The following is a 62,153-nucleotide window of genomic DNA, read 5'->3' as shown; positions in this document are numbered from 1 at the left end:
GCAATGAGGATCAATGTTTCAAACTGAAGGATGGTTCCTAAAACCAACTAATGCAGATAATCTGTCAAATAATGGAGCGTTTACATACAGCCACATCTGTGTTCTAGCTGAAGTACATTGATGAACCAATATTAATATCATGTAACAGTGTTTGCTTTTGTTAAGATTCTAAGAAATTAGATATTGATAAGAAGTGGACCAATGAACTAGAAGCGAGTTTATGCATTTTTCTTTGACAACTACAATACTCCTTTAAAGTATAAATAATCAGTAACTTTTTTTTTTTGCCACAGACACATCCATCTCTCCATACATGGTGAAAATACATCTACACCCATGCACCATTCAACAAAGACCACAAAGTACATTTCAATAAATATTTACAGGCTCATTTAAAGCCAAAGTCATGATAGCCATAAAAAACAATAATGGTATGCCTTTGGGTGAATCTCACAAAAATGCACGTTGGTCACATTTTACCCCCAAAATCATTTCAATTCTGCATTGCCGAGAAAAAAAAACTATACTACTTATTTTTCTAACGTTCCAAATTTTTAGCATCGACATTATTTTATTATACTCCATAAAAATGTGCTGAAACTCTCATTGCCAATTATGATTTTCATTACTGTACTATGATTTATTTTAATAACAATCCATAAAGGCAATACTACCATGTGTAGCATTTCACATTAATGAGAATTAGATTTTTTTTTTTTACATTGCAGTTATGAGATTATGAGGGTAAAATGTGCTCGATTGTAATGAACAATTTTACAACAAAAAAAACTCTCAATGCTCCTAAAACAGGTGTTACTTTCTTAATGCTAAATAGAATTCTTTTTTCTTTGATAGTAAAAGAAAGCATGACCTATTCATGTTATTTAAATGTTTTGTGAAATTCACCCCATTGCTTGTATGTAACTTTTGAACAATGGCAATGTTTTTGTTCACATTTCCACTATTTTAGTAGCTGATCTGACACATTAACAGGCACTTCTCATTGCAGAAACCATGAATCTGGTGATTAATGCCTAGTTTTGTCCAGACCTAAGGGGCTTTGCCTACGATTAAAACATTTAATAGAGCTATTTAAACCTTGTGCTGTTTGCACACAACACTATAGGGATTTCATGAGGGTGTCTGTACAGAAACGACCAGTATATTTTGCACATCTACTATATATATGTGCTAAATATCTCCAGGCATTAGTTAATATTACACATATGACCAAAATGAGTGAACTGACCATGAAAAGAAGAGTATCATAAACTAGATGTTAAAGGAATAGTTCAGCCTAAAGTGAAGAAACTGCTGAAAATTTGTCATCCGATATGAAGATGAGTTTGTTTGTGTCTTCATCAGATTTGGAGAAATTTAGCATTGCATCACTTGCTCACCAGTGGATCCTCTGGAGTGAATGGGTGCCGTCAGAATGAGAGTCCAAGCAGCTGATAAAAACATCACAATAATCCTCAAGTAATCCACACCACTCCAGTCCATCAGTTAACATCTTGTGAAGTGGTGTGTTTGTAAGATATGAGTTCAAGAAGACATTTTTAGCTTTAAACCGTTGATTCCGGTTAAAATATGAATCCATAATATTGCTTTTTATAGTAAAAAAAATAAGTCTTGTCTGAATCTGCAGAGAATTACCCCAGATCAAGACCTTTTACAAGCAAAAACAGTCCGACACAGTTCTAAACAAATACGTGGGTGGACTTCAATAAGAGAGGACGACACAGGAAGAGGAAGCATTTTTTTTTTCTGGATTATGGACGTATTTTGGCTAGAAGCAATGGTTAAAAATGTCTTAATGTTGTTAGAAACACAAAGCTTTTTGTTTCACCAGTCATTAACTGATGGACTGGAGTGGTGTGGGTTACTTGTCATATTTTTATCAACTGTTTGGACTCTCGTTCTGACGGCATCCATTCACTGCAGAGGATCCATTGGTGAGAAAGTGTGTAATGATACATTTCTCTAAATCTGTTTCCATGAAAAAACAAACTCATCTACATCTTGCATGGCCTGAGGGTGAGTAAATTTTCAGCAAATTTAACTTCTTTTGTCAGAAGGGACAGTAAGTTTAGTTAGTAATGTTCGTCAACTTGTTTTTAAAGCAATAGTCCAGGTTAAATATACATTTATGAACTTCATCTGTGAATGTTTTGATTACCACTCTCTGTGACAGGGACCCAAGCAGGGACTTTGTAAAAAACAACCAAAATCTTTTTTACAGTAAAGCATGTACAGTGGAGGTCTATGGGGCAACCAAAGCAACAACATCTGCCACTGCATGTTGCCTTGTATTTAACCTGGAGTCCTCACTTAAATCACTCCTATATAAGCTCCACTTATGCACACCATTGAACCACGAACACACACAGCAGCGAGTCTACTAATGAATGACGGTATGACGTGGTAGGTTGGGTAATCATGAGCAGGGTGACTGTGCAAATGGCATGGACCAGCTTGAGTTTAAGTCTATTTAAGTGTGGTTAAGCATCCCTCAGGCCACATCCAGAACTCCTGCAGCCACCAGCTGGCGTGAGAGCCAGTCTAACCCCTCGTGTAGACCCATGCCGCTGCGGGCGTCACAGCCCTGGATGTGCCAGCTGCGGCCGCAGCACAGTTTGTGTAAGCTCAGGAGCTCCGTCATCTCCTCCACAGACACCGCACCGGGAACATCCTGCAGAGAGAGAACTCTTGTTTATGAGTTCAAGTTCAAGGATTTGATTCACAAAGAACACACACATGCAATGCAATAATCTGCCAAATACATGTAACATAAAACAAATACATAATACATATAACATGTGAATATAATGATTCCACATATTCTTTGAAAATCCAGTTGAAAAAAAGTTTTTAATGCCATATCAGCAAATGCAATATTCACAACCAAAAAAAAAAAAATAATAATAAAAAAAAAACATTCTTTCAGGTATATAATGGGATCTTCCCCTACTGACAAATATAAACATAAGCTAAAGTGTTAGAAAAGATACTTTACACTGACATATTCAGTTCTTGTAAGCATAATGGCATTTGACATTATTTATGTATTTATTTATAGCATAACTTATGTTTATAACAGGGCTGATGCTTTGAGAAAGGACAGTAGTTTTAATATGTAGTTAGGTAAAATCTAACTTTACTAGCTCTTTTCAACTACAGCAAAGAGAAAGTACAAACGGGACAGACATATTCATAAAAAAAATCATCTACATCTAAAAAGTTTGTGGAACACTTTAAAAAAAATACCTTTATTAAATACAGTAAAAATGTCATCAACAATTGATTATTAAAATATTTTTCTATACACATGTATATAAGGCACATGCATTTTGTATGAATATCCCTCCACTCAGAATTTCTGATTAAAATAAACATTCATCAAATCTCTCACCTGTTTGTTGGCGAAGATGAGCAGCAGAGCATCTCTGAGCTCTTTCTCTGTCAGCAGTTTGGCCAGTTCACTGTGAGACTCCATCAGCCGGTCCCTGTGACAGCTGTCAATCACAAACACCACCGCTGGGAGACGACAGATGGCCAGTTTCAGTCATGCACACTTATTATGCAAGTAATGTGACAGTGTGAATTTCATCATGAACGAAGCCACTGTGAATTACGATCTCCACAAGCAATAACTTTGCAAGAACGTGATTGGCATGTTACAGTACCTTGTGTGTTCAGATAGTAGTGTTTCCACAGAGGACGGAGTTTATGCTTGCCACCCACATCCCAAATGGTGAATTTCAGGTTTTTGTATTCAACGGTTTCTACATTAAAACCTAAAACAGAAAGAAAACCTCTGATTATCTAAACAACGAGGCATGTTTGGATTTGTGTACATGTACTGCAGTTTCATCAGATACCTATAGTCGGTATGGGCTGCATGAACTCATCTTGCTTCAGTTTGAAGAGAATGGTAGTTTTGCCAGCTCCATCTAAGCCCAAAGTCACAACTCGGATCTCCATTTTTGGACCAATGTGCACACGGTTGTCCTTTGGGAAAAGATGGACTCATAAGTTTTATTAGGATGATGATGATGATAGGTTCTCTTTTCCCAGTGCCTAACATTTCTGGGTTTTGGCTTTGCTTTTCTACTGATGTGCTCTACAGTCCTTAAACATTATATGCATGCATATTTGCATTGCTTTGATGTTCTGGAGAGCCTACCTTCTCCCACACCATGATTGGTCGATTATGTACAATGCCTGCACATTATTGGTCAAACTACTTATCAGTCATTACCTTCAAGCATGAAAACAATTGAAAAACAAAACCCAGATATTTTAGGCAATTTAGAAATCCCGGCCAAAACATGTCCAGGATAAAGAGGACGTATGACCACCCTAGTTTAATATATATACACATCTCAAAAAAAAACATTTGCAATGCATGAAAAATATTTGTTTTAAATATCTGAACTAAGCTTGCCATGTCATAAAAAGATAAAATTACCTTAGTGAAAGTAACAGGGATGCCTGCATCCAGCTGAATGTGGTCGGCTAGCTCTGTAAACTGCTGCTGCTGTTTCTGTAGTGTCTCTAGTAGTCGGTTGATCTCCTGTTTTGCCAAAATAACCCTGCAATCATCCTAGTGGAAAACACAAATAAAGCAACTCAAATGACTGAAGTGCTTATGATCCCTCTGAATGTGTCAGGTGTTTGAGTCTGTACCTGCTGCAGTGTTTTCTCGCAGTGCAGACAGGCAGTGGACACCTGGGACAGCAGTATGGTCATGTCCTCCTGCTGCTGTCGAAGCCAGATCAGCCTCTCTCGGACGTGTGCGTCCACCACGCTCAGAGCCATCTCCTCCTGACGACACAGCGTCTCGTGTAGATCTGCAAAATAGGCACGTACGCACGACCGGGCGCTTTCTGCTGTTCCTGGAACCTGAGAGGAAACCATAAAGGAGTTCATTGGAAAAGTATTCAAAGGCAAATGCATTAGGCCATTATGAACAACCAAAAACAGACTCATACATGTTCAGTGTGAGCCATGCCCATGCTGTCCTCCACAATCTGCTCTCCTCCTTCAATCTGCTGCACGATGCCCACTAGTTTCCTGGAGTACTCGGACACTTCCTCTGTGAATGAACGGATGCAGTGTGCCATGTCCAGGATGGATGCTCGGATCTGGTTGGCTTCAGCCTCCAGTACAGCATGCTGGCAAAATGTTTTCATGAAAAAAAAAAGATTCAAAATGTAAATCAGTCTAGGTACAAAATATCCCATTTGCAATAAATCAGAAATATCTGAATGATCCAATAACTATTCTTAAATACTAGATCACTGTTTTAAGTTATTTTTCAATGGATGCAGTAAGAGTTTTGCTCTACATTATTTTAGTGGTCCTCCCATTCTGTGTTTTCTGTTGAAGGTCCTCACCAAACAAACTCAGGAGGAGTAAGAATTGTTTGATTGACAGTGAACTCATTTGATTCTAGATTCACTGGCATTGTATTTGATTCGACCCAATAAACTGAGAAAAACTGAAATTAATTCAATACAATGACCAGCAAATCAATTTAGTAAAATAAACAGCTAAATAAATACCTACTTTTTTTAGTACAATTGATACACAATTATATGTTTTTTTAATACATTGAATTAGTGTTATTATAGTTACAAAAACACAACACCATAAAAGTTAAATTAAAATTAAAATAAAAACAGAAAATATAAAAAAGCTGATATATGAAATATTAAAAACTACAATAGTATTTAATTTTTACTAAAATAACACTGCTTTGAATTCATTTTTATATCTTTTTTGTGCATTTAAATTTTGGTTTAAGTTCAGTCATTTTGTTGTGTGTGATTTTTCTTTTTTTATACAGCTTATCAATATTTATTTCAGTTTTGCCCATTTCAGTATTTCAGGTTAAACTAAATGAAAATAAGAAACATTGCCTTGGCAAGTAGCTAATATATATATATATATATATATATATATTCAAGTAAAAAAAATATATTTTATTGTAAGGTTTAAGTAAAATGTTTTTATACATTTAGTTTATTTAATAATAATTCAACTTCAATGTTATTGCACCAGAAACAATACCAATGCAAATGATTATTTAAGCCATATTTCAAGATATTTCTTAAATACCTCAATGCCGTTGCATCAGCAACTTAAAGCAACGATGCATCTAAAAAACAACTGCTTTGTAACATTCCTAAAATTTTTATGAAATCAGAAAATTTACTTCCAGAATCAATACAGGATTGAAACTGAATCAAAATTTTGTGAATGAGAAGCAAACTGAATCAAGAAATCCAAGCTAATATTCAAAGCCTAGTGTTCTAAGTGTTTTTGAATTGTTGCATTGAAGTTCTGAACCTTATGCCCTTGGTGCTTCCCGTACTCCTTGCACACACAGCACATGAGCGGCCCCGGCTGGCAGCCGTCTTCCAGGCAGACAAACTCAATGGCATGCACCTGGTGCTGTGGACAGAGCATCTTCTCATGGGGCTTGTCTGCCAGTGGCACACGCCGGTGTTTGGCCAGCGTTCGGGTGGAGTGGGTGAGCTGGGAGCACTCGGCACACAGGTGTGTGGCACAAACCGTGCAGTACATAGAAGCAGTATGAGTCTCATCCTCATCACAGCGGATAATGCACTAATGAAGACATGGCAAAAAAGAAAGTCCTTAACCATGTTGCAATACGATACAACTATGATACACAACCCAATTTACTGCTTTTATAAAAGAAGCCATAAAAGGGTGTGCTCTATATATATATACATACATACACACACACATTTATAAATACCCCTATTATAATAGAAATGCACATCTCTAACCTCTCCCATCTCACGAAGCACATCCTCAGACATGCCTGACTGATTGCTGGCCCCATTCTGCAGCCGTTCAAGCAATTCTAGCAAAGCAAAGTTCTTCTTCAAGCCCCACACACCCGAGTCTCCTGAAGAGTAAAATGAGACAGAGTGAGACGTTTCTTTCCACTACAGAAAACCTAGAGTTAGGATTATATTGTTACAATGAAGAATAGAAAGTCAAAGTTAAACTCACCCAGCTCCGTGGCCTGTCTGTCAAAGGGGCAGCGAACTGCCCTGCCGTGAAGAGGCAGACGGGTCAAGCAGTCGTGACACACCGTGTGTCCACACAGCAGCAGCCGCGGCACCTTGTCGCCTTGCAGTGAAAACACATCCTCGCAAACACCGCACTCCAACACCGAGAAAATAAAATATATATTTTTAATACAATGTTTTGCTTGAAAAGTGTGTCTTTCTTTCAAATTACTCACATGGTTTGATATTTGTTGTCTAATGGAATAATATATTTACATGTGCCTTGAGTGTCAGTGTTTTTAGGAATTAAACAAAATATGAATATCTTAATAAATATTGAATAGATATTTTAAATAACCAAGATTAAAATTTATATGCACAATTTAGCACTAATTAAACACCCCACTGTCATTTGGCATGAAAAAATGCATATATACTTAAGTTAATTATAATCATGTCCAGTCCAACGTTACTATGCAGCAACATACTCGTCGGTTATACATGAATACACCTTGAGCACAACTCATTCAACCATCATTTCATTACAACAGCTTTTCAGTTTCTCAAATAAGTATATAATCTGAGCCTAAACAGACACCTTAGGTTCTGAGACACAGCCTCTCTTCTAGTACTCCAGTTGATCATTTAGCTAACCAGCTAACTCACTCGGTGCCACTGCTGTCAAAGCTGTGCATTCATCAATACAACACGATATTGCATAACACTTGATGTTTAATGAATGTCATAGGTTTATAAATGAGTGTGTAACAGTGTTTAATATAAAGAACGCAGTGACAGTGTTGAACGTTGCTATCATTAGCGTGCTAACACTAATGTGCAGCAGCTCATTGAACTCCAGCAGGACAAAAATACTACCCACCACATGATTTTTGTGAGCTTAACCCCTAGTGTAATGGTTATTTATGTAACATGAGTCATACCTTCACCGCAGTAGTAGTTGTGCCGCGGCCGTGTCTCACACACGCATCCATCGCCGCTGCGCTCGTCTGTTTATTTACCCCGACAGCAGCGGCCATCCTCGGACTCATACTGAACCATCTGATGACACGTCGATGTGAACTTGACACGCTTCTGTTAGACACGCCCAAGCTCTCATATAGTAAAAGAAAGATAACAGAAGGACAAGTTCCTTTGTTAAAATGTTCCTATTATAAAGTGGAATCACGGATATTTATTGTATGTCTGAATGAAGTTATTCCAATCGCTCACATCCTCACCCCTATGTGACAGTGGATCAGTCCGTCAGCTGTTTCCGGTGTCTGTTGACGCTGTGCAGATGCGCAGCAGGCAAAGTGAGAAGCTTTGCATATGTGAAACGTGACATGCGCGCTTAACACTGCCGGGTGCTGCGGCGTCACATACATTATTTCGGCTCATATTTTTGGCCGAAAACTGAAAAATTTCGATGCATCCCTAATCTATACTCTTTACTCCACTACATTTGTAATGGGTGTTGCAATTACACATTCAGGTGCTGACTGGCCATCAGAGAGGGAGCCTATAGACCTTTTATTTATTCATTTATAAACAGAATGACAGTATATCATATGCCAGGGAGCACCACAGTAATGTATTGTAAGTGTGAGGAGGGTGTAGAGATTAAATGCTGTAATTGTCCTGTACAACAAGAAGCTTGTGAAGTACAAAAAATAAAAACAGTGCAAAATTTAACATATGCAGAAGCTACTCGTAAGGTAAAAGCCAAAAGTATAGTTGAAACAAAGATAACAAATGTGCAAGGAATCAGGGTGGAATCCTATACCCAGAAAGGAGTAAACCCTGAGAGGAATGAATCTGATATACATATTATATATATGGGTGTGCAGTGTATGGTGCTGCAGCAAAATCAGAATTGAAGAAACTGGACAACATGCAGTCTAGAGCACTTAGAATCTGCTGTGGAGCAAAAAGGTCAACTCCTCTAGATGCCATCAGGGTCGAAATGTGGTAGATGCCATTAGGTTTAAGAAAAGAAAAGCTTGCAATGATGTATTGGGTTAATTTATAGGGTAGTAATAAGAATCATCATACACGCACAATTTTAAATGATTGTTGGGAATATAAAAAGAATGGAGGGAATAGTTTTGGATGGAAGCATGAACAGTAGGTCAAGGATTGTGGTCTGGAGAATGAAGTAATCTGTCCCAACATGCCATTAATGGGGTATTGGTTTGGAATATTCCTGAATATTGTTGAAATGAGATTGTTGGAGGCCCGGGAAAAAGCAGAAGAAAGATATATTAATAGTTATGAAATCAATGTTTTTATGAGAGAATTTTTTTATTCTTTTATACAGATCTATACAGATGGATCTAAAGACCCAATGAAGCAAAAAGTGGGCATAGGAGTGTACATTCCAAGATTTAATATGAAAATAAGTTTAAGGTTAAGTGACAAATTGTCTGTATATTGTACAGAATGAACTGCTATAATAGTAGGACTGCAGTGGATAGAACAGATTAAGCCAAATATGACTCCGACTATAATTTGCTCAGATTCTTCATCAGCTCTTAAATGTATGTTGTCGACAAAAACTAACAGAGAAGACCTGCTAGTAGAAATGTAAACACTATAGTATAGACTGGAAATAGAGGGTATAATTGTATACTTTTGTTGGGTATCTGCACATATTGGGATAGCAGGAAATGAAACAGTGGATAAGTTAGTATAATTTTGTTTGGTGAAGGAATTTGTGGGTGTTGAGGTGACTCTGGGAAGAAATTAGATAAAATCAATAATTAATAGGGAAGTAATAATAATATGGCAACGAAGATGGGAAAATAGCAGCACAGGTAGGTGGTATTATAACATTGTAAAATCAGTAGGGAAAAAATAGCAGTTTTATGGAAGGTCCGTGTAGCCTACGTTTTGATAGTTTGTTTTTCCATTTGAAATGAAATAAGCAAATACGAGAAAACAGTCGGTTTCTCGTTTTATCGTGTGTAAAAAAAAAAAAAAAAAAAAAAAAAAAAACGAAAAAATGAGATTTTGGCTCGTTTTTTTGATTCACAGGTAGAACACAGATAAACCACTCGAAATTTGTTTCCCCCTTGCGGGCGTCATGACACGCCCCTTTCCGCCGATTGGTCATCCTCAGTTCGTTCACCAAAACAACAGCCTTCTGCTGCTATATCAGTATATCGTCTTTCTTCTGTGCAACCTAATGCGTTTCACAGAAATATTTATTTCAGAAATATTAATCAGAACCCATACTGTTTTAATTAGCTGCGTGTTGTTAATGGTGAAACATCTCGGTTACGTATGTAACCACGGTTCCCTGAATAGGGAACGAGATGCTGCGGTGCCGTCACCATATGGGAACACCTTTCGGTGTGATGAATGTCTGAAGCCCTATACGATCCCGCCAATCCTATTGGCCAAATAGCGCTTGGCACTGCCTTACGCATGTGTATGCAGAGTATACCTGAGTGCCGCGTGCTATTTCGCTCAGATTTCATTAACTGAAGAACAACGCTATCAAGGTATGGAACGGCCGGGACCGCAGCATCTTGTTCCCTATTCAGGGAACCGTCTTTGCATACGTAACCGAGATGTTCCCTTCCATAGGTCACTTCGATGCTGCGGTGACGTCACCATATGGGAACCCTATACCATAACGCCTGACGTACCTGATAGCTGGGATCCAAGGAAGCATCTGCTCAAGCAGAAAGAACCCGGGAGCCAGGAGCCGTCCTCACATCCAGACTGTAAAACTTGATAAAAGTGCTCGGTGAGGACCATCCTGCCGCAGCACAGATATCATCCATAGAAGATCCACTGAGAAAAGCTTGTGAAGAAGCCACTGCTCTCGTGGAATGAGCTCTAACTCCTAAGGGCGAAGCAAGTCCGCGCCTCATAGGCTAAAGATATTGCCTCCACCAACCAATGGGACATGCATTGCTTTGTGACAGCATGGCCTCTATTCTTGTGTCCAAAACAGACAAACAGCTGGTCGGACTCACGCCATGGGGCTGTTCGATCAACATAAGTCTTCAGCGCTCTGACAGGGCATAGATTAATATACCCGCCTCTGCAGAGGGTAAAGCCTCCAAGACCACTTGTTGAAAGTGAAAGGGGTTCGAGGCGACCTTAGGGACATAATTAGGCCTCGGTCGCAGCAATACTTTCACAGACCCTGGTGCAAAGTCCATGCACGAGGGCGAAAAACAGAAAGAGCCTGTAAATCCCCAAGTCTCTTGAGGGAGGATAAAGCCACAAGAAGAACTGTCTTTAAAGTCAGGATTTTATCCGGTACAGTTTATCATAAACTAATCATTTATGAAACATGACTATGTGTTCATAAATGATTAATAAGTGATATGTAAATTATTTATTAATGTTTTGTAGATTCAGTTATAAGTAATTTACGAGTAATAAGATAATGATTAACTAATCGTTTACAAAAAATGACTATACGTATCAAATGTTCAATAAATTGTTACTTTTTTGAATGTATTGTAGATTCAGTTATAAATTATTTACAAGTGATTAGATAATGATAAACTAATAATTTACAAAACATGACTATATGTTTATAAATGATTATTAAGTTATAAGCCCACAACAATTTACAAATCTGTCTTAAGTTATCTTTAAAAAAAATAGTGTATTATAAAAGGATCAAACAGATCCTTAGTAAATGGTTATGAAGTTACTAGTTAATATATTATTAATCACTGAAATGTCAATGTACCATTATCTCAATAAACAATTGTTAATCATGAACAAATGATGATCAAAACATTAGTAAACGATAAGTATATCATATTTTGATGCATCGTTAAGGTTGTAAGTTGGTTTGTTAAAACCCACGAAAATGCAATTATGCTAAAGCAATTTTTTTTTAAGAATAAAAAATTAATAGTTGTCAAATGAATAAACATTTTAAAATGACTTAAAGTCAGGGGATTGCAATGCGTTAAGTCCTTTCACTCATCAGTGCAGACTTGTGTTCTGTGTGGGATCTAGTGATGTGAACTGGTTTTACCTTCCACTGAAGCTCACATCAGGTGCACAGTGGTTAGACTCCATGTGTTTCAGAGAAGACAGCGGTCTATACCCTCACCAGTCAGTACTTAGTACTCACTACAATATGTTCAACACCTGTTATAGATGATGTGTAAACGCATGAATAAATCATTTACAACCCTTTCTGCATCCCCTAATTTATTGTGTAAACTATTCATCACTTGTAAATGTGTTACATGTCATTTGTAGACCTTTCTTACCTGTTACAAATTATTTGTATATGTATACAAGTCATTTATAACACTTTCTGCATCCCCTAATCTAAAGTGTAAACTGTCCATCACTTGTAAATGTGTTACATATCATTTGCAGATCTTTATAAATTATGTACAAACTGCAGTAAATTTACCATGTATTTGCCATATGCAAAGGTTGTGGTATGTCTTTTAGTTACAGGATATACAAATCCCTTATATGATATTTAAATTATAAATATTTTTTATGCAAATATATTTTACTATTATATAGATATATTTGAGCCCCTAACACATCCCTTATACACGACGTTTTAGCCACTTCACAAAAATAAAAAAGCAATATAGATATATTGACAGTGACTATTATCTTAGTTAATATACTATTGTATAAAAAAGATAATTTTAAGCTCCCTACTCCACCCTATAATCTTAAACATAACCATTTTGACAATATACAAAGTGTAACAGGCAGATAAATGTACGTTAGTCACAATAATTTATTTAAAAACATTACAAAAAGCAGTATAAAGAACAGATAAAACGACGCGTGTGCTACATTACCAGTGATCTGACAGCAAAACAATTTTGTGTGAGTTACAGAATGAAATTAAAGTGTTTAATCGCTGCAAACATTCTCCTGATCTGCATTTCCATCCTTCAAAGCGTCGCGCCGCATCTCACTCAACACAATTTGGCATGTCGCAAACAATCTATGGTGGTCGCAAATCACAAGTGAAAGCCAATAAGGAGCGAGGTTTGACGTCAATGCCGCAAACCAGTGTCGTTGTGTAGAAGCGCCAATTTTGAAAGTTTTAACGGATGAGACGGCAGCTATATACTGTTATTAATGTATAATGATTATATTTCGAAAAACAAATCTTTTTTCTCACACGGTGGTATCGTACGACTTCTGAAGACTTGGAATAAAATGCACAAAATAATGGACTACGTTTATGGTGCGTTTTCATGTTATGGTGAGCAGCTGTCCCAAGGGAAACAAAATAAAAAAAAAAATAAACAATTAAGTGCTGATTAAATGGTGACAGAGTGTTCATTTATTTCTTTTAAAAAAATTAAGTTCAAGCTTGGGTAAAGTGATGGAATGAGATGGATCATGTAACAGGAAGATCTGCAAGCGATATGTAACACATTTACAAGTGATGAATAGTTTACACTTTAGATTAGGGGATGCAAAAAGTGTTATAAATGACTTGTGTACATATACAAATAATGTGTAACAGGTAAGAAAGGTCTACAAATGATATGTAACACATTTACAAGTGATGAATAGTTTTCACTTTAGATTAGGGGATTCAGAAAGCTTTGTAAATGATTTATTCATGTGTTTACACATCATCTATAACAGGTGTTGAACACTTTGTAGTGTGTACTAAGTACTGACAGGTGAGGGTATAGACAACTGTCTTCTCTGACACACATGGAGTCTTTAACTCTGTGCACCTGATGTGAGCTTCAGTGGAAGGTAAAAGCGGTTGAGAGGGTCACTTCATCACTAGGTCCACACAGAACACAAGTCTGTGCCGATGAGTGAAGGGATTTAACACAAGCCACTGTTCATGATTAACAATTGTTTATTGAGATAATTATACAAAACAATTTTGACATAAATACTTCAATGATTTATAAGTGATAAATAATTTATCAACTAATAACTTATAAACCATCTACTAATGATCCGTTTGATTTATTTCATGATTTGAACTTTTTTTTAAGGTAACTTACAACACATTTGTAAATTGTTAGCATACCACTCATTTATCATTTATGAACATATAGTCATGTTTTGTAAAATGATTTGTTCATCATTAATCAATAACTTATAAGTGACTTATAACTGAATTAATAAAACATTACTAAAATGTTAACTTATTACTTATTAATCATTTATGAATGTATAGTCATGTTTTGTAAATGATTAGCTCATCATTAACTAATAATTTATAAATGACTTATAACGGAACATTATTATAAAGTGTTACCCCACTGTCTTATTGACATAACACACCTCCGTGTCACCGAAATCGTCCGATGCAGAAAACAACGGGGTGAAATGTTTCGGCTTTTCGTCCACCACTGAAATGGGCGCATATGAAGTAAGCCCAGACGGATTACAGGGGATGCCACTGCCATTAGACCCAAAAGTCTGAGGCACAAACTCACCGTCACTGTGCGACCTACTTTGAAATGGCGCACGCATGACTTAAAAGACTGAACGCGCGGGAGATGTAGTCTTGCTGTCATAGCGCGAGAGTCCAAGTCTATTCCCAGAAAGGTTATCTGTTGAGAGGGAATTAAAACACTCTTCTGGAAATTTGTGTGTAAGCCCAGGCTGTTTAGATGATTCAGCACAAGATTCCGATGAGAGTATGCTTGAGTCTGCAATTGTGCTAACACCAGCCAATCGTCTAAGTAATTCAACACGCTAATGCCCTGGTGCCGCAACGGGGCCAGTGCTGCGTCCATGCATTTCGAAAAAGTTCGGGGAGCAAGGGCTAAGCCGAAGGGAAAAACACGGTATTGATACGCTTTGCCCTCTAAAGCGAATCTAAGGAACTTCCTGTGTCTCTTGATGATCTGAATATGAAAATATGCATCCTTCAGATCGATCATGACAAACCAGTTGTTTGGTTGAATCTGAGACAAAATAGACTTTACCCATTAACATCTTGAGTTTGCTCGTCCTGAGTGCAAGATTCAAACGACGTAGATCCAATATGGGTCGCAAACCGCCCCCTTTTTTTGGTACAACAAAATAGCGGCTGTAAAAACCTGACTCCATCTGAGAGGGGTGTACTTTTTCTATAGCCCCTTTGCTCAGCAGAGCTGACATCTCTTGCCGCAGCACCACGATTTCCTTTGGCTTCACAACCGTGGGAAGAATTCCGCGGAAAGGAGGCGGACACCCATTGTGAAATGCCGGGCAAGCGTTCCAACGCGGCCCGAAATAGCGTCAGTGGTTTCAAGATTTCCGCCTTCTGCAACGTTTTCATACGCGTTAAAATGTCCGGGCACGAAAGGCTCGCGGTGTCCGTAAGCAGGGGAAGTGCATGCGTCAAAGTCATTGCGTTTCGATGTGTATAATCCTGAAGCGTGTCCACTACAGGAATTAATCCAACAAGATGAACTTTGGGCTCTGCCGCTAGCGAAAAGGCGGCGGCTGTGTGAGCCGTCATAAACGGGCCGTCTTTGCCAGACCCTTGAACCGTCGCTAGAATTTTGAAGGCTGAATTGCGCAGAGTGTCTGAGGGAACGCTTGACATGGTAGCTCGATCCAATGCTCCTCGAAGCACCCTTTGCGGCGAGACAGTCAATGTTCAAGCGTGGGGACTGCAGAGAGAGGGTTGGATGCGCAAAAACGGTCCAACAGTGCTCTCTTGTGGAGGGCACAGTCCCTGGCAAGCAGCGAGAGTATCAGGAGCTGCTGTTAGGGGCCCGAGAACGAGAGGCATTAGCCGTCGAGCTCAGGTCTAACCTTTTCCGCTGTCGCTGGCGAGCCAGTGGAAAAACCTTAGGACCCCAATCTTTATGAGGGGGCGCCATAGGTGAAGGCTCTTCTCGTGAGGCAACCCATTGGCGGTGAGAGGAGGGTGAGCCTGACGTCGTTCAGTCTCCCTGGGCCTGCGAGGAGTCAGCTGGCAGAAGGCGGCTGATTGCTGTTTCGCTGCCCTAAATTTATCCACTACCGAAGTGACTGCCTCTCCAAACAAACCGTCCTTAGAAAAAGGGGCATCCATAAGAAAAGATTTGTCCTTTTCTTTAATGTCGGTGAGATTAAGCCAGAGATGGCGCTCAACCCTTATCCGTTGCTCGCCGCAGCTCTTTCACAGCCTCGGGTGTGAAACCCTCTCCCTCGTCGAGTTCCCATAAGAGCTCCGCTTGGTAGGCCTGGAGGACCACCATAGAGTGGAGCGATGCGGCCGCCTGGCCTGCAGCCATGTAGGATTTCCCGATGAGGCTGGACGTGACTCGACACGCCTTTGAAGGAAGAAGGGGATGAGACTTCCATGCTGTGGCCGAATTAGGCGCAAGATGTTCGGCAAGAGTCTCTTCCACCGGAGGCATCACTGCATAGCCACGGTTCGCCATTTCAGAAATGGTGGCGAAAACTGCAGCCGCAGTGTTAGTAATGCACGCCGAGTAAGGCTGTTTCCGGGACCTTGAAACCTCCTGGTGGAGGTCCGGGGAAAACGGCAAGGGCCTACGGGGCTGTGCAGGTGTACGATTAGTTAGGAAACGGTTGTCCAGATTCGATGAAGGTTGGGCCTCGGCCTTCTCAACCTCCCAATCCAGTCCCAGTTTTCCCACCGCGCGAGAAACCACGTCCAACAGCTCGCTGTAGGAGGGGGAAACACGCATCTCCTGTCCACTAGGAGGGAGAGGGCTGCAAGCGTCAGCCATGAAGTCCTCAGACTCCGAGGCCGCGGTGGATAAGACGTCATCGTCATACTGTCCACAACCAAAGGAGATAGCATCGTATGCCTCCGAGGTGGGCTGTAAACCCTCATTTGAAAAAACGACGAGTTCCACAAAGTTCATTTCCTGCACTCGGGTCAGGGAGAACGAGCGAGGTGGAGAAAACTCCAGCACAGTGCTGTCCTCGTAGTCTATGTCACAGATGTCTCCCCAAGCCATCGCCTCGTGCGGTGCCTCGGCAGCTGCAAAAGTGACACGGCGGGGGTTGGACGCGCGGGCGACCTTAGAAAATACTTCTTCCCTCGAGCGCAGTACTTTAAGCCACAAGCTAACACAATGGGGGCAAGAAGAAAGGCCACTAAGCGCTGCCTGTGCGTGATGTAAGCCCAAGCACACTACGCACCTTTCATGAGTGTCTCCCTTCGTGATGAACCTGGTACACGGTTCCTTACACTTCCGAAAACTTATCGCGTCCGCGAAGAGGAGTTAACACTGCTGAGAACGTGAGATGATTCCTTAGGGCACAGATGATTCACTTTCCTGAAGGAAATGAAATCTGAGCGAAATAGTGCGCGGCACTCAGGTATACTGAGCGCAGTTTTCAGCTCTGGACACGAACAGTGCTACGGACACTTTTTGCTCCACTCTAACCTCTTGCTTGGACAACTTTTGCCCACTGTCCTCTAGACCAGCACGCACCACCCCATCTGCACCCTGGCTGTACGATGTACTCCGTGAACATCGCTGTAAACTCAGGGCTGCAGAGAGGACATGGCATAAATCAAGAAACTCTACCGACCTCAGTGTGTATCAGTCTCTCCTCTCTTCCTTCTCTCTCTTCCAAACGTCTTCACTGCTAAAACATCATATTACCACGACAAAATTAACAACTGTTGTGACGCTCGGACACTCTTCAAAACCTTCTCTTCTCAATCCGCCTCCACCTCCTCCTCCATCGACTCTTACAGCTGACGACTTTGCAGTTTTCTTCACAAATAAGACAAGAACCATCAGTGACCAATTCTCCACACCGCAGACTGAGGATAACTTCACAATGACTAATGCTCACTCGTTCTCCTCCTTCTCTCCACTCTCAGAGACGGACGTTTCCAAACTTATCCTGTCCAGTCATCCTACTACTTGCCCACTTGATCCGATCCCCACTCACCTCCTTCAAGCGATTTCTTCTTCAGTCATAACTTCACTTACTCACATTATCAACTCCTCTCTTCACTCTGGAACATTTCCCTCATCATTTATTAATCCGCGTGTAAGTCCTCTTCTGTAGAATCTTTCTCTAAATCCAGCACTTCTAGAAAACTACAGACCGGTATCCCTTCTTCCATTCATTGCAAAGACACTTGAAAGAGCTGTGTTCAACCAGCTCTCTATGTTTCTTGTACAGAACAACCTTCTGGACCGCAACCAATCTGGCTTCAAAAGTGGCCACTCAACTGAGACTGCCCTGCTCTCGGTTACTGAAGCCCTGCGACTAGCAAGAGCAGCTTCAAAATCCGCAGTACTCATTTTGCTGGACCTGTCTGCTGCTTTTGACATTGTTAATAATCAGATTCTCCTGTCCACCCTCAGAAAGATGGGCATCTCTGGAACCGCACTCCAGTGGCTTAACTCCTACCTTTCTGATAGATCCTTCATGGTGTCTTGGAGGGGTGAAGTCTCTAAGTCACAACAACTTGCTACTGGGGTTCCTCAAGGCTCAGTACTTGGACCGCTTCTCTTCTCCATCTACATGACGTCATTAGGATCTGTCAATCAGAAGCATGGCTTTTCCTATCACTGCTACGCTGATGACACTCAACTCTACTTCTCATTCCAACCAGATGACCTGACGGTAGTTGCTCGCATTTCAGGAGGAGCAGATGAGAAGCACAGATAAAAAAAATAAAAATGTCTGAGTGACATTTCTAGCTGGATGAATGACCATCACCTTCAGCTCAACCTTACTAAGACTGAACTGCTGATGGTTCCAGCTAACCCATCGTTTCATCACAACTTCTCTATACAGCTGGGTTCATCAACCATAACTCCTTCCAGGACAGCCAGAAACCTAGGAGTTGTGATAGATGATCAGCTAAGCTTCACCGACCATATTGCTACAACGACCCGGTCCTGCAGATTTGCCTTATACAACATTAGGAAGATTAGACCCTTCCTGTCAGAGCAAGCCACCCAACTTCTTGTCCAAGCTCTTGTTCTCTCCAGACTGGACTATTGCAATGCTCTCCTGGTGGGCCTTCCTGCATGTACTATCAAGCCTCTATAACTGATCCAGAATGCAGCAGCGAGGGTTGTCTTCAATGAGCCAAAAACAGCTCATGTTACTCCTCTCCTCATCAAGTTACACTGGCTACCAGTAGCCACTCGCATCAAATTCAAGGTACTGATGCTTGCCTACAAAACGACCACTGGCACGGCGCCAACATACCTAAACTCACTAGTTCAATCTTATGCACCCTCCAAAAGTTTGCGCTCTGCAAGTGAACGACGCCTAGTGGTGCCATCCCAAAGAGGTTCAAAATCACTCTCACGGACTCTTTCCTGGACTGCTCCCAGCTGGTGGAATGACCTCCCGATCTCAATTCGAACAGCTGAGTCTTTACTCATTTTCAAAAAACATCTAAAGACTCATCTTTTTCGCCTGCACTTAACCAACTAATACTAGTACTTACCTTTTCTTTGTCTTGTCTATCATATTCAAAAAAAAGAAAAAAAAAAACCCTGGCTACGTGTTCTGTACTAGACTAACTGAGACTTGTCATAGCACTTGTATACCGTTGTTGTTCTCTCGTTGATCTGATCGTTTCTACTGTTCTCATTTGTAAGTCGCTTTGGATAAAAGTGTCTGCTAAATGATTAAATGTAAATGTAAATGTAAATGTATACTATGCATACGAATGCGTAAGGGCGGTGCCAAGCGCTATTTGGCCAATAGGATTGGCAGGATGGTATAGGGCTTCAGACATTCGTCACACCGAAAGGTGTTCCCATACGGTGACGTCACTGCAGCATCAAAGTGACCTATGAAAGGGAACTGCGCTACCCATAGAGGAGCAGATGAGAAGCACAGATAAAAAAAATAAAAATGTAAAAAACACAATTAGGCTACAAACATTTTTTATTTTATTTTTTTGCAGGCCCTGACAATTATACAAACCAGCATTGCTACTGAAACAATTTTTATTTATATATTTTTATTTTTTTACAGGAGTTTCTTTCTTGTCTTCGTCCTCTTGAAGTCATGCACGCACCACTTCAAACTGAGCTCTTTTAAGAGTTCGGACTCCATGGCCATGAGTGATGGAAAGCTGAGACGTTCTTGGCACATTCCCGTTCTCAGTTTTTAATTCGAGACATTTTAAAAAATGAGCACTCTCCCTCGCAGTTCGTAACTGGCAGTACACGTTTGGAAAGGTTGATTGTTAATTCAGATTAATCATTGGTGTTGTTTACAGTCGATCTAAAGAGTCTAGTCTTAGAATTTTAAAAACCAGCTGTAGCCAGTCGTTCTCACAAAGGATTTATTAAACGTTTAATATTTGCGGTTGGCGGCACAGGCGACTGTCGATATTTTCTGAAGATGCATTCCCTAGGCTGTCAAACATCCTTCATCCTTATTTTTCTGATTTTGTCAAACACATGTTTTTTAGTGTTTCTTTTGTATTAGGCTATGCATTAACATTGCAAGTTAATTGTTTTAGTATGGCGGCATTTCACTGCGATTAATAACCGAGCAAACAATTGATGCTTGCGCGCGCGGTAAATCACTTCCGCGAGAGGAAAACTAAATCGGACGCGAGGAAATGGGAGCCCACTATGGCAGGTACAGATTGAATGATAACATACACTTATAACATTTAAAACGTGAATGAATTCCGTCATTTTTTAAAAAAAAAAAAAAAAAAAAAAAAACATGGATCCAACTTTATTTAGAATAATGTTAACTGTAGCCTAAGTAGAAAGAAGAAAGTTGTACAAAACATAATCCGAATTATGCATTAATTTAGCAGCATTCCACATAAAAATACATAAATAAATAAAAACACATAATTATAGTAAAATAAATGGTGAAAACTTAAATAGAAGGCCGTGAATATGAATATGAATACGAATATGAATAAATATGACAACCGAAGGAGGATTTACTAAAGAAGAAGATGGTAGCGCCTAACACGCTCGCACCTTAATCTGCCACACACTGCCGAGTAGATGCGCAGAGAACTTGAAGCGCAGATGCCGTGACTGCAGTGTATTACACACGTATTTATACCGATTTCATCAGGCTCCGAAAATTCTTCAAAAAGAACACAAACAATGGCCTTCTCAGCTGCCATAGTTGCAACTCTTGCGTCATCAGAACTGGGTGTTCAACGTTTAAAAATATTTTTGCTCCAACGCAGCCCTGATTCCTGCAAACCACATGACTGACAGAAAAACTGAAACTGAAAAGTCTAATATGTAATTCTGCAGAGAAATATATATTACTCTTAATCATACACTTATCCAGTAATCATTCACTTCAATAAGGGGATTTTAGGTGTTGATCTAATATAACCTCGCTTTTGTAACTGAGATCACATCATCTCCCCCTCTGTTGTTTGGTACAGTCCTGTGAGATAAAAGAGTGGCGGGGCCAGTGGTGGTCCGTATTTCCTTTCTGACAGCATTAGAGAAGCTTTCCAGGTCCAGGGTAACATTGTTAAATATCTTAGATACCTCCCATGATTATCAGGGTCCATGTGAAATCAAATTTGTTTAAAAGAGGTGTTTAGAAATAAATAATAAATATACTTTATATATTGTGGTTAATGTACTATCCAGGCCATTTTCAGTGATTTTAATTCATATAATTTTTTGATAAATTCAGCTAATTTGAGTAAATTAATTTCATTCAAATGTTCTAGACAACAGGAACATGCTTTGTAAAATATCTCAGTCTATTGATTGTCCTTGAATTATTATTTTTTTGTCAATTACTTGATATACTGTGTATTCAAACCAGATTTTTTTTTTATTTGGCTGACAAGTACAGCTATCCTTTTAAAGGGCTTTTATACATGTGTTACTTTATAAACAGTCTCTTAGACCTAAATCATACATTTATTTTTATACACATAAGTATGTGAACACAAATAGTACACAAGCTTAAATTAACATGTTGTAAAATGTGTCTGAATTCACATTGTTTCCGAGAGGTATAGCTGTTTCCATAATAGTCTTCTTCTATGTCAGTTTTCTCTTACCGATTTCGAAATTTGCATACTGTGAAAGTACTACACTTGAAGAAGAACTTAAAAAAAAGTGTATGTTTTGTAACTTATTTCAGGGATGGGCAACTCCAGTCCTGGAGGGCCACTGTCCTGCAGAGTTTAGCTATCGCAAATGAAACACACCTGCTTGTAATTTTCAAACAATCCTTTAGACTTTTGTTAGGTTTTTCAGGTATGTTTGATTGGGGATGGAGATAAACTCTGCAGAACAGTGGCCTCCCAGGACTGGAGTTGCCCATCTACATCCTCCATGTTAGTATTTTCATGTGACATACATTGTAACTTATGTTGCTTCCACATCATTATTAATCCTCTCCCATGGCCTCATAGGACAGTAAATTATCCTTTGCATGCATACTTCAAAATACTGGAGATAGTATGTCATCCAGGTACCTTTCGACTATTGCAGAATACTGCAAATACTCTCTTAATGTAGGCTAATTTTTTTTTTTTTTTTTTTGCCTACTATTTAGTAAGGAACTGGGCATATTCAGACATGCAGACTGGCACCATTCTGATATGACATCTGCTTTTCATCACCCAGACAGTTCATTTTCACTAAGAATTTGAAATTATTTGAAGTCAGATCCTCTTTCATATGAAAATACACCACTGTATGTAATTAAATGCATGACGATACAGTATTTTAATAAGTAAATCCATCTGGAACAAGAAAACTCAGGGAGATGATGTGATCTCAGTTACAAAAGTGAGGTTATATTAGATCAACATCTAAAATCCCCTTATTGAAGTGAATGATTCCTGGATACGTGTAATATGATCAAGAGTAATATATCTTTCTCTGCAAAATTACATATTAGACTTTTCAGTTTCAGTTTTTCTGCCAGTCATGTGGTTTGCAGGAATCTGAATGAATAATTAATGCAGACTGGCACCATTCTGATATAACATCTGCTTTTCATCACCCAGACAGTTCATTTTCACTAAGAATATGAAATTATTTGAAGTCAGATCCCTCTTTCATATGAAAATACACCACTGTATGTAATTAAATGCATGACGATACAGTATTTTAATAAGTAAATCCATCTGGAACAAGAAAACTCAGGAGTAGAGAAGTACAACCCCACACACACAGAAGCTGACAATGAAACTAAGGAAACTCAGGGCTTAGCTACAAGAGGAGAGTAATCAGGGAGAACAGAACCAGGTGTGTAGGACTTTAACAAATGAGGAAACTAACCAGGAATTAGACAGGCAACACAAGGAAAACTAAACCAAAACAGACTAAAAATGTGACACACACCACATGTTGCCTACTCCTGTCACAGCTTCTTAACAGCTGACATAACTGACCAAAGTTAGGATAATGGAAAATTTGAATGCCTTCCAGACCTGCATTAATTATTCATTCAGATTCCTGAAAATCACATGACTGACAGAAAAACTGAAACTGAAAAGTCTAATATGTAATTTTGCAGAGAAAGATATATTACTCTTAATCATATTACACGTATCCAGTAATCATTCACTTCAATAAGGGGATTTTAGATGTTGATCTAATATAACCTCACTTTTGTAACTGAGATCACATCATCTCCCCCTCTGTTGTTTGGTACAGTCCTGTGAGATAAAAGAGCGGCGGGGCCAGTGGTGGTCCGCATTTCCTTTCTGACAGCATTAGAGAAGCTTTCTAGGTCCAGTGTAAGTGCCTGTAATTTCTTTTCATATGTAGCATTAATTTATATTCATGGCTGCTTGTGACCTACAGTACTGTGCAAAAATCTTAAGCATAAAAAAAGATTTCAGTCATTTCTGTTGCTTTAGTGTGTCAGTGAGAAATATTAGATTACATTTCCAAAAATCACTACTGCTATTAATTGTAATTATCCAGTGAGATGCAGTGTATGCACAAGTTTCAGTGGTCTGACTATAACTTCAGAAGCCCTTTTATCTAAATGTGACTTATTATCTCACAAATCTGACTCTTTTTTCTTCTCGCAATTGTGAGTAAACATCTCACGTCTCGGACTTATTGCACTTAAACAATTTTACAGGACCTGAAACCACGAGATGTGACTCATCTGTCCCTTTTTATCATCAACATAATGTGCATGGGCCATGGGGACATTCTAAAACATGTTTAAAAAAAACACTTAACGTGGTGTAATACATTAAACCCTTGATATTAAATTTACTAACAGCCTGCACAAACCATCTTTCAGCGTTGAAGTCAGAAAAAAGTGCCAGTCGGAGTGGAAAGTTCAGTGGGTGATGACAATGCACAAATTAAAAAACACAGATGCAACATCTCATTGTTTATAATACGAATAGCAATTATAACTAGATAAAAAAGTTCGTCAAGACAAACTTTAAGTTGGCTTGAGAAAGCCTGAACAGAAAGTTTGAAAAGTTTAGAAAGTTTAAAAAGTTTGAAAAGTTTGAAAAGTTTAAGAAGTTCAATAAAGCAAGAGATTAACATATTACTAGCATGTCGCTAGCATGTTTCTAGCATGATTAGCATGTGACTAGCATGACGCTAGCATGTTTCTAGCATAATAAGCAAGTCACTAGCATGTTGTTAGCATGATTAACAAGTTACTAGCATGTAGCTAGCATGTCTCTAGCAAGATTAGCATGTTACTAGCATGTCGTTAGCATTATTAACAAGTTACTAGCATGTTGCTAGCATTATTAACAAGTTACTAGCATGTTTCTAGCATGATTAGCAAGGGACTAGCATGTTTCTAGCATGATTAGCAAGTTACTAGCATGTCGCTAGCATGTTTCTAGCATGATAAGCGAGTGACTAGCATGTCACTAGCATGTTTCTAGCATGATTAGCAAGTTACTAGCATGTCGCTAGCATGATTAGCAAGTTACTAGCATGTTCCTAGCATGATAAGTAAGTTACTAGCATGTCGTTAGCATGTTTCTATCATGATTAGCATGTTACTAGCATGTTCGTAGCATGATTAGCAAGTTACTAGCATGTCGCTAGCATGTTTCTAGCATGATTAGCATGTTACTAGCATGTTGTTACCATGATTAGCAAGTGACTAGCATGTCGCTAGCATGATTAAGATAGATAAATAGAAATAGTCAGATGATAGATAGATAGATAGATAGATAGATAGATAGATAGATAGATATAGAAATAGTCAGATGATAGATAGATAGATAGATAGATAGATAGATAGAAATAGTTAGATGACAGATAGAAAGATAAATAGATTGTGGATATTTGGTTGGTAAGTTTGAATGAGTTTGAATTGGTTAGAAATAGTATATAGAATGGAAGCTTGATTGAGTCTAATTGGCTTCAGTTTGTTTAGATTTGAATTTTGACAGTTGGAGCTTGGCTCATCTGAACATTCCGTCAATGAAAGTCTATGGGATTTTTATGATTTTTAATCTTCATTTTTATGAAAACTGTAAGTCCAATCAGTCTAAAAAGATATAGCAACTAACTTCAGATCAGTTTGAAGATCTGGGCTGAGTTTGGAGTCTGTAGAGTTAAAGCTCTAGGAGGAGTTAGAGTTGATCATTTTAGTCTCAGAAGAATAATAATAACTAGAATGTAAAGTTAGTGAACTAACTTTGATGTTGGCTTGGCCTTGGGGCAAAAGAGCCACATTACTCGTGTGTCCAATGTTCTTGAGCTGCCTTGCTGCAAAAAAAACAAAAAACAAAAAACAAACAAAAAAAAAAACAAACAAAGAACCTACAACAGTATTTTTCTATGGACCCTTGCTGTTTTCTGTTCTAATAAAAAGCCTAGGCTATGATAACAGCTTATGAGTCCTTATGTGATTACTATTATATTGATAATATGAAAATAGATAACTAATATAGTATCCCTTCTTCACTTTATGTGTGATAACTTGAGAAATATGTTGTCAATACTATTAAAATAAGAAAAAAGTAATGGTACTTAGGAGATTACAGTTTTTGCATAAATACTATATTGGGCTTTATTAAAGTTTATGAAAATAGAATGCATGTATATGCATTTTATATTTATGCACATAAATGAAACATTTTCAAATCTTTGAATGGATACTGAAGTATTTGCTATCCTGTGGCGCCATTGTGTGGACAACATTAGCATTGTGGCCTTCATTTCTGAACAACATTATGAAAGGGGACAATTTTTTTTTTAATTATTACAAATATTTAATGATTAGTTCACTGATAATATACGCACATTAAAATTTACTGATTCTGTATCTTATTTCATACTTTAAGAGTTTATTTTTCAACTTACATTAAGCAGTGATGAATGATTTCTATGTGAGTTGCTAAATTGTTTTTTTTTGCAATTATAATACATAAACTATATAATGATGACAAAATTACAACAGTTATTGTTTTCATAATATTTACTATTGACAATTGTTATTTTGTATTGTAATGATAAGGTTTCTATGACAAAAAAATAGTAAAATTGCAAACAATAGTATAAAAGAGTATGTTTTAGGTTTTTAGGTGTTTAGATGCAGAAATGGACATATAAAATGTACAATAACATGACATAGATTTAATTAAATATAGATTCATTCTAGTTAAAGCAAATAAATAAATAAATAAATAAATAAATACATGAATACATAAAGACATATAAAAAAGCAGCCAAGACGAATGATTTTCTGTTTTTTTTTATAGATTAAAATTTAAGACAGAAAAAAGCTGGTAAATGCAGTCACTTTAATATTCAAATCCAGTATCATGATTCATTTTTGATTTATTTCTCTACAGTTTATGTTCACGTGGCTGTTTCATTTATATTCGCCAAGCTATTATGTATTTTGAAATAATCTTTTATGTGATTTGTCCGTTCTTGCACCGAAAAGCCAGAATCAGCGTCCTCTGTAACTCGAGAGATCGATGCAATGTGTTATTCTGCCCTTAGACAAAAAATATCTCACAAGCACTCATTTTAATCTCTATAATATATTCTTCTAATTGTTTTGTACTGATTCGCTGGAGTGTTTTAATGTAAAAGGCTGTAGTTTCTGTGTGTAGACCTTTTTCCCCATGCCAGTGTTGAAGTCTCGCGCTGTCAGTGAGGCTGCCGCAAATCTTTTATTTTCACACTTTAACAGCTCGCAAACATCTGAATTTAGCTGTTGGTGTGTTCTAATGGGTGGATTGTGTACAATCACTGTAATATTTTATTTTTAAAAGGTCTCTAACAAGAATAAATTCGTTTGTTGTGAGCTCGATGTGAAGCCGCGCGGTCTCGCGCTGTCAAAATAGCTGACACAAATCTTTCATTTTCAGACTTCAAGAGCCCAAAAACACCCGCTTTTAGGTCTTGGTGTGTTCTTATGGGTGGATTGTGTGCAATCGCTGTAATATTTTATTTTTAAAAGGTTTTAAACAAGAAGAAACTCGTTTGTTGTGAGCTCGTTGAGACTGAACGCGCTCATCGGAGCGATGATTTCTCTCTCGTCTTTCTCTCTGTTCTGTGACCAGATATCAATTATTAATAAGCCCTGACCCCTGTAATAATCAGATATGTTGGTTTAGCTTGTCAGTGTGAAATAAATTCATGTATTTATTTCTATTTTTAACCGATTTAAAAGTGAAACTAAGGCAGACTCCTCCCTCAGTCCCGGGAATTGCTCCTGAAGAGGCGCAATGTTTCTCAGACAATGGAAGTCTATGGGAAATATCTGACTTTTAATAATTAAGAATAAAAAAACTGTAAGTCTAATCATTCTGAAAAGATATAGCAACAAACTACACCCCGTGCCCCAGGTCTCTGCCGAGTTTGGGGCTTGTGGCTTTAAAGCCCTAGGAGGAGATGGGTTTGCAATTTAGTCTCAGAAGAAGAAAAATAATAAGAAGTTTAAATAGCATAACAGTATGTTGGCTTGTGCCAAGCCAACATAACTAGAATGTAAAGTTAGTGAACTAACTTTGATGTTGGCTTGGCCTTGGGGCAAAAGAGCCACATTACTCGTGTGTCCAACGTTCTTGAGCTGCGTTGCTGCAAAAAAAAAAAAAAAAAAAAATCCTACAACACTATTTTTCTATGGACCCTTGCTGTTTTCTGTTCTAATAAAAAGCCTAGGCTATGACAACAGCTTATGAGTCCTTATGTGATTACTATTATATTGATAATATGAAAATAGATAACTAATATAGTTTCCCTTCTATACTTTATGTGTGATAACTTGAGAAATATGTTGTCAATACTATTAAAATAAGAAAAAAGTAATGGTACTTAGGAGATTACAGTTTTTGCATAAATACTATATTGGGCTTTATTAAAGTTTATGAAAATAGAATGCATGTATATGCATTTATGCACATAAATGAAACATTTTCAACTCTTTGAACAGATATTGAAGTATTTGCTATCCTGTGGCGCCATCGTGTGGACAACATTAGCAGTGTGGCCTTCATTTCTGAACAACATTATGAAAGGGGACAATATTTTTTTAATTATTACAAATATTTAATGATTAGTTCACTGATAATATACCCACATTAAAATCGAATTTCCTGATTCTGTATCTTATTTCATGCTTTAAGAGTTTATTTTTCAACTTTTTTAAGCAGTGATGAATGATAACTATGTGAGTTGCTAAATTGTTTTGTTTTTTTGCAATTATAATACATAAACTATATAATAATGACAAAATTACAACAGTTATTGTTTTCATAATATTTACTATTGACAATACAAAATATAGACATACAAAAAAAGCAGCCAAGACGAATGATTTTCTGTTTTTTTATAGATTAAAATTGAAAACAGAAAGCAGCTGGTAAATGCAGTCACTTTAATATTCAAATCCAGTATCATGATCCATTTCCGATTTATTTCTCTACAGTTTATGTTCACGTGGTTGTTTTCGTTTATATTCGCCAAGCTATTATGTATTTTGAAATAATCTTTTATGTGATTTGTCCGTTCTTGCACCGAAAAGCCTGAATCAGCGTCCTCTGTAACTCGAGAGATCGACGCAATGTGTTATTCTGCCCTAAACCAAAAAAATCTCACAAGCACTCATTTTAATCTCTATAATATATTCTTCTAATTGTTTTGTGCTGATTCGCTGTAGTGTTTTAATGTAAAACGATGTAGTTTCTGTGTGTAGACTTTTTTCCCCTTCCAGTGTTTAGAAAACGGCCGCCTCGCGCTGTCAAATATTCTTTCATTTAAACCGCTCACAAACACCTGAATTTAGCTCTCTTTGTCTTCTAATGGGTGGATTGCGTGCAATCGCTGTAATATTTTATTTTTAAAAGCTCTTAAAAAACTATAAAAATGCTTTTATTGTGAGCACGATCGGAATGCATAGTCGATATATAAAACTGGATGACGAGTAATTTCTTACTGCTAAATTCTGAAAAAACAGAGGTGTTAATTATAGGGCCTAAAAGCTCTGCATATAATGACCTAGAACGCTGTCTAAGCCTTGATGGCTGCTCTGTCAATTCTTCGTCATCAGTTAGGAACCTAGGTGTGCTATTTGATAGCAACCTTTCCTTAGAAAGCCACATTTCTAGCATTTGTAACACTGCATTTTTCCATCTCAAAAATATATCTAAATTACGGCCTATGCTCTCAGTGTCAAATGCAGAAATGTTAATCCATGCAAGGTTAGACTATTGTAATGCTCTATTTTGTGGTTGTTCTGCACGCTTAGTAAACAAACTCCAGTTAGTCCAAAATGCAGCAGCTAGAGTTCTTACTGGAACCAGGAAGTATGATCATATTAGCCTGGTCCTGTCAACACTGCACTGGCTCCCTATCAAACATAGTATAGATTTTAAAATCTTGTTTATTACTTATAAAGCCCTGAATGGTTTAGCACCTCAGTATTTGAACGAGCTCTTGTTACATTATAGTCCTCCACGTCCGCTCCATTCTCAAAACTCTGGCAATTTGATAATACCTAGAATATCAAAGTCAACTGCAGGCGGCAGATCCTTCTCCTATTTAGTGCCCAAACTCTGGAATAACCTACCTAACATTGTTCGGGAGGCAGACACACTCTTGCAGTTTAAATCTAGATTAAAGACCCATCTCTTTAACCTGGCTTACACATAACATACTAATACACTTCTAATATCCAAATCCGTTAAAGGATTTTTTAGGCTGCATTAATTAGGTAAACCGGAACGGGGAACACTTCCCATAACACCCGATGTACTTGCTACATCGTTAGCTGAATGGCATCTACTTTCATATTAGTCTGTTTCTCTCTTATTCCGAGGTCACCGTAGCCACCAGATCCAGTCTGTATCCAAGTCAGAGGGTCACTGCAGTCACCCAGATCCAGTATGTATCCAGCCCAGATGGTTGATCAGCACCTAGAAAGGACCTCTACAGCCCTGAAAGACAGCGGAGACCAGGACTAGAGCCCCAGAGACAGATCCCCTGTAAAGACCTTGTCTCAGACGACCACCGGGACAAGACCACAGGAAACAGATGATTCTTCTGCACAATCTGACTTTGCTTCAGCCTGGAATTGAACTGCTGGTTTCATCTGGCCAGAGGAGAACTGCCCCCCCAACTAAGCCTGGTTTCTCCCAAGGTTTTTTTCTCCATTCTGTCACTGATGGAGTTTTGGTTCCTTGCCGCTGTCGCCTCTGGCTTGCTTAGTTGGGGACACTTCATTTACAGCGATATCGTTGACTTGATTGCAAATTATTGCACAGATACTATTTAAACTGAACTGAGCTGCATGATGACATCACTGAATTCAATGATGAACTGCCTTTAACTGTCATTTTGCATTATTTACACACTGTCTTCCTAATTAATGTTGTTCAGTTGCTTTGATGCAATCTTTTCTGTTTAAAGCGCTATATAAATAAAGATGACTTGACTTGACTTGACTGCACTCTCTGATCGGAGCGGTGATTTTTCTCTCGTCTTTCATACTGATCTCTGGCCAGACATCAATTATTAATGAGATCTGAGCCGGTAATAATAACATATGTTGGTTTAGCTTGTCAGTGTGAATGAAATGTGTATTTATGTGTCCGTTCTGTCGCCGAAAAGCCAGACATCACCGTGTTCTGGAGCGCAGAGCAATCGATGTGATGTTCAGCCCTTAGACAAAGAAAATCTCACAAGCACTCACAAACACTCATTTTCATCTGTGTAATATGTTCTTCTAATTGTTTTGTGTTGGTTCGCTGAAGTTTTTTAATGTAAAGGGCTGTAGTTTCAGTATGTAGCCCTTTTTCCCCATGCCAGTGTTGAGGTCTCGCGCTGTCAGAGAGGCTGCTGCAAATCTTTCATTTTCACACTTCAACAGCTGAAAAACACCTGCTTTTAGCTCTTGGTGTGTTCTAATGGGTGGATTGTGTGCAATCGCTGTAATATTTTATTTTTAAAAGGTCTTAAACAAGAATAAATTTGTTTGTTGTGAGCTCGTTGTGAGACCATTCGCTGATCGGAGCGGTGATTTATCTCTCGTCTTTCTCTCTGTTCTGTGGCCAGATATCAATTATTAATAAGCCTTGACCCCTGTAATAATCAGATATGTTGGTTTAGCTTGTCAGTATGAAATAAATTCATCTATTTATTTGTATTTTTAACCGATTTAAAAGTGAAACTAAGGCAGACTCCTCCCTCAGTCCCGGGAATTGCTCCTGTAGAGGCGCAATTTTTCTTAGACAATGGGAGTCTATGGGAAATTTCTGACTTTTAATAATTAATAATAAAAAAAAATGTAAATCTGATCAGTCTGAAAAGATATAGCAACAAACTACACCCAGTGCCGCAGGTCTCTGCCGAGTTTGGGGCTTGTGGCTTTAAAGCCCTAGGAGGAGATAGGTTTGCTAATTTAGTCTCAGAAGAAGAAAAATAATAAGAAGTTTAAATAGCATAACAGTATGTTGTGCCAAGCCAACATAACTAGATAAAAAAGTTTGTCGAGACAAACTTTAAGTTGGCTTGAGAAAGCCTGAACAGAAAGTTTGAAAAGTTTAGAAAGTTTAAAAAGTTTAAATAGTTTAAAAAGTTTGAAAAGTTTAAAAAGCTTAAAAAGTTTAATAAAGCAAGAGATTAACATATTACTAGCATGTTGCTAGCATTTTTCTAGCATGATTAGCAATTTACTAGCATGTTTCTAGCATGATTAGCAAGCTACTAGCATGTCGCTAGCATGTTTCTAGTATGATTAGCATTTGACAAGCATGACGCTAGCATGTTTCTAGCATAATTAGCAAGTCACTAGCATTTTGTTAGTATGATTAGCAAGTTACTAGCATGTCGCTAGCATGTTTCTAGCATGATTAGCTTGTGACTAGCATGTTTCTAGCATGATTAGCATGTTACTAGCATGTAGCTAGCATGTTTCTAGCATGATTAGCATGTGACTAGCATGTTTCTAGCATGATTAGCATGTTACTAGCATGTAACTAGCATGTTTCTAGCATGATTAGCATGTTACTAGCATGTTTCTAGCATGATTAGCATGTTACTAGCATGTAACTAGCATGTTTCTAGCATGATTAGCATGTTACTAGCATGTCGCTAACATTATTAGCAAGTTACTAGCATTAGCATTATTAGCAAGTTACTAGCATGTCGCTAGCATGTTTCTAGCATGATTAGCAAGTGACTATCATGTTTCTAGCATGATTAGCAAGTTACTAGCATGTCGCTAACATGTTTCTAGCATGTCGCTAGCATGATTAGCTAGTTACTAACATGTTTCTAGCATGATTAGCAAGTTACTAGCATGTCGCTAGCATGATTAGCTAGTTACTAGCATGTTTTCTAGCATGATTAGCAAGTTAATAGCATGTCGCTAGCATGATTAGCAAGTTACTAACATGTCACCAGCATGATTACCATGTTACTAGCATGTCGCTATCATGTTTCTAGCATGATTAGCAAGTGACTAGCATGTCACCAGCATGATTAGCAAGTTACTAGCATGTCCCTAGCATGATTAGCAAGTTATTAACATGTCGCTAAAACCAGGGTGTCACGACACGCACACAGACAGGTAGATCCAAAAGCAGTATGTTTATTGGGGTGATCCAAAATCAGACAACATCCAGGCAAAGGTCAAATCCAGGTTATCAGTCCAAAACAAGAAACACAAACTCAGGCAAGGAAACTCGAAACAGAAGGTGACATTCAACAAGGACTCCGTAACAAAGACAGAAACAAACCAGGTATTTATAGACAGGTGATTACAATACTAACGGGGAATTGGCTGAGTGCAATGATTAATGACCAGGGACAGCTGAGTGCAATGAGCAGTGATGAAACAAACAATACTAAGGGAAATGTAGTTCTGAGGTGGGGTGACGCTAAGGGGAAGTGAGACCTCTAGTGGACACCCAGGGATACACAAACCAGACACCGTGACAGTACCCCCCCTCTAAGGAGCAGCTTCCAGATGCTCCTCAGAATAAAATAAACACAAAACAAAGAGATCACGAGGGAGGTGGACTGGTGGAGGCAGAACAGGGGGAGGGATGGCGGGCCAGGCCCGTGTAGGGGAACTGGGACCGGCAGCGATGGCTCCCCTGGCAGCCCAGGTGGCTCGGTCAGATCAGGGGGCCATGGTGGACCCGAAAGTTCAGGGGACCACGAGGGGCCAGGCAGTTCAAGTGGCCACGGTGGATCAGTCCATTCTCGTTGTGCAGACGGCCAGGGAGGAATTCGCCATTTGAGTGGCCCGAACGGAACCTGCCATTCGGGGAGCCAGTGAGGAGCAGACTGTGGCGATGGCCAGGTCACGGCATTGGACACTGCCTCGGGAACGGCCTTGGACAAGGGCACCGCCTCGGGAATGGCCTTGGACACGGGTATCGCCTCGGGAACGACCTCGGGTTCGGGCACCGCCTCGGGAACGACCTTGGGCACGACCTTGGGCTCGGGCACCGCCCTGGGAGCGGCCTCAGGAACGGCATGGGACAAGGACACCGCCTCGGGAACGGCCCTGGACACGGGCATCGCATCGCCTCGGCCTGCGCATCGGGCACCGCCTCGACCTCCTGAACAGCATTGGGCACCGCCTCGGCCTCCGGAACCATCTCGGGCACCGCCTCGGACACCGCCTCGGCCTCAGGAACCATCTCGGACACCGCCTCGGCCTCCGGAACCATCTCGGGCACCGCCTCGGACACCGCCTCGGCCTCCGGAACCATCTCGGGCACCGCATCGGACACCGCCTCGGCCTCCGGAACCATCTCGGGCACCGCATCGGCCTCCGGAACAGCATCGGCCACCGCCTCGGCCTCCGGAACAGCATCGGCCACCGCCTCGGCCTCCGGAACCATCTCGGGCACCGCCTCGGACACTGCCTCGGCCTCCGGAACCATCTCGGGCACCGCCTCGGCCTCCGGAACCATCTCGGGCACCGCCTCGGCCTCCGGAACAGCATTGGGCACCGCCTCGGTCTCTGGAACAACATCGGTCACCGCCTCGGCCTCCGGAACCATCTCGGACACCGCCTCGGCCTCCGGAACCATCTCGGACACCGCCTCGGCCTCCGGAACCATCTCATGCACCGTCTCGGACACCGCCTCGGCCTCCGGCACCATCTCGGGCACCGCCTCGGCCTCCGGAACAGCATCGGGCACCGCTTCGGCCTCCGGAACAGCATCGGGCCCCGCCTCGGCCTCCGGAACAACATCGGCCACCGCCTCTGCCTCCGGAACCATCTCGGGCACCGCATCGGCCTCCGGAACAGCATCGGGCACCGCCTCGGTCTCCGGAACAGCATCGGGCACCGCTTCGGCATCGGCCACCGCCTCGGCCTCCGGAACAGCATCAGGCCCCGCTTCGGCATCGGGCACCGCCTCGGCATCGGGCACAGCCTCGGGCACCGCCTCGGCATTGGGCACAGCCTCGGCATCGGGCACAGCCTCGGGCACCGCCTCGACCTGCGGAACAGCATCGGTCACTGCCTCGGCATCGGGCACCGCCTCGACCTCCGGAACGGCATCGGGCACCGCCTCGGCCTCCGGAACAGCATCGGGCACCGCCTCGACCTCCAGAACAGCATCGGGCACCGTGTCGACCTCCAGAACAGCATCGGTCACCGCCTCGGCATCGGGCACCGCCTCGACCTCCGGAATGGCATTGGGCACCGCCTCGGCATCGGGAACGGCATCGGGCACCGCCTCGACCTCCGGAACGGCATCGGGCAAGGACACCGCCTCGGGAACGACCTCGGCATCGGGCACCGCCTCGGGAACGGCCTCAGGAACGGCCTCAGGAACGGCCTCAGGAACGGCATTGGACAAGGACACCGCCTCGGGAACGACCTCGGCCTGCGCATCGGGCACCGCCTCGGCCTCCGCATCGGGCACCGCCTCGGCCTCCGGCACAGCATCGGGCACCGCTTCGGCATCAGGCACCGCCTCGGGAACCTCGGGCACGTCCACCTGGACGACAGCGGCCTGCTCGGGAACGTCCTCCTGGACGGCAGCGGCCTGCTCGGGAACGTCCTCCTGGACGGCAGTGGCCTGCTCGGGAACGTCCTCCTGGACGGCACCGGCCCGCTCTGGAACGTCCTCCTGGACGGCAGCGGGCCGCTCTGGAACGTCCTCCTGGATGGCAGCGGCCTGCTCGGGACCCCCCTCCGGGCTTTGAGGAACGGCTGACGCCTGTCTCCTCCTCCTCCGCCCTCTATGATGGCGAGCCGGTGGCTCCTTGACGGAAGACTCAGGCGTCGAGTCAACCATCCTGTGCTGTGGTGCTGGGCTGGCGGCCATCTTGTGCTGTGGTGCTGGGCTGGCGGCCATCTTGTGCTGTGGTGCTGGGCTGGCGGCCATCTTGTGCTGTGGCGCTGGGCTGGCGGCCATCTTGTGCTGTGGTGCTGGGCTGGCGGCCATCTTGTGCTGTGGCGCAGGGCTGGCGGCCATCTTGTGCTGTGGCGCTGGCTCAGCAGAGGTGACGTTAATACCCTTGGGAATGTCTAGGATCTTGGACAGCATAGCAAAATACCCCAGAAACGTCTCCGTCGCCCTCTCCTCCGCAAACACAGTCTCGGCAGACGAGTGCTTCCTCCCCCTTCTCCGTTCCTGATGGAGAGACGGCGTCTCCGATCCATCCCTCATGAGTCCAGGGTCGACGGGGAGCCATGGTGGAGAGCGATGCCGGACCTCCTCTCGACCACTCACTCTTCTGCGACCTCCCCGGGTCCCGCGGAAAACAACCAGGCGGGTTCCCTCAAACCCCCTCTCTCTCTCCCGCTCGATGGCTGGGGGAGAATCCTCAAAAAACATATCGCTGGATCTAGGCGTGACGGAGTCCTTCTGTCACGACACGCACACAGACAGGTAGATCCAAAAGCAGTATGTTTATTGGGGTGATCCAAAATCAGACAACATCCAGGCAAAGGTCAAATCCAGGTTATCAGTCCAAAACAAGAAACACAAACTCAGGCAAGGAAACGCGAAACAGAAGGTGACATTCAACAAGGACTCTGTAACAAAGACAGAAACAAACCAGGTATTTATAGACAGGTGATTACAATACTAACGGGGAATTGGCTGAGTGCAATGATTAATGACCAGGGACAGCTGAGTGCAATGAGCAGTGATGAAACAAACAAGACTAAGGGAAATGTAGTTCTGAGGTGGGGTGACGCTAAGGGGAAGTGAGACCTCTAGTGGACACCCAGGGATACACAAACCAGACACCGTGACACAGGGTATTTATAGACAGGTGCAAACAATGTAAGTGGGGACAGCTGAATACAATGAACAGTGATGAATACAGATAAGGCTTGTGGGAAATGTAGTTCCTAAGGTGTGGTGACGATATGGGGAAGTGAGACCTCTAGCGGACACCCAGGGATACACAAACCAGACACTGTGACAGGTATAGGCCATTGTTTGATTAAAGTTTGGATAGTCTGTTAATATAATATTCCATACATTATCAGAGCTTGGTAGACATAATTATTATATTTCTGACATTTCTGCCATATTCTGCCATTTTAAAAGTTTAAAAAAAATCCTAAATTATTTAGATAAAAATGGGACAAATAATTGCACAATAATGTAGCCTTAATTTAAGGAAATTCATAAAAAATAAATAAATAATAAAATTCATCCCATCCAGGTAACAGCTGCAGAACTGTAATAAAAAAAAAAAAAAAAAAAAAAAAAAACTAATAATAATTAATAATTTAGATAATTTTATAATTTAAAGATTGCTTCCATTGTCCTACATAACAATTTGTGTACAAATACATAACAATTAGACATTAGTAATACTTAAAATTGGACCTTTGAATATACCTTGGAATTGCATAGTGTGCAAACATATTTACATAATGATAAGCTTTTCACACTTTCAGATAAATCTTTTCTTTCTTTTTTTTCTACAATAAAAAGCAAATGGACCCATTACCATTCTTTGTAATTAGGTAAATCTTTTAAAATTTCTGTTTATGTAATTATGGCATCATCATCTCCTCTGTTTAATAGTACACCAGAAAATGAAAGAAAACTGCCACATCCAGTCTTATTCCTTGTGCGGAATAAGTATCCGTATCACCTTTCTATCTTTTATCACTTCCAGAATAAAAATCTCCTGATAATTATCTCACTCCCATGACATCCAAGATGTTCATGTCTTTATTTCTTCAGTTGCAAAGAAATTACGTTTTTGAGGAAAAACATTCCAGGATTTTTCTCCATATAGTGGACTTCTATGGTTCCCAAAGGTTTGAACTTCCAAATTACAGTTTCAATGCAGCTATAAAGGGCTCTACATGATCCCAGCCGAGGAATAAGGGTCTTATCTGGTGAAACGATAGACCAGTCTCTGTTATTCTGTTGCCACCTTAATGGCGCTGATTCTCATACCCAAACTGGAGTCGTGTTCAGCGGAGAAACTGCTAATGGACAGTTATAGAGCATTTACAAGACGCGAGAACTCGACAGAGTACTTGAGCGCTGTGTTCGGTGCGCACACAGAGAAGCATGTCTCAGATGCACGAACACCGAACCAAGCTTTCCTGCGTGTCCTTCTGCACCTGAACGAACAAATACACCTTGCCAGTTTAAACATGCAAACACAAAAAGATGCGAAAGTAACTAGCTGCTGTCGCAGTCCTTAAAGGGTCATGAAACCCACTGTTTCTATGGAATACCATCACTGCCAAAATCAGAAATAAGTAAATAAATAAATGTACAAAAAAGGCAAATATAAATAAATATATAAAGAAATATGCAAAGAAAAGGGGAAAAGGCAAAAATAAATAATTATTTATATTGTATTTCCTTGTGTACTTTTTATTTTATTTCAACATTTTTCTTTTATTTTCACATTTATGTATTTCATTACATATTTATTCCTTTTTATTTTAAGATTTATTTATTTCCACATTTATTTATTTCTACATTTTATTTGTTTATTTGTTGGAGAGGGGTAAGCTTTGGGGCCACAGTGACACCTTGTGGTGCCCAAACGAAGTCTTATATCACCGGATATTGTTTCGGCTGGAAGCTTGCGAAAGCGTGCAATCGCTTTCTTATGTGAGCTGTTTTTTTAGGTTTCACTTTCAACACATGCAATGCATGTTTCAAAGATTCGGGATAGGAGGCATCAGTTAGGCTACTGTAGAAGATTTGTGCCTCACACCACTTCCCGTGTGGTCACGCATCAAATGATTATAATGGGTTCTCTTGGTGTCGACACGGCTTTAGAGATGGATTTAGGCTGGAAATATCCAGAATTTGATCAAACACAAGGTGTTCATGGGAACGGAGCTTGTAGCCTGAAACGTTTAATATTTGTGACTGACACCAACGATTATATGCGGCTATATGCAGTTGAGATGTGTTCACTGTCAAATATCATTCAGCATTCAATTTGAAATTTTGTCAAATATTTTTCTTAATTACAAGAAAAAAAAAAGCCTCTATTGATCTTGGTTTGATTTCTTTCTTGTTTTCCATTTAATTCATAAGTTAACACTGCAAATGAAATGGTTTCATTTTTTTCTGCAGTGGAAGAAAGGATAGCCTAATTACGTCAGTGATTTCTCTCATTTTAAAGATTATCAAGAATTATTATTTTTTCCGATCCGTAGTCAAATAAAAGTTTAGACAGTAAGCCTATTGATCTATAGGAGAGATCCTCAAATCTGGCCCACGAAATCCACTTTCATGCAAGGTTTAGCTCTAACCCTAATCAAACACACCTGAGCAAGCTAATCAGTGTCTTTGGGATCATTAGAAAATCACAGACAGGTGAGTTTCATCAGGGTTGGCGCTAAACTCTGCAGTGCAGAGGCAGGGCAAGATTTGAGGAACCCTGATCTATAGCCTACACAGGCTAATTTCATTCTTTCTTAAATTTTAACTTCTTAAAATTTGTCATGAAGAATTTGTAATCAACTTCATAACAAATAGGCTAGGTTAATGAATTTTCGTATTTCGTAATATATATATATATATATATATATATATATATATATATATATATATATATATATATATATATACAGGTCCTTCTCAAAAAAATAGCATATTGTGATAAAAGTTCATTATTTTCCATAATGTAATGATAAAATTAAAATTTCATATATTTTAGATTCATTGTACATCAACTGAAATATTTCAGGTCTTTTATTGTTTTAATACTGATGATTTTGGCATACAGCTCATGAAAACCCAAAATTCCTATCTCAAAAAATTAGCATATCATGAAAAGGTTCTCTAAATGAGCTTTTAACCTAATCATCTGAATCAACTAATTAACTCTAAACACCTGCAAAAGATTCCTGAGGCTTTTAAAAACTCCCAGCCTGGTTCATTATTCAAAACCGCAATCATGGGTAAGACTGCCGACCTGACTGCTGTCCAGAAGGCCATCATTGACACCCTCAAGCGAGAGGGTAAGACACAGAAAGAAATTTCTGAACGAATAGGCTGTTCCCAGAGTGCTGTATCAAGGCACCTCAGTGGGAAGTCTGTGGGAAGGAAAAAGTGTGGCAAAAAACGCTGCACAACGAGAAGAGGCGACCGGACCTGCGGAAGCAGTGGACTGAGTCTGGAGTAGAAACATCCAGAGCCACCGTGCACAGGCGTGTGCTTTTGAACCAGAAACAGCGGCAGAAGCGCCTGACCTGGGCTACAGAGAAGCAGGACTGGACTGTTGCTCAGTGGTCCAAAGTACTTTTTTCAGATGAAAGCAAATTTTACATTTACATTTACATTTAATCATTTAGCAGACGCTTTTATCCAAAGCGACTTACAAATGAGAACAGTAGAAACAATCAGATCAACGAGAAAACAACAACGGTATACAAGTGCTATGACAAGTCTCAGTTAGTCTAGTACAGAACACGTAGCCAGGGTTTTTTTTTTTTTTTGGAATATGATAGAAAAGAAAAAGAAAAAAAGGTAAGTACTAGTATTAGTTGGTTAAGTGCAGGCGAAAAAGATGAGTCATTCGGAAATTTTGCATGTCATTCGGAAATCAAGGTGCCAGAGTCTGGAGGAAGACTGGGGAGAAGGAAATGCCAAAATGCCTGAAGTCCAGTGTCAAGTACCCACAGTCAGTGATGGTCTGGGGTGCCATGTCAGCTGCTGGAACACCAACATAGCAGGAAATCTAATGTTTTCTGTTATATTAAGCACAAACGTATAAAAGTAAAACAAACCTTAATGTTTCTATAGCTAAAAGCACTGTGTTGTCTGCAGTGTTGTCTTTGGTGGGGCGGGAGCAGCTGTGGGAGCGTGCTGCGGGTTTTTTGTTTTTTGTTTGGGGGGGGGGGGGTCAGCTGAGTTTGTCCAGTTGTGAAGTGCCAGTCGTTAAGTGTTTAGACTGACTCAGTCATTAGGTGTGTGCTCCTCTCTGATGGTCACAGAATCTGCTCCTGTCGATGGTGACAGTTTTTTAGTGTGTTGAGGTCAGAATAGTCCTGTAGTGTGGTCCCAGCTTAAGTGGTAAACTGTTAACCGACAGTAAGAATTTTAACCAATTAGCCTAATTCGGTTAAACCAGGAGTGGTCAATGTTGGTCGAGAGCCACAGTGACTTCAGCTCCATCCCTACTAATCAACAAAGCCAATCAAGGTCTAGAAAGCCAGGCAGGTGAGTTTTTATCAAGATTGGAGCTGAAGTCTGCAGGGCTGTGTGGGCTCTCCAAGACTGAAATTCATTGGTTATTACAATGGTCACTCCAGGACTAGCAGAAACATTCTGACCTCAACACACTAAAAGACTGTCACCATTGACAGGAGCAGATTCTCTGACAGTCAGAGAGGAACACACACCTAATGACTGAGTCAGTCTACACACTTAAAGGGGACATAACACACACGGTTTCACCCAATCTCATGTTAATCTTGAGTACCTATAGATTAGTAATGCATCCTTCATATCTCCAAAAAGTCTTTAGTTTTATACTAATAAAAGAAAGATACAGCTTTACTATTCTCTCCAGAAAAAGCTGAGGTCCTGGAGGCGTGCCATGGGCGGAGCTAAAAATTGACGAGCACTTGAGCTTTGACTGCCAACAAAACACAGACATTTGATGCAGTTTCACTTACCATCTGCAGTTCTGAATCATGACTGGGATCTTTTATAGCTGGGACTTCAATATTAAACAATACAGCGTCGAACTGGGCCTTGTTTATAAAACGCTTGTCAACAAACACACTTGTGAAACTGAGTTGCTGCTCCGGAATAACAAACTGCATCCACTGTTTATATAACGTTGGGTTCTTTAAAAAGCTGAACAAATTTATCTTTCCAACCAAAAACACACTTCTTTAGAGACATTCTTCCCAAGTAAGTCCCGTGCAGCGCTGCTGAATGAAGTGTGTTGGTGGGTGCGATCTCACTATTGCTCTAGTCGGGAGAGATGCCCATATAAGGAGTTCAATCCTTGTCTGAAACTTGTACGAACCCAGAAGTAAGATTTTTCGCACAAAAATACTCCATCATATGTCCAAATTGTTTTTTGAAATTTTGAAATTTTTCCAACTCTTCAACAGTTTAAACAATTCTGAATGCATGAAACAGCATTGTACCCGCCCCCCACCCGCCTTAACGACTGGCGTGTCACAACTTAACAAATTTAGCCAAAGCAAAAACAAACAAACAAACTTACAAAAACCGTGGCGCATTCCCACAGCTGCTCCCGCTCCACCAAAGACAACACTGCAGACAACACTGTGCTTTTAGCTATTGAAACGTTAAGATTTGTAATACTTTTCTAAGTTTGTGCTTAATATAACAGAAAATATTAGCTTTCCTGCTACGTTGGTGTTCCTAATAAACATCACAGCAAATACTGAATATGTTTTGCATTAAAGGGGTCATATGATGCGATGTCAATTTCTTTTTCTTTCTCTTTGAAATGTTACAAGCTCTTGGTGAGTAAAAAAAGACTAAAGTCTCAAATCCAAAGAGATATTCTTTATCAAAGTTAAGACTCTGCCACACCCCCCTAAACGGCTCATTCAAACCCGCCCTCATATCTCTACGTCACTATGTGGAAATATTTGAGTAATGCAGCCCAAATGTTCACGCAAAGAAAGAAGGTGTGGTTTCAGTAACCGCAGTTAGTGTTGAAGCAGCCGTGTCAGGGAGATGCTGTGTGTATATAGGAGAAAGCAGAAACGCTTTATTTGGCTTTCTGAAAGTAGATGCATTTAGGAATCTTTAAGATTACTTACAACAGAACAGCAACACATTTTATGGACGACCGTTTCGTGAACCTAGGATTTGAGGTGATTCTGACTTTGCTACGACAATTTGGTGCTTCTAAATCAGCTACTGTATGTATGTTTTGTTGTTAGTTTTAGTATTTCCTGTTGACTGTTCAAATGCAGAGTTTTGCGCATTATGAGAACGAGTCAATGTTTCGTTCGTTATCTGGCTCGGCTCAGTCAGTGTACTGTTTGAGTAAATGAATTACTCCGGGATATTGGTTTATTTGAACTCAGAGGGAGTGTCAGCCATGTTAAAAAAGTTAACAGCTTAAGTCATTTGTGGATTAATGGTTATTGTTGACGCGAACCGTTTCAAACGATTCAGTTCGATTTGGTGAACTGGTTCAAGAAGATCCGGTTACATCGAGTGATTCGTTCGCGAACCGGATGTGCTGTGAACGCGCTCATAACAGACCCGGGGGAGAGAAGTCAATGCTGAATAAAGTCATAGTTTTTGATATTTTTTGGACCAAAATGTATTTTCGATGCTTCAAAAAATTCTAACGGACCCTCTGATGTCACATGGACTACTTTAAAGATGTTTTTATTACCTTTCTGGACGTGGACAGTATACTGTACATACATTCTCAATGGAGGGACAGAAAGCTCTCTGACTAAATCTAAAATATCTTATACTGTGTTCCGAAGATGAACGGAGGTCTCACGGGTTTGGAACGACATGAGGGTGAGTCATTAATGACATAATTTTGATTTTTGGGTGAACTATCCCTTTAACGTCCGTGGCTTGTGTACTGCAGACACATATGAGCTTCATCACTGTGTCTGTCACACGACTCTGTTCTCCTTTTCGGGCTTGAACTGATGGTAAAACTAAGGACATTATTAACTGTCTTTACATTTATTTTGAAAGATGAAGCTTGCGATTATGGAAAGGGGCGTTACATTTCCGGCGAGTGCTTGCGGTGTTCGGCCAATCACAATGCACTGGGTCAGCTGGCCAATCAGAGCAGACTTCGCTTGTCATAAGGAGGGACTTTGTAGAAAATGACGCACAAAGAAATTAATAAAAGAAATAATAAAGGACATCTTTTTTCGAAAAACATGAATATAAATAATTAATTGCACTTAAATAATGAAAAATTAGTGCAGTGCTGACTGGGGAAGAGACAGCAAAAGTAACCCATTTTGGTCTCGTTTACAGAGAACATCATGAAGAAACTGCTGGAAAACTTGGGTTTGGTGGAGTACTATGATAAGAAACTCACTCTACACACAGTGCTGCAGATTGACAAGACCAGTATCACAGATGTGCCTCTTCAGTCCCTTTCAGATCTGCCACGGCTGGTTCTTGAAGAGACTGATGATGCTACAAAGGACAGCGAGGAGTGTGAAGTGTTCCTCATCAGATGGGACAGAAGATTCAGAGTGGGATGATGATCAGGAGAATGAATCAGACTGTCCTCAGTCAGTAAATCCTTTAGACATTTTGACTGCTGTGTTTTCTTCAGCAGGAAATTATCATAAAAATGTCCATGTGTCAGTTTGCGGTTCCCCTCCTGCTTCCAAACACTGATAACAGTCAGATCACTCTTATGCTATGGGCAATGAGAGATATTGTAAAAAAATACAGACCACACTCATTATCAGATCCAAGTGCATGTGAATGCAGAGAGGGCTGTAAGAAAAGAGATCAGGGCTGAAATTAAAAAAAAGCTAAATTAAGGTATAAGGAAAAAATTGAGGCAGATTTGAGAAGTAATAATTTAAAGAAAACCTGGAATGGAATGAAAACATTGATTGGGTCTAATGATAAAGCCAACAGAGTTGTCCTGGATGGTTTTTCATCTGATAAACATTTGGCTGATGAATTTAATGTATTTTATTCTCGATTTAACAATTCAGATTTTAATGATGAAATGAAAGGTATCAGGGCTATCACACAGGCAGCTGTGACTGTTGACAGTAGTACTGTGGCTAACATTTTCAGGCACACCAGATCAAAAAGTCCGGGGCCAGATGATATTTGTGGGCAATTATTAAGAACATGTGCTGATCAACTCTGTCATATCTTTCAGTTCATTTTTAATTTGTCCTTATCACAACAAAGAGTCCCTAGAAGTTGAAGAAGATATTTGTGGGAACAAGACAGAAATTGCTGAGCTTGATAAAAAGATTTCAGACAGTTCTTTAGGAGTGGAGTACTTCATTCGAGAGATGAGCCAGCTTTACGAAGCTGCAGTCTTACTCCCGAAAGATGCACCTTACCGAAAACAGCTGGAACATTTACCTAAACTCTGTGCTCAACTACTCCTGGATGGATTTTCACTTGAACTTGTGGATGGAGATTCTTCAAATATCCCGGAAAAATTGATTACTAGTGTGTTTTCTGAATTAAAAAAAAAAACAAGATTATGGTTGTCACCGTTTTGGGGGTCCAGAGTTCAGGAAAGTCAATGCTGCTAAACACCATGTTTGGAGTTCAGTTTGCAGTGAGCAGTGTAAGGTGCACCAGGGGAGCCTTTATTCAGCTCATTAAAGTAACAGAAGAGCGTAAAGCAGAACACCATTGTGATTATATATTGATAATTGACACTGAAGGACTGAAATCCCATGAGCTCGCTCAACTGGACAACAGCTATGAACATGACAATGAGCTGGCAACTCTTGTTGTTGGACTGAGTGATGTAACAATTGTTAACATTGCCATGGAAAACTCCACAGAGATGAAAGACATTTTACAGATCATTGTTCATGCCTTCCTCAGGATGAAGGAAATAGGTAAGAAACACACGTTTGTTTGTACACCAGAATGTTGCTGATGTCTCAGCTCATAATTCAAACATGAGAGATCATAAATTTCTGTTGGAACAACTGGATGAAATGACTCAGGCTGCAGCCAAAATGGAGAACAAACTGGAGTTCAAGAAATTTACAGATGTGATGAATTATGACACTGAGACAGGTGACCACTACATCCCTGGATTGTGGCATGGAAACCCCCCCAAATGGCACCAGTGAGTATTGGCGATTATGGAAAGGGGCGTTACATTTCCGGCGAGTGCTTGCGGTGTTCGGCCAATCACAATGCACTGGGTCAGCTGGCCAATCAGAGCAGACTTCGCTTGTCAGAAGGAGGGACTTTGTAGAAAATGACGCACAAAGAAATTAATAAAAGAAATAATAAAGGACATCTTTTCGAAAAACATGAATATAAATAATTAATTGCACTTAAATAATGAAAAATTAGTGCAGTGCTGACTGGGGAAGAGACAGCAAAAGTAACCCATTTTGGTCTCGTTTACAGAGAACATCATGAAGAAACTGCTGGAAAACTTGGGTTTGGTGGAGTACTATGATAAGAAACTCACTCTACACACAGTGCTGCAGATTGACAAGACCAGTATCACAGATGTGCCTGTTCAGTCCCTTTCAGATCTGCCATGGCTGTTCTTGAAGAGACTGATGATGCTACAAAGGACAGCGAGGAGTGTGAAGTGTTCCTCATCAGATGGGACAGAAGATTCAGAGTGGGATGATGATCAGGAGAATGAATCAGACTGTCCTCAGTCAGTAAATCCTTTAGCCATTTTGACTGCTGTGTTTTCTTCAGCAGGAAATTATCATAAAAATGTCCATGTGTCAGTTTGCGGTTCCCCTCCTGCTTCCAAACACTGATAACAGTCAGATCACTCTTATGCTATGGGCAATGAGAGATATTGTAAAAAAAATACAGACCACACTCATTATCAGATCCAAGTGCATGTGAATGCAGAGAGGGCTGTAAGAAAAGAGATCAGGGCTGAAATTAAAAAAAGCTAAATTAAGGTATAAGGAAAAAATTGAGGCAGATTTGAGAAGTAATAATTTAAAGAAAACCTGGAATGGAATGAAAACATTGATTGGGTCTAATGATAAAGCCAACAGAGTTGTCCTGGATGTTTGATGGCATCTGATAAACATTTGGCTGATGAATTTAATGTATTTTATTCTCGATTTAACAATTCAGATTTTAATGATGAAATGAAAGGTATCAGGGCTATCACACAGGCAGCTGTGACTGTTGACAGTAGTACTGTGGCTAACATTTTCAGGCACACCAGATCAAAAAGTCCGGGGCCAGATGATATTTGTGGGCAATTATTAAGAACATGTGCTGATCAACTCTGTCATATCTTTCAGTTCATTTTTAATTTGTCCTTATCACAACAAAGAGTCCCTAGAAGTTGGAAGCATTCTATTATTGTGCCTATAGCCAAGTGCAGCTCCCCAAAATCCTTGAATGATTTTAGACCTGTAGCCTTGACCTCATTGGTTATGAAAAGCTTTGAGAAAATTATCAAAGAGGCTGTCCTACTGCAGGTTGGAGATCAGTTAGATCCACTGCAGTTTGCATACAGGCCTGGCAGGGGCATGGAGGGTGCTGTGATCACACTACTGCACTTTATTTTTAGCCATCTGGATAGAGCAAAGACTCATGTCAGACTTTTATTTGTTGATTTTACTTCTGCTTTTAACACCCATTTAGCCCTTTCTGCTCGCTGAGAGACTGATTGCGGATTTTAACCTTGATTTGAATTTGGTGGGCTGGTTATTGGATTTTTTTAACAGACAGATCCCAGAGTGTGAGGGCCAACAGCACCCTATCTGAAGTCACTTTTACATCCACTGGTTCCCCTCAAGGTTGCTGTCTGTCTCCTCTCCTGTACATCCTGTACACAAACCAGTGTCACAGTTTGTACCAGGATAGATACATACTTAAGTTCGCTGATGATTCTGTCATTGTCAGCCTGCTATCAGGGGATGAGCGGGACCATGGGCCAGTCCTCAGTGACTTTGTAGAGTGGTGCGATAGTTCCTTTTTACAGCTGAATGTATCTAAAACTAAGGACATGGTCATTGACTTTCGCAGGACACCACCTCCCCCTACAGTCACGGTTATTAAAGGCACGGACATTGAGCTCATGGAGACATACAAATATCTTGGAGTCATTTTAGACAACAAACTGTGTTTTGAACCTTTGGTTGACACTGTCTCAAAGAAAATCCAACAAAGACTGTACTTCCTTAGGAAAATGAACACTTTTAATGTTTTTTTCTTCAGAAATGATGACTCTGTTTTTTATCGTGCTTTTATTGAATCGGTTTTATCTTTTTGTATAGCTGCTTGGTTTGGAAGCCTCTCCCTGACAAATAAAAACAGACTTGGTAGTCTGGTCAAAGTGGCGAGCAAGATTTCCAGGAGAAGTCAGGCTCAACCTGGGGAGTTATACATAAAACAGGTCCAGAGGAAAGCTAGAGTCATAGCTCATTCACAGGATCATCCCCTTAGAACAGAGTTTGAGCTTTTGCCCTCTGAGCGGCGCTATCGAGTTCCTAGCTGCAGAACAAAGAGGATGCAAATATCTTTTATTCCATTAGCTGTGAGGTACCTTAATGGCACTTAGCACTTTATAATAACTTGCACAAGTTGCATTTTTGCACTTGATCGTGTCCTGTATTTTATTTATTTATTTATTTGCATATTATGTACATTGGGCGTTATTGTGAATTCCTTCTCTGCTGGTTGGTCTTTGTTGGTGAGTGTTGTTGTATGTTTATGTGTTTTATGTGGAGCATTTGCTGCAAATCCAATTTCCCCTTGTGGGACAATAAAGGTACTTTGACTTTGACTTTGTGGAAGAAAGGATTGCTCTCTCAGAATTGCCTTTAGTGTCTTTTGTGAGACTTGGTAGATGCAACACTTCCAAATCAGAAATTCTGAATAAGTTACTCTGCAATCCACAGCAGTACACTGATATCTTTGTGAACTTCAACATGGATTGTGGAAACATCAACAAGAAAATATCAGATGGCTTGGTTGAGATGGCCTGGTATCTTCCTTGTGGAAACGAGAACATTGATGTCTTTCCTGAACCTGTAGCAATTGCCAATTTGAGAGGTGACATTCAGAGCTTTGAAACACAGTACACTTTTCTTTGTGAGGCTTCAACTGCTGTGTTTGTGTTCTTTGAATCCCAACTTTTAGATTCATAGTCAATTGCAATCCCCAGTCAGAAATCTATGCCTCAGTTATTTTTTTGTGGGAGACTCCAACAACAACAGCATAAAAGCTACAGTCAGCAAGCTCAATCTGAAGAAAAGTAATTTCATTTTTAAAGCCAACCAGAATGATGCAGACTTCGTTGAAAAAATTCAAAGCAAGTTGCAAGATGCAATTAAGAACAACTATCACAAAATGTCAGTTGTTCAGTTAGCTGAGATTGCACGAAAACTGGAAATCTTGGTGGATGAGGATACTGAAGAATGTTAGAGTGCCAAAGAAAGTGCAGATGAAATCACCTCAAATATTAATGATATAGTGCAGTTCAAGAACGAGGAGCTGCCCTTGCATGGGGAAATCTTGATGAAACTGGCAACGTTAGCGAATGAAGAAAGTTGGGGATAAGAGTGTTGAGGACTACAAAAATGAGCTTCAGATTGAGGAAAGGAAGCTCAGAGAAGAGCAAAACGAAACAGGCATATCAGTTACTATGAGCTGCTTTATCAAAGCAATATCAACACCAGAAAAAGCCTACTTCTTAAAATGGATGAGAATCAATTTGGAGAATCACTCACATGAAGTACTGCCTCAACTCAGAGAACTCTACAAACAGAAATGTCAAGATATTTGTGGGAACAAGACAGAAATTGCTGAGCTTGATAAAAAGATTTCAGACAGTTCTTTAGGAGTGGAGCACTTCATTCGAGAGATGAGCCAGCTTTACGAAGCTGCAGTCTTACTCCCGAAAGATGCACCTTACCAAAAACAGCTGGAACATTTACCTAAACTCTGTGCTCAACTACTCCTGGATGGATTTTCACTTGAACTTGTGGATGGAGATTCTTCAAATATCCCGGAAAAATTGATTACTAGTGTGTTTTCTGAATTAAAAGAAAAACCAAGATTATGGTTGTCACCGTTTTGGGGGTCCAGAGTTCAGGAAAGTCAATGCTGCTAAACACCATGTTTGGAGTTCAGTTTGCAGTGAGCAGTGGAAGGTGCACCAGGGGAGCCTTTATTCAGCTCATTAAAGTAACAGAAGAGCGTAAAGCAGAACTCCATTGTGATTATATAGTGATAATTGACACTGAAGGACTGAAATCCCATGAGCTCGCTCAACTGGACAACAGCTATGAACATGACAATGAGCTGGCAACTCTTGTTGTTGGACTGAGTGATGTAACAATTGTTAACATTGCCATGGAAAACTCCACAGAGATGAAAGACATTTTACAGATCATTGTTCATGCCTTCCTCAGGGATGAAGGAAATAGGTAAGAAACACACGTTTGTTTGTACACCAGAATGTTGCTGATGTCTCAGCTCATAATTCAAACATGAGAGATCGTAAATTTCTGTTGGAACAACTGGATGAAATGACTCAGGCTGCAGCCAAAATGATGAACAAACTGGAGTTCAAGAAATTTACAGATGTGATGAATTATGACACTGAGACAGGTGACCACTACATCCCTGGATTGTGGCATGGAAACCCCCCCAAATGGCACCAGTGAGTATTGGCTATAGTGAGTCTGTGTATGCTCTCAAAAAGCATATAATGGAGATCTTAAAAAATTACAAGCCCAGTGACATCAATGAATTTCTTAAATGGACCAAAGACTTGTGGACTGCTGTGAAATTTGAGAAGTTTATCTTTAGCTTCAGAAATAGCCTGGTGGCTGATGCATACATGAAACTGTGCACAGAGTACAACAGCTGGGACTGGACACTGAGAAAGCAAATGCACACATGGGTGTTAAAAGCTGAAACGAAGATCTTAAACTATGGAATATTTAAAAAGGAGTGCACTGTTGAAGATGTCCACTGTCATTTACTACGAGAGGCAGAATCTGTGTTTTCAAAAGGACAAGATGAAATAATTGACAAGATCCAGTCATACTACGAACAAGGAGAAGGTCATGTTGAACTTGTGGAAAGTTATCGACAAGACTTTATAAACTCTGCCAAGTCTTTAAAGACAGAGCTTTCAAATTCTATCACTAGAAAACTGGATGCAGCTCTTTCACGTCGAAATGGAATGATGAAGGTGGAAGGAATCATAAAGACATATATGGACACAATGGAGGAAAAAGTGCTGGACTTGCTGAAAGACTGTCGGGAGAAAAAGTCAGACATGTCAGACTCCATGCTGAATGAAGCATTTGAAAAGATGTGGCAGGAGACTGTCAGGACATTGTCAGACACAGGGTTCCAACCACAGGATATTATGACAAGAGTCTTCCATCATTTGAGGAAAAATCTTCAACCTAGAGGAAGTTCAATGGCTCAAAGCTTAGACAAAGTGAAGGATCTGCACAATCAAGGCCATGGAAAGTTTGTTGTCCACAAAGACAATTATATTAACCAAATTTTATCCAAGGTCTGGAATGCTCAGAAGATCAAGAGGGTTGAAGAAATGTCAGACAACCTTATCAAGGATTGTTCGGAATTTGTTAAAACAAAGAGGAACTGTAAGGATGATTATGATGACACATACATCAGGGAAATTCTCAACAAGATTGATGAGAAACTTAAAGCTCATGAAGATCTTGAGCTAAAGGAAGATTTTGAACTGTCCCTGAAATTATACATATGTGGCTTTGCAAGCAGAGAATTTCAAATCATTCACAATCAATTCATCAAGCAAAACAACCCGCTAACAGCCTTGGAGAACTTGAAAAAAACATACCATTCTGACTTCATTGACCTTTACCGTGAACGAGACCAGTGTCAGAAGAAAGCTGATGAATTCATGAGTAACTGTCTAAAACTTGCCTTGGAAAGATACATGTCTGAGAAGTTGGGCATGGAAATGGCAGACAAGATGGTGATTGGTGAAAACTCAGCAATTTTCGGAACAAGGACAACATTTCAGATTTCAGTCTTGAAAAATCTTCTTGCTGAATCTAAACTGAAAACATATTTGCATTTCATTGCATCATATGAATACTTTGTTAAAAAGTTCATTTTTGATCAAGTTAAAGAGCACTTTACAGCAGAGAATAGAATGATCAAATTAGAGGAAGAGCTTCTCAATAAAGTCATCAGTGAAATTACTCAGGCAATCAAAGAGTCAGAACAAAACTCAAAGAAAAATGACATCAAGGGATTCATTGAAAACATCTGCAACAAACTTGAAAGTAGACTTGTTTTCCCCAAGGAAGCAGTGGATAAAATCACACTGAACAATGCAAATCAGAAAAAATTCACTGAATTCCTTCTTTGTTCTGTGAAGGACATGGATGAATCACTGAAAGCTGGTTTTCTTTTTTTTTTTTTTTTTTGTGTTTTATTTTTTTTGTATGGAGGTTTTTAGGGTTATAATGGTTGCAAAGTTTATTTGAGGATTATTTGGTTTTTTTTGTATTTAGGTAGTGGCTTATCAGTGGTGACTGTCAGTTTATGTGTATACGGCAGAAATGTTCAGAAAAATCAATAAAATACGTAAACAAACAGACGATTAACACTATTAACAGCAATTATGTAATCAAACTTAGAGCAAAATGTGGTAAAAGCAAGAGCAAGAGATTTTGAAAACAAAATAGATAGTCTTCAAACCAAACCACAGGACATGCTGTTCAATCGAGTGTGGGGCTGTGGGAAACAGTGTCCATTCTGTAAAGCACCATGTGAGGCTGGAGGAGAAGTCCACGCTAAACACTTTCTCTCAATCCACAGACCAGAAGGTCTCGGCCGCTACAGATTTGATAATTCTAAAAAACTAGTGACAGACATCTGTACATCATTGGTGCACAGTGACATAAGCTTCAAGTGCCGTGACACTAAAGATCAGTGGCATAAATATAAGGAATACAGCAAAATCTATCCAGACTGGCAAACTGATCCAGACCGCAGCATAGAGGCCTCACCATACTGGAAATATGTGATGGCAGAATTCAATGAGCAGTTTGCTGAGGAGTATGATTCAAAGCCTGCAGATATACCTCCATACTGGAAAAACATAAAGACCCAAGCAGAGGAAAGCCTAAAGTAAGCATCAACTAACTAGTGTCTGTCTGGCCTCTGTTCAAATTAGTTTGGTACACAAAGGTAAGAGAACTTTAAAATATCATGGTATCCTTGAAATACATTTCAACTGTAACAATAGAAGAGCAAAACCTGCTTTGGTTCAATATATGATCAAATATCATAAAGAACAGTGGAGTGCATTACACAAAATTCTTCACATTTGAAAAGGTAATAATTTCATAATGACTTCTGATGTAGACAGACTGCAGCTTGCACTTGCCATGAAAAAAACTAATCTAAGTTAAGATTTTTTTTTCCTACAATAAGAGCATCATTCAAATGTTGTAATATACTCTAGGTGAAACATCATTTCATCTCTATATTCATGGATAATTTTGTTTTATCGAAATCCTTATACTGTAAATGTTATTTGTATTTTTTTTTTTTTTTTTTTGTGGGTGTATCTTTTGTGATGCTGCATTTTGTCATGACTGTGGTGTATTTTTCACACGGTATGTTTTTGATTTTGAGTTTAATTTGAATACATTTAATTGTGTCTATTGTAATTGTATTGAGAGCTGTTGTTCTGTGTGTTACACATACAGGCATGTTTAAAGATATCAAGAATGTTCTACAAAATTATAACCAAATGTGCATGAACTATAGTAGTGGTATAGAACATTTTCCCTTTATTTCAGCATGTCATAAAATGTTTCTTCAAAACTGTCCACGCAACACACTTTATTTTAAAGTTGAAAAGACATGTAGTGGCAAATTGCATATGCATTCAGCAAAAAAAACAAAAAAAAAAACACCTAAATAATTAAATAAAATTCAACATAATACTAACTACTGCAGCATTCTGATTGTTATGCTAATACATAATATTAATTTATGCTGTATTCAGTTTGTCACTGCTTCATTAAGGACATTATGTGAATGAAAGCGAGAGTTGATCCCCAAAGTTCAGCCAAAACTCACCCACTGACCCATTGAGAGATTTGGGTCTCTCTGTTGTACTATCCCTCTCCTTCACCTTCAGGGAGATCAGATGTGTGATAGTGACACAAATATATGATTATGTAGCATTCTGTGCAACAACCTGTTATAGCCTAATATAAATAAAGTGACATATTAATCATTTGATGGCGTGTGTTAAATAGGTATTTCATGTTATAAATATTTATTATGTCACTCTGGGAGCTGCGTGTACAGGGTATGTGGCAACTGGTCCTCTTAGCAAAATGTATTCAAATTCTGAATAGATTAGGTAGGCTAGAAATTGTTCTAACTCGAACTGAATGGTCAATCAAAAGGGTTCAAGAAATCAACAGCTATATGATTGGCCACATTGCTCAACACTTCAAAAACACATTGAAAATGGAGGTGTGTTGTGAGAATGAGAACAGTGTCAACTGTGTGAGTCTCTGAATGCGGGAGAGTTGGCCGCCTGATACACATCTCTAAACACATCACTGAAACACAGAGGACTGAGCAGGAATCTTAAAAACTCTTCTGGACTGTGTGCTGTGGTTAATTTGAATAAATGTGATGATAAATACTCTTTTGTGTGTGTGTGTGTGTGTGTGTGTGTGTGTGTGTCTGTATGTGTGTTTGTGGAATATGTTTATATAAATGAATAATGGGTAGTAACACATGTAGTATGGATTATATGTAATCTGAGTTACATAATCAGTTTACAAAAACCATGACTTGTGATTGTATTTTAAATGCTCATAGTCAGATTACAGTTACTTGTGTATTGATGTAGCGTATCAGGCCTGAACCAGACAAATTAAAGATTCGATCGGGAGCTCTCTTATTTCTCTCTTTTCTCACGATACCACGATACCATTTATTGGCATTTTACTAGAAAGGGAAATACTGACTCACAATTATTAATTGTGTCAAATTCAAATTTAATTGCCACATTAAATTTATTTGGAATCATTCAAATTTCCCCCTCAGATCATTTCATATGATCATTACTTCTAGTATTCTCTTTGGGCCTAATTATTTTAGGTGAAAGTTTGAAAGTTTAAACTTATTCTACCTAATTTATTTATTACCCATCTGAATATATTCTATTCATGCTTGTACTTATTTTATTGCGTTTTACCCCTCTTTCTTCCTGTTTTGGTTATACACTTAGCCACTATGGTTTTATTTATTGATTTCCTCTATTTAATTTCATTTTTGCTTATTTTGCCCATTTATTACTTTTAATTTTACTTTTTCTAACCATTTCTTTCCTCTGTGTATCCTAGCTTGGGAATGACACACCTGAGCCCTAAAGGAGACATTGTTATCCCTCACTACGAGTTCAAATAAATTAGAAAGACAACTCTTTCACTTAGTTATTTTGTTTGATTAGTTGTGCAGCAACTAAAACAACGCTCTCCTCGTAGTTGAGATAACCGCTACTGAGACTTACTGTCTCCGTCCCCTCTCTCCTTTCCTTTCCTCTTCACTTTTAACATTTGTAGGGACATGTAAGAACCATCAATCAATTCTAAGTGAATGAAATACACAATCGTGTCAAAGAAGACGAATCACCCTTAGGAATTTGATTGTAATCAACCTCTCCTTTGTTCTTCCTAACCTCCCAACATTTGGAAATGCAGTCCAAGTTTTAGCATCTCATCCAACGTTGAGATCAATTTAATAGAGATATGTGTTGAACGACTGTCGCCTTCGCAGCCTCCCTGGTGAGCGGTCCAACTGTAAGGTGTACGGTGTCAATCCTGTCAGACTAAGGAAAGAGATATCAGCATTATTATTGTATTCTTTTGTCCAAAACAAGATATTTAATAATATTGTTTACCTTCTTGATAACATTTAATTGGGAAAAATTAATTTTCTTCATTTGAAAAACAGAAATTGTTGCTTGTCCTCTAATTTGTTTTTCACCTCTTTCTCTCTTTTCCTCTTCCTCATTAGAGTGACAAAGTCTTCGCATCTCTAGTCTACTTATACACCCTGAGACCAACACAGTCATCACCACACTTCACTAGTGGTTCACAATCACTGATACAACACTTGTCCCACCACACATTAGCTTCTAATCCACACAGATCTGTGTCAGTCTCTCTTCTACCCAGCGTGCAAACATGCCGCAGACTGCAGACCCCATCGCCCATGGGGAAGATGTGAACACTTGGCTGAGAGGCATGACAGACAGCCTCACCCCCAAGACATATGAACTGTTATTATTTTTAATAATAATCCTAATCCTGAGAAGATTCCTCACACAAGATTCAAGCCAGAACAACAACCACGAGGAGCTAGTCAAGATCACCAGCTCCCTAAGCTATGCCTTCACAACCCAGCTGAAACTGAGCGACAAGCACATCACCCACCTTCAAGAGGAGCTGACACGTGCTCAACGTCGCATAGACAAGCTGGAAGTGAAAGTTCAAGATCAACTCAAAGCACCCAACGAGAGGGAGCAGGAAACAACGGTACAAGTTAAGAAGCTCCAAGCAGCCCTGGCAGCAGCTCGGCTTGACCAGCAACATGCAACGGCTGCCCAGAAAGACCTGGTAAGCAGACTCCAGTATGGCGAAAAGCTACTAGAGAAAACCAAGAATGACATCAGAGACAATAATTCTGAAATCAGTGCTTTGGAAGACCACTTTGAAAGGTACAGAACTGAAACGGACAATCTGACCCAACAACTAGAAGATACCAACGATGAGCTCTACATGGTCAGAAAAGAACTCCAATATGCTTACAAGCAGAAACAAGAGCCAAGGAAAGAGAAACATCTCTTAGCCTCATCACTGCTGAGCAGAGCAGAGTCCCACGTCCAAGAACTGGCATATGACGAAAGGAGCGAAGGGCCACAACCTAAAACCTCACCTGCCACACAACCCTGTCCTGCCAACGAAGGAAAACCTCCCATCCAAAACCTTAGAGCTGCACATGGGATGACCATCAAAGACCTCAACAAGCTATCTGAAAACATCAATAGGTTCAACCCGAACTCCACAGAGGGCCACGACATCCAGGCTTACCTGCAAGATATCAAATTTCATCTGGAAATGAGACCTCATGTGACTGACAGAGACAGGTTATACATCCTTAGAGCCACGTCCAGTCCCAAGTTATGAAACTTCCTAGATTGACAGCCCAGTCAAACAAAGTCAAACTACAAGCGACTTGAAACAGATCTGACCACACATACACTACACCTTTAACACACACAACATTACCTACACCCAGAGGTAACCACATCTACTGATAACACATTCAACAACCATATTCTTCCCACAGGTAGACTATCCAAATTTTAGTGTAACAAAGTTACATATACCCACCATGAAGAAACATGCAGCCATCCTCACAATAGGTTATAACACCTGACACTAAGTTAAGGTACATGACACACTAGCTGCACATGACATCCTAGCTCAACAGCAGTTGTAAGCCATGCTAGGAAAACCCACAGCAGCGTTGTTTTGTTTGTTTTGTTTTGTTCTTTTACCTATCCTTTTCCTTCCCCTCTTTCCTGAGTAGGTGAACACCTAGACACCCTCCAAGGGTAGAAGGTCTGATATTAGGATTGACTTGCCACACCTAATATCCGCCAGCCACTCTAAACTGAATGGAAGCCAGAGAGCTCCATGCATGATAGGTCAACTCATTTCATTGCAAATGATGTTACTAGAAAATTAACGGTAAACGTTTAAATTAAGACAACCTAGAAGAACCAAACAAAGTTAACCACAAATTTGATTGACGAATCAAAATACAACAACGATTTCCAAAATGATCTAAACTATCCTCAATGTACTAAACTACATTGATTAATTGAACTTAACCACGTGTACCTAAATAACCTGATGCCTGCACCAGTACAGTAACTGTCATGGAGGTGTTGTCTTGTTATTTGCTATGTTTGTCTGCTTCTTCTGCCTTTGTTTCTCCAGCGATCGACGATGTCTTCAGCTAAACACCTCGCCGATCGAAATGGGGGATGTAGCGTATCAGGCCTGAACCAGACAAATTAAAGAGTCGATCGGGAGCATGGTTGAAACAAGAGGAGCCGAATTCCTCAGAAAGGCAACAGGATGTTGTAAATCAACTCCTAGCACCAAAGTCTGAAGCAAGATAACCAACCAACTCTTTCACAGAACAGCTTTCAACATTAACACCATTAGAACCATTATTGACAATTTCAATTCGGAGAAGAGATTGTCAAATTTGGGGCAAGTAATCCAGATTGATGGTCAAAGAGATGTACAGCGTGACCATCAGATGTAAACCCATGATAGTAATCATGATCACAAGCTCTTTGGATTGACTTCCCCCACCTAAAAGGAAACCAGACTGAAATTCCTAAGGAGACCTGTTAACCTCTCTGGTCTTCACAGGAATGGCACAGAGAATGCCTTCCAATGCATATATGCACCAAAATGAACTCAAAAAAGACTTCTAAATGGATATCAGTCCATTGCTTAACTCCATATCATACATGTAACCCACACATTTGACTATAATGTTTCTAATCACTTATTGTGTATGTCTTTTTAATAACTATTGAATAGTTTAAGTATTCATATTCATGTTTACTATGTGTGTGTTCGAATCTTCTTGCTTGAAACGTTTCTGACCATCAGTTATTTGTCAAATGTATCATATTCTTATCATAGGAATCATGTCCAAAATTATACCCTGCAAGAGCGGGAAAATTCAGACCACGTGCTTGATAAGATAACATATGATTTATGAATGGGTAGGACAAACATCGCAACATCCCGAGTAAAGACAATATCTAATTGGTAAAGACAACATTTGAGGTGTGGCCAAAAGGCCAGTTTAAATACTCAGCTTTTAGCTTTTGCTTGTAGTTTAAGCTTTTAGTCATGCTTTTAGTCATCACTTTTAGCGTTCTTTGAGCACGGTTCCTGCAAGCCCGCTGCTGCTTAGCCACGACGAGAAGAAACACCACCTAGTCTCATCAAACTTTACTTCTGTTCTTTTACTTTAGTTTCTTTTCTTTTCCGTTGAGAGTTTCGTGTTCTGAGTTAAGTTTTGTAACGCCATGTCTCCAAGTCTGACCTCAAGTGCCCGTTCAACTTCAACCAGCCCACAACTCCACATCTTCAGCCAACGCCCAACCACGGGCTTCCCAAGACGTCACTTCAACGACTACTGAACTTCCAGCAAATCAGCAACCTCGGGAAACCCCCTTTTCAATGACAACAAAGGGAACCCCCTTTACACGGCAACGCAAGTAACCTCCAGACTCTCATCTGTATTGGTGTTATCTAATATAATTTTAGCCTCATTGAGGAACTCAATGCGAGGGTTAATTAAGTGACTGATGGTTGTTCATGTCTATGCAATTTCACGTATTGCTGTAAACTTGGGATTTCATATTTTCATTCTCTTAAACTCATTCTTTCCTAACGTTCTATCCTCCTGCAACTTGTGTGAATGTGTTAGTGCGTGTGGTCATGTGTTAGATTAGTTTATATCTTAGATTTATCTAATAAAGGCTCATTCATATTGAAAAGAGAAGTATCTTGTTTGTGCTTACAAGTTAATGTCTTAAACTGCCGATCTTGTTACTGTGCTAATTAATAGTGTTTTCACTATACTTTGGATATTAATGTCCAGTGCAGATTTGATGTTAAACGGCTCGTTCAGTGAATCGCTGGCCGTTTCAGTGATCAGCCGTGAAACAGTGATTCTGTTCAAATTCCCTTAAAAATCTTAAATGATTCCCTTTGAGCTAAATTGACCTGTTTCCCTTACATTGATTACAAAGTTTTAGTTAACTTAGTTTAGTAAATTGGTTTTGTAGTTTTGTATATTGGTTTTTTTTTGTTTTTTTGGTTAATGTATATGAATTGGTCTTTTCTTTTTGTGATAATGTTTGTGATGTTGTTTCAAGAATATAAAATTAAAAACACAAGTTTGATTCTGTTAAGGACAAACTGCTTTATCAGCATCACTCCCTTCATATTTTACATGTAAATACAATTTGTGATCCACTCTTCTGTTTGACAAAAGTAACACACATTCATTACATAATGCCTTTTCATGATAAATAATTATATATGTTAGCAAACACTGTTGATGTATAGTTGTGAAACAAGCCTACTATTTAATATATCTGTATTTAATTGGATTAACAATGTTTTTTTTGTCTCAAGTCTAGAAAATTACTCCCAATTTTAACATCTCATTTAACACAAATCATTTAGTGATTATAAATCTTCACTTTTGGTATTTTATTACTCTTCCATAAGTTCACTAGTTAATATTTTTAATGATTTTTGAGCCTTTAGGGGCAATGAGCAGTCTATGCAGGCCTTTGAGAAGGAAAGGATTAAAAAAAAAACACAAGAACAACTATTCTGATATTTAAACATTTCCTCATTTCAATGATCCCATCCAGCCCTTGTCCAAGTCAGCTTTAATTATCATTGATGGTTTGATAAATGAACACATGATTTAGACATTCAATGTACTGCATACTCTCACCTTAGATTTTTATATTTTTACTTCTTTAACTTTTATCATTATTAGTATCATTAGTCAATAATATAGAATAGTGGAAGAAATGAACAAAAACAATCAGTGAATTACTACATGATTCATCTTTGCACATTTTTTTTTAAATATATGCCTTCATAATCTTTCATTAAAAAAAAAAAAAAAAAAAAAAAAAACTTAAACCCCCTTCCCATTTTTTCTGATGAGAGTTGACACAAGAGCTGGACAATAAGGTTGTTCAATTGCCAGATGTATTTCAATCTCTCCCCTCACAACCTGCCACTCACATGAAACAAATAAATTACTTGGCTTAAAATAATTTATCATCCTATTCTATTATCCGTAGGATCCTCTAGTGGACAACATTAGTATTATAGCTGTCATCTGTCATTTCATGTTAAAATTAATCAAAGTGGTTTTGATAACTCCTTTTTTTTAAGGAGTATATCTCTAGATGATGCAAACCAAATTTTGTGTAAATTAGACAAACTGTGTTGAGATTGTTAAAATGAGATTGTAAAAATAGGTTTTCTTTCGAAAGGGAACTCCACGCTGCGTCCTGTAGAGGGCGATTTGGGAACACTGTCAGCGTGGTCGGTGAAGCATAAATGAAATAACAACAATGAAAGGTGACATACCTCCATGAAGTTGGACCCCACCCAACGCAAAACGTCAGCAAAATAGTCTCAATCGTTTGTGCTCCGTTTGTGCTGGTTTGTGCTGTAAAAATGTTCGTTTGTGCCGCTTTGGTTTTTTTGGATATTAAAATAATATTTATAGGTCATTCTGAGGTCACTCAGCCCCCCACATACTCCAAATTCACCCAAAACAGGTTCAATCGTTTGTGCTTGTTTGTGCCGGTAATATTTTAGTTTGTGCTGCTTTGGTTTTTTAGATATTAAAATAATATTTATTGGTCATTCTGAGGTCACTCAGCCCTCCCACATACTCCAAATTCACCCCAAATAGACTCGTTTGTTTGTGCCTCGTTTGTGCGAGGGATTATGCGGGTGCCTCATTTCATACAGTAAGCGCGACAATACTCCCACACTCCTCATAAACACATGAAATGCGCCTATATAGCGCTTTTATTATTCATATAAAAATAATAATAGCACCCTATTTTGGTCATATTCGCTATTAATTGCCCAGCTCCCCATCAATAATCTAGCATAGAGATATACTTCTAATATTAATAAGTAATAAATAATTATGAAATAATAAATAATACTTCTTTTTCCCTTATGAATTCAATCAATACTTTCGCCAGTGCTTTGCGGCAAGCTTTATAGGCTATAAATGCCTGTATATTAAAAGGATGGTTTAATAGGTTATTATATTAATCAATTTAATATAAACATGGGACTCCTTGACTAGGAAAAAAATCTGTAAAAAATACACAGTAGCAAAAACGAAAATATTACCAGCACAAATGAAGCACAAACAAATAAGATTATTTGGGGTGAATTTGGAGTATGTGGGGGCTGAGTGACCTCAGAATGACCTATAAATATTATTTTAATATCTAAAAAACTGAAGCAGCACAAACGAAAATATTACCGGCACAAACAAGCACAAACGAAGCACAAACAAATGAGTCTATTTGGGGTGAATTTGGAGTATGTGGGGGCTGAGTGACGTCATCACCAATAATTCAATGTTTAATATTTTAAAAACCGAAGCAGCACAAATGAAAATATTACCGGCACAAACAAGCACAAACGATTGAACCTGTTTTGGGTGAATTGGGAGTATGTGGGGGGCTGAGTGACATCATCACCTATAATTCAATGTGTAATATTTTAAAAAACAAAGCAGTACAAACAAAACTTTTACCGGCACAAACCAGCACAAACAAACGAGTCTATTTGGAGTAAATTTGGAGTATGTGGGGGGGCTGAGTGACCTCAGAATGACCTATAAATATTATTTTAATATCTAAACAACCAAAGCGGCACAAACGAAAATTTTTACAGCACAAACGGAGCACAAACGACTGAGACTATTTTGCTGACGTTTTGCGTTGG

The 62,153-nt window shown here is 39.6% G+C and overlaps 1 protein-coding gene and 1 pseudogene across 1 annotated transcript; one reads left to right on the top strand and one right to left on the bottom strand.

The window, feature by feature from the left end:
- Window positions 1–1,448: 1,448 nt before the first annotated feature.
- LOC109097858 (tripartite motif containing 23) lies at window positions 1,449–8,293 on the bottom strand. The gene is made up of 11 exons (XM_042764745.1): window positions 7,989–8,293; window positions 7,048–7,211; window positions 6,819–6,940; window positions 6,355–6,633; window positions 4,995–5,177; window positions 4,690–4,905; window positions 4,472–4,606; window positions 3,882–4,011; window positions 3,687–3,797; window positions 3,413–3,537; window positions 1,449–2,692 (listed from the first exon to the last, which is right to left on the bottom strand). Exons 1-11 carry the CDS (start codon window positions 8,093–8,095, stop codon window positions 2,513–2,515), a joined length of 1,752 nt encoding a protein of 583 aa, XP_042620679.1. The 5' UTR covers window positions 8,096–8,293; the 3' UTR covers window positions 1,449–2,512.
- Window positions 8,294–45,921: 37,628 nt separating this feature from the next.
- Window positions 45,922–52,929, top strand: LOC109083604 (annotated as a pseudogene).
- The last annotated feature ends 9,224 nt before the right edge of the window (window positions 52,930–62,153 follow it).

The sequence above is a fragment of the Cyprinus carpio genome, chromosome A10 (assembly GCF_018340385.1).
Source record: "Cyprinus carpio isolate SPL01 chromosome A10, ASM1834038v1, whole genome shotgun sequence".
Taxonomy (NCBI): Eukaryota; Metazoa; Chordata; class Actinopteri; order Cypriniformes; family Cyprinidae; genus Cyprinus; species Cyprinus carpio.
Note: the sequence above shows the minus strand (reverse complement) of the source record. Positions and strands in the feature narration are given on the sequence as shown.

Excerpts from the sequence above, each read along its gene's own strand:
- LOC109097858 (XM_042764745.1), bottom strand. The coding sequence starts at position 8,095 with ATGAGTCCGAGGATGGCCGCTGCTGTCGGGGTAAATAAACAGACGAGC. Across the intron at positions 6,634-6,818 it reads TGCTTCGTGAGATGGGAGAG|TGCATTATCCGCTGTGATGA; the intron begins GTTAGAGATGTG and ends TGTCTTCATTAG. Across the intron at positions 3,538-3,686 it reads CTACTATCTGAACACACAAG|CGGTGGTGTTTGTGATTGAC; the intron begins GTACTGTAACAT and ends GTCGTCTCCCAG.